The sequence below is a fragment of the Mustela erminea genome, chromosome 14, assembly GCF_009829155.1.
Source record: "Mustela erminea isolate mMusErm1 chromosome 14, mMusErm1.Pri, whole genome shotgun sequence".
Classification (NCBI taxonomy): Eukaryota; Metazoa; Chordata; class Mammalia; order Carnivora; family Mustelidae; genus Mustela; species Mustela erminea.
In genome coordinates, this window is record NC_045627.1 from 89,876,935 (window position 1) to 89,948,343 (window position 71,409).

Here is a 71,409-nt window from a genome sequence, read left to right on the forward strand (position 1 = left end):
TCAGAAAGATGGGGCTTCGGGAGACTGCTTGTGACTGGGGAGGACCAGGAAGGCTTCCTGGAGGAAGTGCTCTCTGAGACTGGTCTCAGCTGTCTTTACCCTTTCCTAGAGGGCTCAGGAGTCGTGCCTTTTCTTTCCTTCTGTGATATTAAGATTAGATTCTGGCTCAGGTTTGTTTCTTATAGTATAATGTGTTTTAAAACAATTTCGGGGGCTATGTTTTCATTAAGGACTTCTGACAACTTCTTGGGGTGAGAAATAAAGCAGGTTCTCCACTGGACCGCTCGTGGCTAAGCGAGCCAGGGTGGGCTTCATGCGCTGTTCCACAAAGTGCCTGCGAGATGCCGCCGCTCGTCTTGGAGGGACTGAGAGCTTCCGTGCTGACGGGAGTGGGTCCCGGGCCATGTTCACAGGTAATTAGATGGAGAGAAATGACCCAGGCTCTTTTTGTGGCCAAATATTTTGAATATGTGTTAAGCAGTGATAATCAACTTTATCTTAATTGGCTCACAGTATGTTAACGGGTGACTAATATTATGAATATGAGCTTCTGCGTGGTGAAGGGTTGGGATAAGGAGCGTCTGAGGAATTCCGAGTCAGGCAGGAGGGCTCGCGGCACCGCTCCAGGCTCCTTCTCCTTCTTGCCACTCACTTCTCGGCCGAGTTTTAGTCTCACCCTGTCCTCGTCCCCGTCCCCGAAGGCTCCCGGGCATCTGTGCCGGAGGTTCTGGTTCTGAGAGGCTCCCCTTCCGTTGCCCCCACCCGCCCCCAACCCGTCCGCCCCTCTTGTCCCCTGACGGTCTGCGAAGCCTGTTCCTCCCGTGGCTCTGCTCAGGGACACCACCTCCTCCGTGCTGTGCTGTGGTGCCAGGAGTGTCCCTCATCTCCTGGTGAACCAGTGAGCCCACAGCGCCTGGCGAGAAGTACGCGCAGCCAGGACGCTCACGCGGGGACAAAGCACACGTGGGGACAAAGCACTCGTGGGCCTCTGGACTTGGTCCGGCCGCCTCCTGGCTGAGAAAGTGCGGCTGCCGGGGCTCAGGCACATCTCTGCGCTCATTTCCCCGTGGAAGTGCCCCCCTTTGGCCTCCAGGGGAGATTCTGAGTGGGACTGGGACGTCACGGGAGCAGGACATCACACTCGTTGCTGGGGATTGTCTTCTTTGTGGTGGCTTGGAGGGCCCAGTGGCTCGGGCTGTGGGCCCAATTGAGCCCTCCCTGGGCCAGACATTCTTCCGTGCACCCCCGTGTGTGCGGGCAGCTCTGGTCCAGGATTCCAACCTGTCCCCTGTTCCCACGGCACTTCCCACACTGGGCACGTTCACGGCGGGCTGTCTGCCTCAGTGTGGCCATGGTGACCACAGGGGTTTGGTCTGGTCTGGTCACCGCTGGCTTTGGGGCCTCTAGACCAGTTCACGACACACAGCGGTCACTCCACAAAATCACAAGACATTAATTTGTAAGACGATCCCACTGCTTCTTTTCCATCGCCAGTCCCACTGGACCCTTTCCAGAGGGCGTGGGAGCTCAGGCCAGTGCGGAGAGGCTGTGGCTAACTGGCCATGCTGGGGAGAAGCCTGCTTCATGGTGGACGAGCCCGGCACGGCCTTACTTTGTGTGGAGTGTCCGGCCGCCTCCCCAGTGCCAGCCGGCCCAGGCCTGAGCACGCTGGCGGCTGCCGGGTGACCTGGGAGCACCTGCGTGCCTGACGTGGTCACCCCGACCTCTGCTCGGGAGCCCCGTCCACACTCTGTGAACCACGAGAGTCTCTTGGGGAAGACTGGGCCCGGCGGGCGGTGGGGCTGCTGAGTCCCTGTCTTGAGCTGTCTGACTGGGAGCCGTCGGCAGGCGCCCCTCTCCCATGGAACCGTGCGTCCTGACTGTGTGCAGACATCACGTTACACGGTTCATTTGACAACTGCCACTTCCGGGACAAGGACGCATTTTATGATGTCCTTAGACTCTCTGCCCCCGCCGTCCGCTGGGCCTGCCGTTTGGGCATCCCGACCCCCTCCGAGGACAGCCGTGACCATTCGTCCAGGCGGGACCCTTCCGGGGGGTCCGTCACACCAGAGCCCATGTGAGCTGTGCCCCCTGGCATTGGTTGGGGGAGCCAGGTTGACTCGACTCTGTGCATCACGGGAGATGGGGGATGGGGACCAGGTTCGTTTGTCGTTTGTCATTTGGCCAGTGCTGACCACGGCCCTGGCTAGAGCCCCCCGCCGTGTCCTCGAGCTGCAAGGACCAGGGAGAGCTTTCTCCAGGTGACTGGGGGCCGGGAGCAGCTGCCCCTGGGGTGTGGGGGGAGGGGACGACCGAGGGGACATGGGTCTTTAAGACATAACCGGCGCTTGGGTATTTTCAGATCACTCGAGTTCCCTGGGCTGCGTCCTCCTCACTTTGTTTGGGCTCCGCCCTGGCTCTCGCGGGCTGTGTCGCTCTCAGAGGGAGATCTCGGCGTCCGCCTGGCCAGGTTCACCGAGGGCGTCTCTGGGCGTGGAGTGCGGAGCCGTCCTCACCATCCAGCAGCGTCGGAGGCCCTGGAGCGCTCCGGGGCCGCTTTTAGACTCAGTGGGCGCGTTGCGTCGGAAGTCTTCTGGGTCAGTACCTGCCCCTCCCCTTATGGGCTGGCTGAGAGCAGAGTTTGCTGCCAATTAATTCATAACATAAAATATTTGGTATGCAAATCTAATTTCTTAACTGTCAGCTTTTATTTGCCAATATGGCAAGCCTTTATTTATTTCTGTTATAAAACCAAATCCCTAAAACTCTAAGTTCTTCATATTTTGAAATTTCAATTATCCTCCAGGACTGTGTCTCTATTTACAGACGCACTTGCACGCCGTAGGAGCTGGTGGGGAGCAGCGGGGCCTGTGCCCCGGCGGAGAGCTGCTTGAACCCACCCAAGAGCAAAGGCCAGGATTGGCTTCAGGAAAACCCTTTCTTCTCCACAAGCCGGAGGTCGGATGGATGCCGAGGCGCGGCGGGGCGGCTGACTGGTTGCTGGGGCGAGAGCCTGGCTGTGCTTGGTCATGGCCTTCTGAAAGCCCGGGAGTCCCGGTCGGGCTTGGCCACTGGCAGCCGGCTCCGTGAGCTTTCAAGGCTGCCTGGTGCCTGTGAGTCCAGCAGGAGCTGATCCGTGACCCGCTGGATCTCTAGAAGCTCACCCAGGGTACTGTCACAGTCTAGAAAACACGTGTGTGTCTTGAAATGCCGAGAAGTGGGGGGACCTGGACCTCCGCCCGTGGATGTGGTTGAGCACCGTGTCGGGTGCTGAGGCCTGATGGGAGTCTGGGGGACGTGGACCCACAGACTGCTGGCCGTCGCGTGTCCTGGGCCGGGGCCTGGGGAGGGTCTGCCGGCGGGAGGGCGGGGGCGGGTGTGGGGGTGAGGAGTTGCTCTTTCCATCTCCGGCGTGGACCGGTGGGGGGCTTCCTGATAACGTGATCTCAGAGCATCTGTTAGGATCGATGTTTGCAGATTCTAGGGGCTACCCTTCACCGAGACGGTGCACTTACCTACACACTGCGGCGGAGCCGTTGGACTAGTCGGCGCTTGCTTCCACAAGGTTGATGCGTCTTTGGCGCCCCTGGTTTTTACTCCTCCGGCCTCTGCCCTCAGGACACACACGAGGCGTCGAACTCCGCGTACGCCGTGGACGGAGGCAAAGGCCCACAGTGGAGCCGCCCTCTGCTGCGGAGGTGGGGGCGCTGCCCCCGAGGACAGTCCTGTGTGGGAGCCCCAAGGCCAGATCAGCTCCTGCTGGTAGAATGACCTCCGAGCAGCTCCCTGCATCCCTGCAACGGGTCCTCCGAGGCTGTGCTCCGCCCCCCCCATGTCCCCTGCACTGGCCTCTTAGAGGATTTCAGGTGTCAGAGGTGTCAGTGCCAAGCAGGGAGGAGCTGGGGAGGGAGCAGGGAGGGGCTGTGCAGGGGGAGCCTGTGAGCGGCGTCCTCCAGCAGATGGCCTTGGGGCACTGCCCGCTGGGGTGTCCTCCCTGTGAACGCAGTCAGAGAAGTGACGTGTCCACCGTCGAGGGCTGCAGAGAAGAGAACTCCAGATCTTGCCGTTCATTTTCTTCTGAAATCCAGACCGACGGTTGGCCGGAGAGCAAGGGAGGCTCTCGGGGCACGCAGTCCCTTGCGGGAGTGAAGAAGGAGGAGCGCCCACCGCCTCTGCAGGGCCCCGTGTCCCGCCGGGCCGAGTGCAGGGGTGTGCGGGGCGGGGTCCGGCACGTTCCCTGTGGGTTCTGCAGAGATGTTCCGTGACACCGTTCCTTTTCTGTGTGTGTGTGTGTGTGTGTGTGTGTGCGCGCGCGCGCACTTGGTTATTTGAAGTTTTCTTTAGCAATTTACCAGGCCTGGTCTATTTCTTTGTTTCCCTGTTTTTCCTCTGCGCATAGATTACATGTTTTCAGTAGCATCTGCTGTGAATTTTAATTATGATGTTCGACTCCAAGGGAGGCTTTCAAAGCAGCCAGTGTCGTTAGCAGTCCAGACCCGTGTCTACGGCACAGACGGAGGGCTGCAAAGTGTGTCCGGAGATGCGGACACCACACAAAGGAGGTAGAACCCAAGGCGTCTCCTCATGCCCCCTGCTCCCCGCCCCAAGCCCCAAGAGACAGCCAGGGACCGATACACTAACATTATTTTTTGGTTTTTTTTTTTCTGCTTTTTGCCAGTAATTGTTCTTTGGTTCTTGAAGGCAGTGTCACAAAGCCTCTGCAGCCTTGAACGTGGCAGTTCTGGGATTTGGAGCTCGGCTAAAATGGAAAATGCAATTCAGTGTTCTGCTACTTCAAATTGCACAAATAAGCCTACAGGACGTCATAAACGCTGGCCTGCTGTTACTCATCAGCCTGGAAGCCAGCCCGGGATCCAGGGCCGTGCCCGCGCCCGAGCCCTCGAGGCCCATGCAACAGCTCTCAGGGGTGGTACGTGATGCTCGAGGACCCATGTCCCCAGGGAAGGCCGGCCAGTTCTGCGTCGCCCCAGGGGCCGGGAGGACATGGGCTGTGCGTCCTGTGTGTGTCAGGCGCGGTCCTGGCAGACGACACCGTGTCTGCTCCTCTGCCCCAGGACCTCAGCACCAGGCCGGCCTTTCCTTTCCGAAGCCAAACTGCTGACCATCGCCTGTAATTATGCGCTCATTATTTTGCTGCACTAAGTGAGGGGGAGCCACGCACTAGACATCAAAAACACTTGTTCCTGGAGCCATCTGTGTGGCTGAGCTGACATCTGAGACTTGTCCTGTGGGTGTGTCACGGGAGCTCCAGGCTCGTTGGCCTCCAGGGTGGCAGTGGGTAGGGGCCGCCTCTGGGCCCACAGCGGGTGGGCTGTAGCTGCCCCTGGGCCTCACTCCGAGGGCCTGCAGGAGGCCTTTGCCCCAGGCCTGGGACTTGCTGAGTGCACACCAAGACCTCCCCGCAGAGCAGGTGTGCCCCTCCCTCTGCTGTGCTCTTCTTAGCTGGGTCATCCCGATGGACTGGGTCCACTCCCGCGGAGAGCCCGTGTGGGGCTGAGGGTGCTGTGGAGGCCTGTCCGCCCACGGAAAGCCCTGGGCAGTGCTGAGCCCCAGCCGGTGCCAGAAGGCCAGGCTCCTGACTGACCATCAGCACAGCCCGTAAGGGGTTTCCTACTTGGCAAGGTCACGTGGGAGGCCCTGTTGTTCACGGAGGATCACACTAGGCTCAGAGGTGGGGGTTAAGTGATTTGCCTTCACCAAGTCTCAGACCTGGGGTCTGAGTCCTGGATCCAGGGTCGTGACGTTTGCTTCTCTGCCCCCCAAGCGGCCTGGCGCCATCAGAACCAGCCTCACACCCCTCCGTCGGGGCCCCGGCGCTTTCCCCACCTCCTCACTTGGCCCCCTGGGCTGTGAGCTCCAGGCTGTCCTGACCCTGGCCTTGCCTGCGGAGTGGGACCTGTGGGAGAATGTTCCGGAGATCCCGAGATGCTCGGTTCTTTCCTTCCTGACCTCTGTGGCTCCAGATGTGCCCGGAGAGGTCGTGGCTGCTTGCAGTTAGGAATTCTCTAGAATTCCTCTGCCCTCTCCTGGGCCACTCCCTTACTTCCTCCGGAGCCGGTCCTCCCTCGGCGCTGGAGGCCAACCGACCCTCCTCTCCTCGCGCAGCAGAGGGAACCTGGGACGTGACGGTCACCTTGGCTTCCGGGCGGGCGCATTATGCAGTAGTAGTGGACAGCCTCGTGGCGGCCTCCTCGGGGTGGAGAAATGAGGGAGGCGGGACCCAGGCTTCCACCCCCGCAGCTGGGGGACAGGAGGACTGGTGGTTTGACAGGCGCGGGAGACGGGCCGGCAGCGGGCGAGCTGAGCTGCCTAATCTCAGAGGGGCTGATCTCTCCCGACGGAGCACGGTCTGTTTCAGGGTGGGGGTGCCTCCCAGCATCGCTTTGGGCAGAGGTGGGCCGGACCAGGGGGTGCCGTGCCCGTGACCCTGAACACACCGGCCGGGACTCTGGGCACTAAGAGGTGTTACGTCTGCCCTGTGCGCGGCCTCCCACCGAGGGGCTCGTCTGGGGCTGTCCACTCGCTTGAGAGACGAGCGCCCCAGGTAGAAGGGAAGAGCCGGGTGCTTCTCTTCTCGATGGTGTGGATGCTGGCTCCTGGGGCTCACCCCACAAATGGCACAGCAGGAAGGTTCCTGAAGGCCGTGGGAGGCACTTCCTTCCTGCGGAACAACAGCTCAGTGCTGACTGCCTGCTCCCGGGTCCCTGCACTCCGGGGGTCCGTGCGCCCCTCAGTCCTACTGTCCCTGGAGTCCACAGACTCCTGAGGGCATTTTACCTCCAAGGTCCATGAATTCTTAGTGGTTCTGGGGCTCAGGCAGACCGTCCGGGAGCGTGTCTGTGGACAGGAGACACTTTGGCGAAATCGTTTTGCATGTACTGTACTTCCTACCCTCCCTCAACGTGACCAGCGTGGCCGCCACCTGGTGCCCTGCTGTTTCCCGCCACGCCTGCCCTTCTCCCACCTCACACAGGGAAGGCAGGTAAAGACTTGCCCTCTGGTCGCACCTTGGTTCACACCCAGGTATGAAGACCAGAACAGTCGGGGTAACTGAAGACGTTGCCCACCGCGTCGGGGAAACTAACAAAGTGAGCCAAGTTCACGGTGCCCACGTCCTGCTCCCAGTCCCTGGGTTTAAGACAGAATCGAACAAGGGCCTGATCTGGTCAACCTGGTGGATGATTCCAGCCCAGCCACCCGAGGGCTCTGGACGTACCCGGGAAGAAGTTCGCAGCCGGGCGCGTCAGACCCCTCCCAAAACTCGATTTTCATCGACACACGTTAGGGGAAGCTTCCTCCATCCATACATCTATAAGAAATAAATGGAAATAGACTCTATCCTTGACCCCAGTCCCCATCCAGCAGTAAGTAATGAAATCACTGCAGGATAAATGAGCCGTTTGGAAAAACCAGCCCATCCATTTCGTCAAACGATGCACTTCTCCTAACATTTTATTTTTATGCTTAATGTATGTCTATCGAAATACAGATAACATTTATGTGGTTTTGATTTGTTATGCTAGTAATAATGTAGGAAAATCCAATCCAGAAGAAGATTATTTTTAACACTTGGAGCCCCTGGTCACTGGCAATCAAGAGTAGGTCTGTATTTCGCATCAGTACCCCCGAGCAGAGACGTGTGGTTAGGAGGGAGAGAGACACCGTCTCAGGCGCGAACATTGATCCCTTTGGGACAAAACGCTGTGGGAGAAGGGGCTCGGAGGGACAGCTTTAAGCGGAAGCAGGGAGGAGTATGTGAGGTTTCCAGCTGTCCAGGGGCCTCTCCGTGAAAGTCCGCAGCGTGACCCCGGGCACGGGATGCCTCACCACCGAGGTCCCATTTGGTTCCCGGAATAATGGCGACGCGGTTTTCTTTTCAACAGTGATATCTGCAGTATGCCAGAACTTACCTCCTTTAACTCTGTGTGAACTTACGAGAGGTACCGCACGGTGCAGACTCCAGCGTAGGAGCAAGCAGTGAGGCCCGAGCCCGCGGTGGGGGGCACAGAGTCCGCCTCGCCGGACGAAGGCAGCCCTTCCAGCAGCATCCCCGGCGAAGTCGATGGCACTCTAGTGTAGTTTTTATAAACTTTCTATTTGAGTGCAGTTTAGGACTGACAGACAAGCTGTTAAGACGCACGGAGTGTCCCAGAGTGCGCACGCCCGTGTCCCGGACGGCGGACGTCAGACCTGCTGCGACACTTGCGTCCCGACGGGCACACGGCACAGATGCTTTAGGTGTGATGAAAGCGCACACTTTCTTCTGTTTCCCCTTGTGTCCCCCTCCTGTCCCGGGCTGCGGCCCTGGGTGTCCTTTCCCACGTAGCGCGGCCCGAGGCTCCCGTTGGCGGTGACAGTCTGGGTGCCTTATCTGTGACGACCTCGACCGTTTGAAGGGCTCAGACTGGGCACTTTGGACACGTACCTCCACGGTGGAGCCGGGCGGGTGTGTTCTTGGAAGGAAGAGCAGAGTGAGGCTCCCTCTCACCGTCGTGGCCACGGGCCGCCCTGTCCATGAGACCGGCCACGCGGATGCGCACCTCCACCCCTGTGGCTGCGGCCGCGTCCGCCGGGCCCCCAGGCTGCTCTCACCTCCCTCACGAGCTCTTGGGGGGAGAGAGCCTGCAGCGCACACTTAGGGGGAAGTGAGCCTGCAGCGCACACTTAGGGCTGGGATTCGCTCCTCCCGGGAAGGGGCCCGTGGGTGTTGCTGGGAAGGACCTCGTGCTTCCAGAACACAGGTGTGTGCTCGCGCAGCACGAGTGTACGCACGTATGTTGTGTCACACCATGTTGTGTGTATACGTGTGTCACACCGTATATGTCACTATATTGTGTGTTGTGTGTACATTTGAGGATGTTGCATTGTGTGCCTTGTGTATGTGCTGTGTGTATGTTGTACTGGTATGTGAACGTTGTGTTGTATGTACATGTACGTATGTTGTCTTGTGTGTTTGTGTGGTGTGTGTGCTGTATGTACGTTGTGTTTGTGTTACATGTATATTGTATCATGTGTGATGTGTGTAGGTGTGTAGATGTTGCCTTATGTGTGCTTGTGTATGTGCTATGTGTACTTTGTGCTGTGTGTATATGTATGTGTGTACATGTGTTGCATATGCACTGTGTTGTGTCTATGGGTGTTGTGTGTATGCAGGTTGTGTATATGTCTGTGTGTGTTGTCTGTCTCTGTGCTATGCATATGTCTATGTTGTCTTTGTGTGCTGTGTGTGTTGTGTGTGCGTGTGTGCTGTGTGTTGTGTGTGCGTGTGTGTCTGTGTGTGTTGTGTGTGCGTGTGTCTGTGTATTGTGTGTGTTGTGTGTGCGTGTGTGCCCGTGTGTGTTGTGTGTGTTGTGTGTGCGTGTGTGTCTCTGTGTGTTGTGTGTGCGTGTGTGCACGTGTGTGTTGTGTGTGTTGTGTGTGCGTGTGTGCCCGTGTGTGCTTGTTGCATTGTGTGTTGTGTGTGCACACGCGTGTGCCTGTGGCATGTGAGTGAGGAGGCTGCAGCCCGTGGCGGGTCTCCGGGCCCTGGCTCTCCCCCTCAGAGGCCTCCCTGTTTAAGTAGCGCATCCAGCAGACTCGTCAGCCTTTTCTAGGAAAGGAGATTCTGGGGGAGAAATCAGACAAACAGTGGTTTGTTGCCCTTGAGACCTGATGGCTGCCCTGGGCTCCCCCAGGCTCTCTGAAGCCCTGCACCCAGCCCCGCGCCCCCCAACAGCAAGCCGGGAGACGCCGGCTGGCTCCATGTGGCTCTCCGGGTCCTTGGGGTCCCCACGCCCCGTGTCGCAGCCTCCATGCGCCGCTGCCGCTGGGGGAGCCCGACACCTGACCTGGCCCGTGGCCCCCCTCTGAGCCGGGGCCCAGCACGCCCACCATCCCCTGCTCCAGCCTCCGACCTCGGCTCCCTGACCCTGAGACCCCGACCCCTCTGGGCCTGCTTCGTGGGCCCCTTGGCTTCCGACTCCCACCCTCGGCCACCGAGGCCTGCGTGGGGTGCGAGGCAGTGGACCAGGCCTGGTGGACGGCCCGTGGACCCATTTCACTGTCCCTGAGGCCGCTCCAGTACTGGACTGAGTTCAGGAAACACGATCGCTCCCTGTGGGTTTTGTGAGACCGGCTCCCGCACTGTGTCACGACGGCTGGGCCTGCTCAGGGACTGCATTGCTGGGGCAGAAGGCAGAGGGTCGGTGCTTGGGCTGGGGCTCACATCTCCCTTCTGTGGCCGTGGGCTCTGGGCGCAGCTGGCGCCCTGCGCTCAGCCCATGCCTGGGCCTGAGGAGCTCCCAGCCCAGCCTGGTCTAAAGGGCCTGCTCATCCCAAGTTCTGTTGGTGTGATGAGGAATGTCCCTTAAGCCACCGGGAGGCTCCCCACTGCTGAAGGCTGGGCCCGTCATGCTGCCGTGGCGTGTAAGAGCAGGGGCTTCCGGTGGAGCCGGGGAGGCCGGACGGAGCGACCCCCGGGGCCGCCGCACATTCTCACCGGAGCCTGCAGGGATTCGCTTGGGAGGCAGCTCGGATCTGAAGTTCTCTTTGGCATGTGCACAAGTGTGTGCGGGGGACGGGGTTCTGTGCGTGTCTGCACACGAGGCTGCAGCCCCCCATTTCCTCCTGACCCTGGACACACAAGACCGTAGTCACCAAATGTCCTGGAGCCCTTACAGCTAAGAGGGTTTTGAATTTTGGACGAGGCAGCTCATTCTACAGATGTCTTTCTGGAATGACCTTCAGAGGGATTTAAAGCCTGGCGGGCTCAGCCCCCATAACTCACGGGCCTGCACTGTTGACAGGGGCCTCACTCCTTCGTGCCCCGCCGGCCTCTGCTCTGGAGCACCAAGCCCCTTCCCCCCGCCCCAGGCACCGTCCACCTGCAGTCAGGGCAGGCCCGGGGCTTCCCAGACGACCACATGGATGGTTCGGGAAAGGGTGTCCGAGCAGGTCTGTGTAGAACCCGTCATCTTTGTCCCTGTATTTCACCTTAATTATGACTTTAACTTTTTTCCACACGTGGGGTACACAGAACAGACTCACTTCTACGTGGTTGAAAACACAAGACCTGTCACTGATGGGAAGGCACGGGGGTCAGGGATGCCGGGGTCCCGGAGAGGAAGGGTAGGGAGGGCGGGCAAGGGCCCAGGCCGTCCTCAGGGTCCTTTCTCGGCAGGCTGAAAATACTTAGAAACCTGGAAATAATGTAATTCCACAAACTTCCATCACGGATGTGGACTTTATGATGCGTTATTACCGTTCTAGGTTTCCTGTTGTGTGTTTGTGTCTTATCTGCGCTGCAGCTTAAGTCAAATGTGAAACCCCCCACGCACGTGGCCCAGGCACAGCTCGGCTCGAGGCCCGTGCCTGGGACACACGCTGGTGCTGGTGCGCGGAGTGTGAAGTTTTGGCTCCGTCCAAGTTTCTCCCAGGAACCGGCTCCGAGCGGGCGAGCCGCTGGAAGTGTTTGCTTGGTCCCGCAGGAAAGCGGATCTGGGTACGTTATGGTTATTAACCTCCTGTTATTAAGTTCTCAACACTGTTATGCTACCAGTGCTGTGATTTCGTACTTGTGAATATTAAGTGTTGTTCTTACCGAGGACATATTTTTCTCTTTACGAGCCTTATGGAATCGTACATCTTAAGCGGCCGGGGGGAGGGGGGTTGCAAGTGGCCTGTGGGGCTCCCGCGTGAGGAGGGTCGGGCATGACCTGTCAGCTCTGCAGAGGGGTGAGCACAGCCCAGAGGCTTTCTCTTGCCCCTGCGGTTCCTGTCGACGGGACAGCGGGGATCCCTCCGTCTGGGAGGTGGGTTGTGAGTGCGGGGGGTAGCGATGGGAGGGCACGAATGGGGAAAGGCGTAAGAAGCAGGTATGCGGTGATCGGGGGAGGACCCTGCCTGCTCTGGGGTCCTGCGGCGGGGGGGGGTGTCCTTCCTCCGTGCAACGCAGATGGTACCAGATCCCTGCTTTCGAGCCCTTCCTGGCACCCTCCCCGCCTGCACCCACGAGATTTTCAGGGACAGTCAGCCCACATCTGCAGGCGTCTGTCTTTGCCAAAGGGGAGAGGGTTCCAGGCTTGCCTTTCAAGACGAGGGCACCACGAGCGGGTGGATTACCTGCCAGGACTCCCGGGACAGAGAGCCCTTTCCCACTCGTTCAGAGGGGACACTTTCCCTGGGGTTGAGATCTCTGGGAAGGACCTTTTCTCTTTTGAGGAAAGAAATTAAGTTGTGTTTTCTATTTCGGTAACAGAAGGTCTTTCTGCGTTTGTCAGTTGCTGAGCTGGAAATCTGATAATCCCCACGTAGACCCGTGACCTCTCCGCTGCTCTGTAACCAGGAGGGGAGGGAGCACACAGCCTCAGTGAGGCAGGGGGCGGCGGGGGGCCGGGGCAATTCAGAGTCAGTCCTTGGGGGCTGGCCCAGGCTGGCCAGCCCACCCCCAGCCCACGTCGAGGACCATGGAGCAGGTCTGTGTTGGCCGGGATGTGTCTGGGGCTCACTGTCCCGGGCCTCCGAGGGGTCTGTTGTCTGTGGGACCCAAACACATTGGGCTGGAAGAGGAATCCATCAGGATCCTGTTTTGATATGCTCGACGAGGTCCACGAGAGGGACCCCGCCGCTCCCGGTTCCTTCCTGAAACTCCAGCCATTCTCTTCGAAACGGGATGCCCCAAACAAGAGAAAATAGATGTCACCATAGAACATTGCTTTGTTGATTTATTGATTCATTCATTCACCAGCCACTCACCGATGTCTCCCCCATGTCCGACACGGTGCTCATCGGCGCGAGGATAATGGAATTAAAGAGAGAGATGGGTTCCTGGCATAACAGACCTTCATCTGATGGGGAACAGACATTAATCAAGTCATTATGTAAGTCATACTTTAATTATAGTTGTGAGAGGTGTGACAGGGGAAAACACGTGAAGATATAGTGGGGGAACCTGGGGCATCCTTGTGACTTACCGGGAAACGGAGAGCCCCGTGCTAGGTATGCGTCCCCAGCAGGACTGGGCTGGGCATGGCGCCCCGACACCTGACAGCAGGTCCAGCCAGGGTGCTGGGGGCCGCCTGGCCCAATCCTCCTGCACTGTGGTGGAGAGGCGGGTGCTCCGGAGGGTCTGACTTGGGAGGTGGGGCGCAAGGCCGTGGTTCTCCTCCGCACGTCATCATCGGGACGGACTTGTGCGTGCTTGCCAACATCATGCTAGGGGATTTGCCTGGTGACCGGCCCATCAGGTTTTGTTGAATTTCCAATCAGGCTAATTAGGAGAGGTGGCTCTTCCAGGAGAATCACGTCAGCACCACCTCCTAGGAGAGAGCATCCAGGCCAGGCTGTTCTCCCAAAATCAATACAAACTGATTGCCACCTGCTTCGGAATCAAAGTTGATAGAGCAGGAAGAGCATTTATTTCCGTACTAGTTTCTTTTGGAAAATAACACGGGACGATCCCGATCCTAGAAATCTATGAAAAGCCAGACTGATTTTGCTAGACGAGCACATCCGTGGGGAAGTGTTGCCGGTCCCCAAAAACCAGGAGCTGTGGACGTGTCCCCAGGGAGGACACCCAGCCACGGGGCCTGCGGGCTGCTGACAGCTCCCCGATGGAGAAGCCGTGCTTCGTGGGGGCAGGAGCTGGCGCTTGAGCTGCAGCCGCTCCTCCAGAGTGACCGAGAACTGTTCTTTCTGGGAAAACATGATGCCCCCCCCCTTTTTTTTTTAGGTTTTAGTTATTTATTTGACACAGAGAGAGACAGACAGAGATCACAAGTAGGCAGAGAGGCAGGCAGAGAGAGAGGGGAAGCATCTTCCCCGCTGAGCAGAGAGCCTGATGCGGGGCTCGATCCCAGGACCCTGAGATCATGACCTGAGCTGAAGGCAGAGGCTTAACCCACTGAGCCCTCCAGACGCCCCAGAACACGATGCCTCTTAACCCATACTTGCTGCTGACGAAGGACTGCATCTCCACTGAGGAGAGGAGCGCGGTCACTGGGAGTCTCCGGAAGCTGGGAAGGACAGAGATCACCGCCTGCTTTTCTCTCCACGTCCACACTTCTTAGCTGAGGGAGTGGGAGGCTTGTGAGTGGCCCAGGGTGGCCATTCTGGGCTCCCTGGCTTTCCACCCCTCCCGCTGTGCTCAGTGTCTTTTGTCGTTTCCTTCTAAAAACTCATTTTTAAAGTGAAGTTTAATCAGAATTTTCTGCAGGGACTGGCACAGTGATTTGAGGCCTAGATCTGGGGGTGTTCAGGGAAGCCCCCATCCTGGGTCCCCACCGCACCGCCGATGACCCCTGCTGGTGCACACCTGTGAATACCCGGCTCAGCTCGGACACCGGGAATGCAGGGCCTCTGGGGCCCTTCGTGGCCGTTTGGTCGGCTGACCCGTAGAGAAGTTTCCGGAGCCGTGTTTCCTGGAAGGGCGCACCAAGCACTGCGTCGTTTGCTCTTTTTAGATAAATGTGTGATAGAAAAACGAGGGACACTTGAAAGTCTGTTGTGTGCTCCTTGGGCCACTGTAGTTCGGGATTACCCTGTACGTTGACTGTGAGCAGAGAAAGCCCCACAGAGCAGGGTGTCAACGCACACACTGAGCCCCGGGGTGCAAACGTGGTTCTCGGCCAGGAGAGGGGCTTAATGTTGCCGACCAGTGGACTCAGCCAGCTGGACGCATCTGGATTCCGATACCAGGTGACCGCATGGCCGGATCGCTTCAGAAGGGCCTCGGAGCTCTGGGGGGTGGACGTGGCGGGTCGTGCAGGCGTCCATCCAGTTTTTAAGAAACTCATATTGATCTAGCTTCCATCCAGCTGGGCCGTGCTTCCTGCCCGTGAGTGGAGAATGCTGTGAACTGCGGCCTTACCTGCTTAATTCTCTACCCTAGATCTTCATCTGCTCTCGAAGGTAGAATCACGCCTCCTCCTCTTTCCAAGGCTAACATCCTACATTTGGAGCATTCGACCCTCTCCCCTCGTGGTGGGTTCTCTGTAGTTGTGCTGGTTCATCCTGTTCTCCTGGCAGGAGCTGCCGGAGACTTCCAGATGTGCGTCCCCCTCCCAGGAGCTGTGTCCCACTGGATCTCATTTATGGAGCCCGTGAAGCCCACCCTTCCTAGACAGCAGTTCTCTGCGCTTTCCCGCCACTCCTGACCCTACGCATGTGCTGTTGCTCTGCGGTGCTGAGTTCCGGAGGAGCCACGTTCAGATTTTCAATAGGGTCTTATGTCTTAGCGCTTCCTCGTATCACCGAGCAAGACACTGAATGTTAAATACCAGGACGGTGAGTTTCCGAGGCTCATTGAACAAGATCGAGTCTCCTTCGCGAAGCCTCCGCTGGTGGGCGGAGACGGGCCCTTCTGCCGGCCTCCGCCCACGCATTCTTGGCTGCGCTCCTTCTGCCTCAGCGCCGGGAAGCTCGGGCTCTTCTCTGCGTGTCTCCGTCTTGCCCTTCGTATTCTCAGAGCTGTCCGTGTCCAGCCCGACGTGGTGTTTTCGGCTCACAGGACTTGGATATTTCCCAGCGACCTCCTGAAGTTAGTACAGGGCTTTGAGTGTGGCTGCGAGGCACCCCCAGTCTAGACTCCGTCCGCGAGTCTGGCCTGCCCTTCCGTGCAGTGACACGGGCTCGCTGTCCCTTTGGGCGGGATGTCCCATTTCTACCCTGCTCCCGCATACACCACCCTTGGGGCAGGGACCATCTCTGGGGCTTTCCCCACGAGGCGCACGTTTCTGCTCAGTCCCATGCCCGTGCAGCCTGCACAGCTGGTGCTGGTCTCTCCCTGTTCTGAACCTCCCCGGAAAGCATTCATTCATCCGTGGATCCACAGCACGTGTGCACCTCGTATCGTGAGCTTGTTACTCTGATAGCAACACAGATGAAAAGTCACAGTCCCCGTCGTCGAGCAGACGCGCTGCTGCGGAGCTCCTCGAAGGGATCGTCAATGTGTCCATCCTTCCTTTCCGCCCGCCCTCTCCTCTGGGCTCTCCAGCTGGCGTCCGCCTCCTTTGTGTTTCTACCACTTCCCAAAACGTCCTTCTGATGGCAGCCAATGTCCTCTGTGTTGCAGAATCCAACAGAAAATGTTGGCCTTTATCTTACTTGAGTTTTGAAGACCTTGGACACGGCTGACTCTGTCTCCCCTGGGACATACACTCTCCATGCGCGTGGTAATCACTGAATGAGACGCAGGACGTGTGGCGCTCATTGTTAGGAGACCAACGGGTCACGTTCGTTTCTGTTGGTCCCGGAGGGAATTGTGGGGACAGCAGGTTAGAAGAGTCTCTCTTCCTCCTGTAGAACAGCCCTTCTCAGTACGGCACCATGGACCACCATCACGGAGACCAGAACCGCCCCCACATGTGACGGTCTGTTTCCAGGTCCTGGGAGTCTCACCCGCCCTGACTCCGGCCCTGCGCCATTTCCTGCCGGGCTGTCCCTCTCATTTCCTGTCTGCTGTCCTGCGGTCCAGCCTGGCCCGTGGACACCTCAGCAGAGCGGGTCTGTCAGGGAGCAGACATCCTGTAGGATACAGTGATGCAGAATTCGCTCAGGTGTCAGAGCAGCTGTCATCAATAAAGGGAAGTCTTTTTTGCACAAGGGTTTACACCCCCGCTGGCTCCCTTTCTGGGTCGTAGGCTTGTGTGAAGGGGTGTGCGAACTTGATCTCACACATGTTCCAGGTCTGGGGCTGTGCCGGACAGGGGAGTCTGACGCCGGAAAGGCGGACAGGCTGAAGGGGGTCCGCCCCGAGCCCTCCTCGCAGGACCCGCGGCATTCTGCCCACACCACGCGTGTCGGGAGGGCGTGCTGTCCCCAAGCCCTCCCTGCCCGTCTGCTCCATCCAGCTCGCCTCGCCCACCGAAGGGGAGCGGACGGGCGGCCCCTGGTGGGCCGGCGTCTCCGCACGATGACCTTTACTGCGGCTTCGAGGATTTGGCCGGCCCTGGAGGCGTGGTCAGATTTCAGCCAATGTGCCGTTCACTTCTGTTTTCTCCCGGTGACCATCAGAAAGAGAGTTTTCTTTTTAAAGTTTATGGCCTCGGCGGTTTGCTCGCTGTTATAGTGCCCCTAACAGCTGTTACTCCTTGCAACAGTGGATCAGAAATGAAGCTGAGCTTGGGCGTAATGGAAATTGTCCCTTGAAAGGTTTGAATTTGGAACATTTATTCTCCATTAATTTCAAGTAGACTCTAAATTGAGCAAAACATTCTCTGTCTTTCCTCTCTGTTGCTGGTTTTAGCTGGCAAGGGGATGCCAGCCTTGTCTGACTCCTCGCCGGCAGAGAAACATGCAGATTTCAAGAAACGGGCTCGTCTGCCCAGGGGGGTTCAGGACCCACTGCGCTCGTCCATGCTGGACGCCGGGTGCACCGTGGTGTCCCGAGGCGGTCGGAGGCTGGGGTGTGGAGTGTGTTGTGGCGCTCTGTGGAGATGAGGGGGCGGCACCCTTTAATTGCTTGCAGACACCGTGAGAGACACAGAGAGGAACATCGGGGAGAGGCCAGGGATTCTGCCCTGAGTGGGGAGGAGGTGGCCCGAACATCCCTGCGCCTGTCCCTTACCGCTTTCCACACACGGGGCTCTCCTGGAGCGTACAGGGGCTTGAGGACGAGCGGCGCTGTGGGATCTCTCCGCAGCATCCGGCTGGTCTTCCTGTTGGGCCTGGGGCTCGCAGCCCTGTTTGCATCACACCGGATGAGGCTGGGAAAATGCCAACGAGGGCCTCGTGATCAGAGCGCACAGTGGAGGAGAGCAGACGGGGTCCTGCCCAAGACCCCCGAGTCGGCAGGAGACGTGATTTACAGGCTGCCGTCCGGCTGCAGGAACAGGCCTTAGTCTCTGTGTTTTCTTGCCTCCCAGCCCATGGGCGAGCCAGAGTGCTGTCGCTGGGCACCTGGAGGGGGATCCTTACTCATCGGGCACTTGGGAGACTTGGTAGGAATCGATCTGAAATCTGTCCTTTGTCCTGTCCAGGTGTTGGGGTCTAACCGACGGCAAGGTATTGTATCTAGAAGAAAACAGACACAGTTCTCAGCTGGTTGGGATAGTTTTATTGTTTATAAGGAAATGTCATGCGTTGCTTCTGTGTTTGTGCCCACGTGGGCTTCAGACGTTGCTGGGAAACCTGCAGCTCTGCGACGGGCTCTCCTCTGTTTGATGGGCTGGACGCGGGCCGACTTTCCTCTGCTCGTGTCTTCGTTCTCCCGTTCCCCAGTGATCCCGATGCTGATATCTGACTGTCCAGTGCAGCGGGCACAGCTGTGAGGGACTCCGGGATGCGGTAAGGATCCGCTCAGCTGTGTTGCGGCCTCTTGTGCTTCCTGCGGTCATCTCGGCAGGATGCCAGGGGGTTGTGGTCACTTTCCTTTATTGAAAAGCCCAAGTGTGTCCAACTTGAACCCCAACCTTAGGTACTCTCCTTCTGAGGCTCCGGCCGCCTGCAGGGGTGTGAGGCCATCCCTCCTCTCCCTGGGTCCTTGTCTCCACAGGACATCAAGGCACAGAGGGACGTGTGTCCTCAGTCACCCAACGGCTGTCAGAGTACTTTGTGGGCTACGGCTGCTTTCAGCACGTGCTGTCTGCATGGCAGATTCCTCTGTGAACTTCCTAGGAAGTGCCACACCAGGACCCAGGCTTCCCTCCCTGTTGTGGGCCACTCAGCGCTCCGTCTCCCTCTCCCCCGCCTCGGAGCCCCTTGCCCCTTGGATCCCGGTGCCCGGTGCGCCGCCCGTGAGTGGGGCAGGAAGACCGCTCCCACCAACACGACTGCCGTGTCCACTGGACATAGGGTGGCAGTGCAGGGGGCTCCGTGACCACCAGGCTCTCCTCTGTGTCTGAAGAAGGGCAGGGGCCGTGAGCCAGCCTTTAGAAAAGCCCCGTTAGCCCTCACCTACACCCTCCATTCTGAGCCAGGTTCCCTTGCGCTCTCTTTTGCTCTGGGCAGATAGGGTATCCCACCGTCCCCTGCGGGCAGAGCGCACGAACCCAATGTCCCGGCTGTCCTCCCCCTGCGTCTCTGGGCTGCTGCCTCAGTGGGCCTGGGCAAGGGGGGCTGCATGGGGAGAAGGGCAGAGCCGGTGCGATCCCTTTCATCTGCTCAGAGAGCATGAAATATTCCAAGTTTTTGGTGGTTCTTTGTCCCCAGCGTTGGGTGCATTCTGAGAGCCACATTCAACACAGCAGGGGCAGGGGCACTGATCGGAGCTGCCCGGACCCTCCCAACCACTCCTTCCACGTTCTCTCCAGCCGGGACTGCGCCCTGCCCCGTGTCTCTCTGGCCTTCGGCTGCAAGGAAGGTGGCCTGACCTTCCCTTCCGGGGTGACGCCTCTGCCCTCCCGTCTCCCTGGAGCACTTGTTCCGTCCAGCGCTCTCTCTACCTCTGCCCCCGGAATCGTCACTGGGACTCGTCAGACTCTTCCGTCAGACGATGCCACTTAAATGATCAGAAAGGTGTCCGTGTTCTTCAAGTCTGAGAAGTTCATGTATCTTGGTGCCGAGAGGACAGTGGACTCGGGTGTAACCAGAGGCTGGAGATTTTTAAAAAGTTATTATTGAAAACATTCTCTTGCTCTTGGATTATTTGATTTTTGGGGGACTATTTTGTCGTCTGTGCTTTCCAAATGGAAGTTTCCGTGGTGCTTTGGTATCTTGTCAAACTCTGGACCCAGGACTCAGCCGCGGACACTTTCCGGCCGCGCACTTGACTCTGGAACTTGGGTTCACTCCTGCCCTTTCGGAAGCTGGAAAGGGCTTTGTGCTCCGCGTGGTGCTTTGGTGAGCTGAGATACTGTATTCTACAGGACTGAAGGAAGGGACACTTGTGGGAAGAAAGAAAACCCGCATATACCATCTAAATTCTTAGGAAGATTGGCTTTTTAGTGATTTGCTTCTTCCAAAAAAACAAAAAAGTCACCACATTTGTATATATAAAGTGGGGATGTATTTAAATGATTGCAAACCAGACCCATTTGCAAACCTTTCAAGAGTAATAGCTCCATCAAGAAAGTGCTTAAATAAAAAATAAATTATTGCAATTTTCAGGTTGAGTAATATAGTGTGTGTAATTGGAGTGGCTAATATACACATTTAATGAAGTGTATCTATCTTTCGCAGGAGCGCCACCCATCAATCTGTGACGAAGTCCGTGTAACGAGCCCACAAACACTGTTCCCTGCGCTCTAATATCCCCATGTGCCTCATAATGCCTTATGTGAACCAGCAAACAGTTAGTGTCGTCTGTTGGCTGTGGCTTTGCTCAGCACCGTGGGAGGGGTCACTGATGGTCCGAGCCCGGTCGGCGAGGGGAGGCGGGCCTCACCCGAGCTGCTGTCCCAAGCACCAAGTCCTGGGATGGGTGTGGAGGGCTTGGACGCGACAGTCCTGGTCGGAATTCCTGCTGCGTCTCATTGCCGGCGGATGTGAGGAAGTTCCGCAAACCTCCTGTGCTTTGAAATCCCCGCATGAGAAGTAGTGGGGCTGGTGAGGACCCGTGCGGATGGGGTCACGAGCAGGCTTTTCAGGACCCCGAAATGGTCATTGCAGTAATGGTGACCATACCAGCCAGTTATCTCACGCTCACAGGGGGCCGCTCACCCGTGACTCAGGGTCCTCAGACCATAGACACTGTTGGGGGAGCAGAGGGGGCCCTTGAGGAGGCCTTCAGAGCATGGTGAGATTCAAAATGGGGGGAACAGGGGGCATTTTGTGCCGTCTGTGTCCAGAACCCGTGACCGCGTCCCCTCACTGGATTCCCAGGGCGCGGTTCCATCCTCTAACGGCTGGAGTCAGCTTCACACTCGATGCACATCTTCCAAAACCGCGTGCCTGGGACCCAGTGATGTCGCGTCCACACAGCGGCTCCAGAACGTACTTGACAGTATATTTCCAAATACCCCAGTTCCTTAATTTGCATTTTTCAGAAAAGGAAGACACAGAGCTCCCTTCTCTTTCAGCAGTTTCTCTACATGCCCGCTTGCTTCCAGACTTCTCAGAACCTGAAAGATGTCCTCCCCGAAGGCTGCCCAGCACGTCGCCTCTGCGCTCCCCACGCCCCTCCCCGGACCAGGCTTCTGAGGCCCCGGGAGGAGAGCAGGGCCGGTGGCAGGAGGCCGAGGGGGGGGCACGCTCTGTGGGCAGGCAAGGGAGGGCGGGTGGAGGTGAGGCCTGTGCGTGCTGTAGGCCCGTGTGTCTCTTCCAATCCCCGCCCCCCCATGGGAGCGCCTGCTCTCCTGCCGGGTTCCCAGAAGGCACCAGCCCTTGCAGACGTCCTCCAGGGACAGCAAAGGCTGCTTCCCGGCACCGAGCGGGCCCTGCGTCCCTGGCAGTGGTCCTGCAGAGTGTGACCGCTTCTTTGGCCCAGGGGCCCTGCACAGCTGGCCTGTCCCACCAGACCCCTGTCCCGCTCCCTCTGCCTCCCTCCCGAGGTCAGTGAGGACAACAGAATGAAGGGTCTGCAGTGCCGCCCTTGCTCGGGCCGCGCCCCTGCTCCCCTCTTCCCGTCCCCTCTCCCTGTTTCCTTTCCTTCGTCTGCCCCCTTCCCTCCGGAGCCCGCGGCTGTGGCGGCGACGAGGACGAGGAGCGCAGTTCTGCCTGTTCGCTGGGACTCACCCACGGTCTGGGAATCTTTGGCCATTTTCCTTCCTAACATCATCGTGTCCACCGCAGGCCCCGGGGCTCCGAGGGCTCCCGGGCCGTCGAGGGTCTCAGGTGCCCTGCAGGGACATGAGTTGGTGGCTGACTCTGCCTCCAGGAGCAGACGTTTCTGACCTCCAGGAGGGAACGGTCCGGTGCTGAGTCAGAGAGCGGCGTGGACACGGGAGCCGTGGAGGATGGGCGGTGCGTTATCGGAGGTCAGTCCTGAGACCGTTCTAGGGCTCTGGTGTCCTATGAGCTCAATGAAAGAGTCAAATGCGAGTGAACGACACCCAGAGAGACCCATAATCAGAGGTTCCTAACGCTGCTCTACGGATCACTTCACACTCACGACCTTTCTGCTCCCGGTTTCAGCAGCGTGTGAGACCCGGGCCGCCGGGGAGGGGCTGTGACGGCGAGGTGACGGCGAGGTGCTGGCTGAAGGTGACTGTGAGAGACCCACACGTGGGCGGGAGAAGCAGACGGGCTCCGGAGAAAACCGCGGGCCGGGCACGTCCCTGGTGTCCGAGGCCCTTCCCGGGAGGGCGGCGGCCAAGGACAGACCTGGGGGTGCTTTAGGGTGAGAGCAGAAGTGGAGTCCCACAGCACAGCCGTGTGTTTTGTAAAATACTGTGCTTCTGACAAGACTGTATGTGACGTGTGACGGAATGCTAACGAACCAAACACCCACACGTGTGCCGCACGGAAGGGGACATTCGCGAGTCTTTGAGGCCCACCGTGGGCGGGTCCCTGCCGGCGTCACCCTCCCCTCACCCCGAGCTCCATCAGCGGGGGTTGTGGCTGCCGCCCTTGCTTCTCTTGATTCTTCAGGACGCGTGTGCCAGGAGCAGTATTTTACAGAATTCACAGAACTGTGGCTTTCTGTAACGGTAACACGCATAACCTGCGTGCTCGCAGTTTGCATAAATAGGAAATTTAATACCGTGTTTTGGAGGCTCATCGCAGCGATGAAGGGAGGAGCCGTCGCTCGTTCGTTTTCTCTGCGGTGCAGCGTCCCGTCGGTGGAAGGCGGGATGGCTAACCCGTTCTGCTGTCAGCGGACTGTGTGCAGGTGTTGCCCGTCCAGAGCACTGCTGTACTCACGCGGGGGTTTGTATCCGGGGACGCAGAGCACACATGCTCGTGTACGTGCGTCTCTTCGGGGCATAGGTCGTGCACACTGTGCATTGACGTCGGTGACCTCTTTGTTTTCCCGAGTTGAGTGAGCCGCGATGGACGCACAGCCGTGTGTAAGTTCATGGTGCGCGGCACGCTGATGCGTGTGCTTAGACGCTGCTCAAAGACCACCGGCAGTGCTGGGCAACCTCTCCCTCATGTCACAGATTCCCATGTCTCCTTAGTGGTGAGAACCTTTCAGATCGACTTCCTGAGTGACGTCGAAGCACGCCCTGCAGCAGCGTCGGCTGTCCCGTGTGCTGTGCCCTCCCTCACCAGGGCTTGCTCTACTGTCATTCCCAGAGTCACAGTCTCTCCTATTCGTCTCCCCCTGATTTCCCCCAACTCACTTCTCCTCTCCATCTCCTAAGGTCCTCCGTGCTATTCCTTGTGCTCTGCAACTAAGTGAAACCATATGATAATTGACTCTCTCTGCTTGACTTATTTCACTCGGCATAATCCCCTCCAGTCCCGTCCATGTTGCTACAAATGGTACATGGTCATCCTTTCTGATGGCTGAGTAATATTCCATTGTGTATCGGGACCACATCTTCTGAGCTGTGGAAGGACAGCTCAGCTCCTTCCATAGTTTGGCGACTGTGGCCATTGCTACTATAAACGTTTGGGTGCAGGTGTCCCTTCTTTTCACTACATCTGTATCTTTGGGGTAAATACCCAGTAGTGCAATTTTAGGATCATAGGGAAGCTCTATTTTTAACTTCTTAAGGAATCTCCACACTGTTCTCCAAAGAGGCTGCACCAACTTGCATTCCCATCAACAGTGCAAGAGGGTTCCCCTTTCTCCACATCCTCTCCAACACTTGTTCTTCCTTGTTTTGTTAATTTTTGTGAGACTTTGGACTCTGGGAAACAAACTGAGGGTATCAGAGGGGTCGGGAGAAGGGGGAATAGGTTGGCCTAGTGATGGGTATCAAGGAGGGCACGGATTTCATGGAGGATTGGGTGTTCTCTGCAAATAATGAATCATGGAACACTGCCTCAAAAACTAATGTACTGTATGGTGACGAACATAACACACACACACACACACACACACACACACACACACACGACTTTTTCTGCTGTGAAACTGATGACACATTCCCACCAAAAACTCAGTATTTCACCCTTCCTGCTAGAGGTTGCTGCTATAAGATTTTTCCATTTTCCTCAACTGGTAACCCTGAAAATGTGTCTCACTGTGGTTCTAGCTACAATTTCCATAATTATTGGTGAGTCTGATAACCCTTCCGTATGTTTACGAAACTTCTGTTTCAGATTTTTGCCCGTTTTTCTCTTGAGTTGATAGTGTCCTTTTAAAAATAGATTTGACATGTTCTTTACGCATTCTGGAGATTAATGTGGTGTTGTTCTTAAAAACTTGTAAACAAAGATCATCTCATGCTCTGTGATGTGTTTTGCAAGTAGCTGTGTTTTATTTTAACGTCATCAGATTTGTCCCTCTTTCCTTCATGCGCTTCTTCCCCTTGCTTAAAATCATTTCCTACTTGAAATGCATGAAGACATTTTCTTCATTTTCTCCTCAAGATTTATAGTTTTGTCTTTCACATTCAAGTCTATAATCATCAGGAACTACCTTTTGATAAAGGTCAGTGTGATTCAATTTGTAGAGTGTAACTAGAGTATAATTTATTCATTTCATATTTCATTATATAAATAAGCCACAATTTCTGTGTTCCTATTCTGTTGAAAGACACTTGAATGTATTTCTAATTTGGACCCTGTTGAATAACGTGCCAGTGAATATTCTTACTGTGTGTGTGTGTGTGTGTGTGTGTGTGTGGTCGGTTGGTTCATGGGCATGGGCGTTCAGTGGAGGCTGGGAAGTCAAAGATCAAGGTGCTAGCAGTCCACCTTTGGTGTCTGGTGAGGACCTACTTTCTGGCTCATAGATAACAGTCTTTTCTCAGTGTCCTCACATGGTGGAGGGAAGGTTGAGGAGGCTCCCTGGGGTCGCTGTTATAAGAGCACAGATCCCATCATGGAGCCCCTCTTCCATGATATAATCACCTCCCAAAGGCTCAACTCCAAATATCATTGACTTACGGATTAGGATTTCAACATATGAGTGGTGAGGGGACACATTCAGTCAATAACATTTATGTATAGGTGAATATCTTCTCCTACCCAATTGGCTTGCTTTTCCACTGCCTTAATGATGACTTTTAATAAAAACAAATTCATAATTTTAATATAGTCAAGTGTATCAATCTTATATTTTTGTTCATAATTTTTATTTCCTGTTTAAAGAACTTATCTTTATTTTAAGTCATAGTGGGATTTATTCCTAGGATGCAAGGATGGTTTGATATTCACAAATCAATTAACAGGATATGTCACATCAATAAAAGAAAGGATAGGAACCATACAATCCTTTCAATAGAGGCAGAGAAAGCACTTGACAAACATCAACATCCATTCATGATAAAAACTCTCAAGAAAGTAGGTTTCGAGGAAACATACCTCAATATGATAAAGGGCATATATGAAAAACCCACAGTTAACACCATCCTGAACGGTGAAAAGCTGAGAGATTTTCCTGTAAGATCAAGGACAAGACAAGGATCTCTACTCTCACCACATCTATTCAACCCAGAGCAGGAAGCCCTAGCTGCAGCAGTTCGACAAGAAAAAGAATAAAGCATCCAGACTGGTAAGGAAGAAGTAAAATTTTCTCTGCAGATGGCATGACTTCTATATAGAAAACCCAAAAGACTCCATCAAAAAATAGACCTGACAAATGAATTCAGTAAGGTTTCAAGATACAAAATCAATATACAGAAATCTGTTGCATTTCTATACAGTGATAATGAAGTACCAGAAAGAGAAAGTAAGAACTCATTTTATTTTCTAGAAGATTTGCTATCCTTCCTTTCACACTGAGGTCTACTTTCCAACCTACTTTGTATCATTTATTGAGGACCTCATCTTTTCCTCACTGCTCTGCAGTGCTATTTTGTCATAAACCAGGTCTCTGGGTGTGTGTGGCTCTACTTCTGGGCTTCCTGCTCTGTCCCATTGGTGTGTGCTCCCGTCAGTTCCGTTCTGCGTTACTTACTTTAGCTTCATAACCAGTCTTGAGTCACGTAGAGCAAGCTGTCCCAGCTTGTTGTTCTTCAAGAGTACCTTGCCTATTCTGGGTCCTTCACATTTCCATTTAATTTCGAACTAAGTTTGCGAAGCTCAGCAGATGGGGGTTTTGATGGGTTTTGTTTTGAATCAATTTGCAAAAACTGACATTTTATGATATTAAGTCTTTAAATCAAATGCACATGGTTTCCTCCATTTATTTAAGGTTTCCTTAAGTGTTCTTAATATTTTTCCCTCTGCATAGAGATCTTGCAATATTGTGAGATTTATTCATAGGTACTTGTTATATTTGACACTATTGTAAATGGCATCTTTATAAACTGTTCTCTTTAATTTTGATGGCGTATAGGAGGATAATTGATTTCCATGGATCAAATTTTCATGCAGCAACTTTTCAAAACTTTCTAACTCTGATGATTTATCTGCACATTCCTTTGGATTTCATGCATACACAATCATGTCATCTGTGGATAATAACAGCTAAATTTCTTACTTTCAGTTTTGTCATAAACATTTTATCAAAACAGAAAAAATATATCAAGTAAAGGTAGTTTCCTGTTCTTTCTGTTTTGCTAAGATTTATTTTTGCCATCATCCTGCCTGCTGTCAAAGGACTTGCTCATTTTCATAGCCTCCTCCTCTGGATGGGATATGAACCCAGTGGGGAGGAGGGTCTTGAAGCAGGACTCAGCTCTCTGGGTCCCATTTTTTCTTTGATCTTTCTGGATATCCGGTGTCTATAGTGGATTTTTAAAATACATCCTGCCCTCAGTGAAGTGTTGCTTCAGATGTCCTAATCTGTCATCTCCAGAAGTGGATTCCCAGATTCACAAATTAGTGTTGACATCATTTTTTAAGAATACAGTTAATGCTTGTTTAAATTTATTCATAGTTACCATCTTCCTTTTTCAATTTCAGAAATTCCTTCTTGGAATAATTTCCCTTTTCTTCCCCAGATTTATCCAGGAGCTGTCCCCATTGTGAGGGTCTGTTGTCAGTAAATTTGAGATTTGTCTTAAGTATCTTTGATTCTCCCACTTTTTGCAGTTTGGTTGAGTGAACCTCTCTGAACCGAGGATGATGTCCTCTCAGGACGACTTTCTGGCCACCGTTGTTGCTCATGAGTGGAGCACCCCCTTTACATTACCTTTCTTGTCCTCTGGCTGCTTTTAAGATCTTTTATTTTAATGCTCTGCGACCTCTCTGTGATAGGTTGGGATGTGTGTTCCATTTTGTTTATTCTTTGGGATTCATTGTCTTGTGATTGTGAGGATTTATGCCTTTCCTGGGTATGGAAGCATCTCCCACATTTTCCCCAAATATTGCCTCTGCCCCAATCTTTGGATTCCTTTCTGAAACATCCACTAGACCTATGTCACCTTCCCCATCTGTCCTGCCTTCCTCTGTCCCTCTGCTGTGCTCCTGGCACTTCCTTCAGATCTGCTTCCCCGTCCACCAGTCCTCTCTGCGTCTGGTTTCATCTTGTCTTTCATTTCATGCATTTTGATTTAAAATAGCTTTTTGATTTAAGGCTTTTCCTGTTTATTTTTAAGTCTGCATAATCATACATCTCTTGTTCTTTACTAATATTTTGTGTCTCTCTTTTGTGTTTTCGTAATGCACATAATTACTTTGAATCTACTATTTTAGTATCTGGAGTCTTTTTGAGTCTGATTCTGCAGCTGATTACCTCTGATGGAAGCCTCCGTGCTCATTTCCTTTGTGGTTTTTCTTTGGTTACTTAGTTCTCTGATGAGCGGGACTTTGGGGAGGTTTTTGGATTTGCTTCTTCCAGGAAACTCAGGGTCTCTTGACTTGGTATCTTGAACCACTTTAATCTAAATCCCCAGTTTGCATTGTTTGGCTCTTGCAGATGGTGGGGTGGTGGTTCTCAAACCCCTGAGTGAGGACTGACGTGCCACCATCACTCCCCGAGGCACCCAGAGTCAGGGCACGAGAGCCCAGTGTTCTTGATAATCTTGTGCGCAGGTTAGAATTTGTGTTTGTGTTTGGGGAGGGGGGGGCTGCCAGAGTTCTGGCTTCATGTGCAGTCAGGCTGCAGGGGTCAGGGGGAGCGCTAGGTCACCACAGATCAGTCCAGGACCCCAGGTAAACCCTAGCTTTGGTACTCACCTAATTTCATGTGTTAATCTTGTTTGTAGCCTCTGAGGAGTTCTGCAGTTTCCTTCAAGCTCAGTCATGTCCTTAAAGTAATATCTTTATATTTGAAGTTCCGATATACCTCCTCATCCTTTCTCACTAGCATCCCCCCCCCCAAGCCTGCCTGCCTCCCGTGCGGGTTCTAGTACCTTTTCCAGCATGATCTTCTCTGACTGCTTCCCATTTGTGGGAAACCCGGCACAGTGTGTGGTCTACACCCAAGCTCCATTATCTCTTACTCATTTTAACCTTAAATGTGATCTCAAATGACGACATTGGTATTGGCTGTGTTGCAGACACATGTAATCAGGAAAGATCTCTTCCTAGCCCTGTGAATGACCGTTGATGAATAAAACCTGAAAAAGATCTATTTCTCCCTGGCTAAAACACAGTGCTTAAAACCCATTGTGGTTCCAAGGCAATGAAGAGCAAAACCCAAATGTTAATGATCTCAACAAAGTTTCCGAGGAAGGATTGCATTAGGGCATGAAAAAGGGGATATTTAAAAGGAAGTTGAAGTGGGAAGGTCTTTTCTAGAGACCTAAGCAAGATATGGTCAGGAAGCCCAATTCCCTTCACACAGGCTAGTACAAGCCTTGATACTGCAAAAAAAAAAAAAAAAAAAATTATATTTGACTCATACAGTGATTTGCATTGGAACAAGACATTTTGTCAAAATCAGATGCGGGATTGGTGTTTACATCACCTTCTGTTAAACTCCACGTTGGAATTTTCGGGTGTCACTCACCTACAATTGGCCGATGGCTCTGGTTTTCGAAGAGTGAAGTGAGTTCAGTCACCTGCGGAATGGTGTTTGGCACAGAACATCAGCACTGTCATATTTCTAACTTGTCACATTAGTAGAGACGCTGTGATAGGAAACAGAATTTTACTGCATAAGGAGTGTAATTCGGAAATCAGTATCGGCATTTGTCAAGTGTCACTGCCGAGCGCGTGGGGAGTCAGGCCTTACCCGGCAGCCTTCCTTGTGTCTGATTCTGCCTGATCCGGTGAAGTGACTTTCCTTGGAGGGAGGTGTTGGCGAAGCGAAGAGAGTCTTTTCTCTTCTCTGTTACACAAGCTTTTGAAATAGGTCCTGCTTCACCTTGGATGTTTAAACCATAACATACGTTGCCCTGCCTGCCCCTCTGATCTGTCCTTTATGTAACTGTAGGGGCTCTCTTCCTAGAATCCAGGGTGGGTCTTCTTAAAATATAGTTTTGATCATGAATCCTCAAAAACTTTGAGGAACAGCCTTCACACGTCTTTTTAAAAAAAACAACATTAAACAATCTTGATTGAGGCACATTTTGTATATCATTTATATCACCCTTTTTAAGTGTGATTTTTTTAATGTAAATTTATTTTTTAAGTTTCTTTTAGTGCGTTGACCAAGCTGGACAACCACCACCATAAATCAGTTGCAGAACATTTTCATTCTCCCAGTATGATTCCTCATGCACACTTTGTCTGCTCGAGGCAACCACTCAGCTACTTTTGTAGATTAAAGCTACTTTGTGGCTTTGACTTTTCTGGATAGTTCTTCAAGATCGGCCTGTGCAGTATGTGATTTCTTGTGTCTGGGTTCTTTCATGCAACACAATGTGTTTGAGGTTCATACAGGTTGTAGAACGTCACTGTGGGTTTTCCTTTTACTGCAAAGTCCGTTGTCTGCTTACCAGCTGATGGACATGGAGGTTGTTACCAGATTGGGGATATTATGAGGAAATATTCATAATATGCATGAGGAAATATGCAAAAGTTCTTGTGTAGGCATGTGTTTTTACTTCTCTTGGGTGGATACTGAAGAGTGGGTTGCTGGTCATCTGATCAGTTTATGTTTTACTTTTTAAGAAACTGATAAACATTGTGGAAGTGGCTGCACCATTTTGGATTCCTACCAACAGGGCCCGTGGGATCCAGTTTCTCTGCATCCTTCTGTTCTAGCACGTGTGCGATGACACCTCCTTGTGGTTTTAATTGCTGTGTTCATAACGACTAACATATTGAACATTTTTCCATGTGCTTACTAGCCATTTGTCAGTTCTGTATAGAGAAATATTTAAATTTTGTGCTAATATTTTGACTGGGTTGCTTGTTTTTTTTTATTCTTGAGTTATAAGAGTTTTGTTTTGTCCTGTATATTCTACACAAAAGTCCTTTATGAGATGTGTCTTTTGCAAATATTTTCTCCCAACCTGTTGCTTGTATTTTCATTTTCTTTTCGGTGTCTTGTGAATTACCAAAGTTTTGAATTTTAACGAGATCCAATTTTTATCCGTTTTTTTTTTCTTTCATGGCAGGATCATATGTTAAATGTATGTTTAATGTTTGGAAAAGTGCCCTCCAAAGTGGTTGTACCTTTCCACATGCAGGAAAGTTCCAGATCCCCATAGAATCCCCGATTCTTGGCGTGCTCATTCTTGTCTGCTTATGCAACCCTGATAGTTCTGGAGTGAGTCTGCATTTCCTTAGTGACGTGTGCCAGTGGGGATATTTTATTAGATTACTAGCTGTGCGTACAGTTTCTTTGGTGAAGAGTTCAAATCTTGCCCGTATTGATAAAATTAGGTTATTATGTTTAATTGCGTTTTGAGAGTTCTCTATGGATTCTGTCCTCAATCAGATTCGTGATTTGAAATATTTTCTCCAACCTCTGTCTGTTCTTTCAAAGGGTCTTTTAAAGAGTAGGGAGTTACAGTTTTCATGAGCTCTGGGTTATTGTCAGTGTTTTCTTGTACGAATGGTGCTCTGCGTCTGGTACCTAAGGGCTCTGCTCCTCAGTTAAGATCACAAGTGTTTCCTTTCACTTCTGTTTCCTTCTAGAAGCATATTGGGCTTCACTTCAAGGTCTGGGAAACATTTCTGACTTCAATTTTGTATACGGTCTGAGAGTACAGTATGTGGACAGTATGTATTTGTAAGATGTACTGTTTGCACACAGGCAGGTGACTTTCTCAGCACATTTGTCGAGGAGACTGAACTGTCTCTGCTCCTTTGTCAGAAGTCGGGCTCCGCGTCTGTGTGTCTGCTGTGGGATCTCTGCCTTCTTCCTTCCCTGCCTTTGTTGATTTTGGAAATTTCGGCATGCAGTTTAATCGCTCTACCATCACAAAAAGCCACTCAGCAAGGTGCTGCTGTTCTCCCAATGTTCTGCTTCTTTTTTAAAAGCTCCTTTCATTATTCTAGGGCCTTTTGCAATTCTATGTGAACTTAGAATCACTTTCTCACTTTCAACTGAAAGCTTCGGGAGGCTTCTGTTTGGGTGGCACTGGGTCTCTGCATCCGTTTGGGTGAACTAGGGTCAGCACTCCTGGGGCTCCTGACCTGTGAACAAAGCTGGATGTCCAGTCATGAAGTCTTTAATTTCTCCAGCAACGTTCTGTAGACTTTAGTTTACACACACGTTTTGTTGAACGTATCCGTTGTCCATGTTTTTAATGCTCTTGTGAATAGCTTTTAAATTCTTGATTGTTTTCTGACATAGAAATAAAATTGATTTTTGGGTACTGGTGTTATTTCTACAGTGCAACCTTGTTAAACTCGCTTGCTTTTCCTAGTAGCTTTTGTAGCTTTTATTGAAGTTTTGTCATTAGTGATCATGTTATCTTAGACTAAAGACAGTTCTGCTTTCTTCTTGCCCATCGGTTAGCTTTTTGTTTCTTTTTCTGGTGTGAGTGCCCTGGACAGAAGCTTCGCTGCGATATTGGTAGACATGGGAGGGCGGGAACCCTCGTCCTGTTCCTGATCTTGAGGAAGACATTTACCATCATGTCTGACATGAGCTGCACTTTCTCTCTGATGCTCCTTATCAAGTTGAACGAGTTCACATTTATTTCTTGTTTCGTGAGAGTTGTTTGAAGGCGAGCAGATGTCAGGTTTTATAAAATGCCTTTTTCTGTTCGGTAGAGATGATCATCTAGTTTTTATTTTTTAGTTTCGTAGTATGGTGAATTATATTGATTGATTTTCAAATGTTAAACAAGCTTACTTTTCTGGAATAAAGCTTACTTGGTCATGCTATAGTATTCTTTTAATATATTGGTGGGTAATTTCCTAAAATAAAATTTTGTTTAGTTTTTTTTTTTTTTTTGGCCTTTCTTTATGAGGGATATTGGTCTCTAGTCTTTCTTTTTTGATAATGTCTTTGGTTTTGAGATCTGGGTAATGCTGGTTTCAAAAATAAATTTGGAACTTTCTTTCCTAGTCAATCTTATGGATGTGTGTGTGTGGTGAATTCATGTGTTTCTTCCTTAAATGTTTGGTATAATTCACAAATAAAACCATCTGGTTCTAGAGTTTGTTTTTTTTTTTGGCGGGGAGTAGGTGGTGGTAGGCATTAGTGCGGGTAAAGACTTGTAGCTGTAAATTCCATTTCTTTAGTAAATATAAGGCTATTCACTTTATTTTTCTGGTATTTTGTATCTTTGAAGAAATCCTGCATCGCATCTATGTTTTTTGAAAGTAGGCTTCAAGTTCTTCATAATATTCCATTATTACCCTTGTAATGACTTTTGAATCCATGATGATGTCACTTTTCTTATTCCTAATGCTGGTAATTAGTGTTTTCTCTGTTTCTTGATCACACTGTCAATTGTGTTAATCTGTTCAAAGAACCAGATTTTTTATTTTATTCATTTCTGTTGGCTTCCGTTTTGAGCTTTATTTTTTTATTTATTTATGTTGTTCTGCTAACATTGGGTTTAATGTGCTGTTCTTTTTCTAGTTGCCCCTGGAGGAAGCTGAGCTTCTTACTTGAGATCTTTCTTCTTTTCTAATGTAGGCGTTTTGTACTGTGAGTTCCTCCCTAATTAGTAATCACACATCCTAGTATGATGCGTTTTTCATTCAGTTTAAAATATTTTCTAATTTCCCTTTATTTTTTTCTTTGACCCATGGGTTATTTAGAAATGCATCACTTTTTGGTTTTCAAATATCTGGACATGTTCGGGATGCCTTTCTGCTGCTAATTTGTAATTAAATTCCATTTGGGCGAGAGCGTGTACTTTTATGACTTGGATCCTTTTTTTAATAAATTTTGGTACAATCTGTCTTTTATTTATTTATTTTTTAATTTTTAAAATTTATTTTCAGCGTAACAGTATTCATTATTTTTGCACCACACCCAGTGCTCCATGCACTCCGTGCCCTCTCCAATACCAACCACCTGGCTCCCCCAACTCCCCCCCCGCCCCTTCAAAACCCTCAGATTGTATTTCAGAGTCCATAGTCTCTCATGATTCACCTCCCCTTCCAATTTCCCCCAACTCCCTTCTCCTCTCTAACTCCCCTTGTCCTCCATGCTATTTGTTATGCTCCACAAATAAGTGAAACCATATGATCATTGACTCTCTCTTCTTGACTTATTTCACTCAGCATAATCTCTTCCAGTCCCGTCCATGTTGCTACAAAAGTTGGGTATTCGTCCTTTCTGATGGAGGCATCATACTCCATAGTGTATATGGACCACATCTTCCTTATCCATTCGTCCGTTGAAGGGCATCTTGGTTCTTTCCACAGTTCGGCAACCGTGGCCATTGCTGCTATAAACATTGGGGTACAGATGGTCCTTCTTTTCACTACATCTGTGTCTTTGGGGTAAATACCCAGGAGTGCAATTGCAGGGTCATAGGGAAGCTCTATTTTTAATTTCTTGAGGAATCTCCACACTGTTTTCCAAAGTGGCTGCACCAACTTGCATTCCCACCAACAGTGTAAGAGGGTTCCCCTTTCTCCACATCCTCTCCAACACATGTTGTTTCCTGTCTTGCTAATTTTGGTCATTCTAACTGGTGTAAGGTGGTATCTCAATGTGGTTTTAATTTGAATCTCCCTGATGGCTAGTGATGATGACTTGGATCCTTTGAAGTTTGTTTAGACTTAAATTATGATCCAGGACATGGCCTATCTTGGCAAATTTTATGTAAACCCTTGAAGAGAATGTTTGTTCTGCTTTTCTGGGTAGAGTATTCTGTGTCAGTCAGATTCTGTTGACAGTGTTGCTGGGGTACACACTATCCTTGCTGGAACTCTCTCTTTCTTCAAGAAGGTCCTGGGAAATTGACCATGACTTTATTTTCTCTGCTTTACTTTGCAGTTTTATCTTATCTGTTTGACCTACTGTATTGAGAAACTCTGTTATCTGGTTCATAAATGTTTAAAATTTTTTGAGCTTCTTAACCAATGGAGCCCCTTCTCCTTACGAAGTGACTTTCTAAATTTCTGTTAATGGTTTTTGTCTGAGATCAAATAGTCAGTCCAGCCTTCTTCCAGCTAGTGTTGGGCGTTCTGACATTCCTTCACTTTAATTGGGATGTTAGTCAACTTACACTTAATGGAGCCATTGGTTTGGTTATGTTCAAGTCCGTAGGTTTGCTCTTTGTTTCTACTTTTTCCATCTCTTCCTTGCTCCTTTTTCCTTTTTGAATTGATGGTATTTGTTTTGTGACATCATTTTTATATTTTGGGGGTTTATTAGTTATAATGCTTTCTTTTATAAAAACTAGTGATGACTTTAGGATATAGGGCATACACCTTTAGCTTGTCACAGCCAGGCTTTGTAGGATACTACACTACTTTCTGTATAGTTTAGGAACCGTACAACAGCATGCCATCACTTCTCTCCTCCTGATCTTTAAGCTACTGTCCTATATTTTACTAATGTGTGTGCTATAAATTCCATAATACATTGTTATCATTATATTTAAGCAATTATATGTTAATGAGATTTAAATAACAGGGCAAGAATCTTCTATATTTACCAATATAAGTATCATTTCCAGTGCTCTTTATTCCCCTCTGGAGAGCTGTATCTGCATCTGGTATCACCTCATTTCTGTACAGAGGACTTCCTTTTGTGTTCTTGTAGTGTTGGACTTCTTGTAAATTCCTTCAGCTTTGTAATTTCTGCAATCGTCTTCACTTTGCCTTTGTTTTTTTGTAAGCTTTTGTCTGGTATAGAATTCCAGATTGGCAGGGTTTTTTGTAGTCAACGAAAGAGGGTGCTCTACTGGCTGGCGGCATTGTTTCTGATGAGCAATACTCTGTCATCCTTATCTTTGTTCTTTCCTTTTTTGGTAGAAAAATGTTTTTTTTTCTGTTTTTAAGATTTCTTATTATTACAGGATTTCACTTCTTTTTAATTATGAGATGCTGTGGGATTCATTAAGTTTCTTTAATCTATGGGTTTATTGTTTTATCAAACTGAAGACTTTTCTGCTACTATTTTCTCAGGTTTTTCTCTATCCTCTCCTCCATTCCTTGGTGTTCAAATCACACAGGCATTTTAGCTCTTGAGGTTGTCCCACAAGTCACCAAAGGTTGACCTGTTTTTCTTTATTATTTTATTTTTTGTCTTTTATTTTAGATAGTTGCTGTTACTATGTCTTCAGAATCACTGTTTTTTCTTCTACAGTGTCTAATTTGTCCATCCAGTATAATTTTCATTTCAGGTTGGTAGTTTTTGTCTTCAGAATTTCTGTCATGTTATTTATTTTATATCTTTCATGCCTGCAAGAGTCGCCAACATATGAGATACATTTGCGATAAATTTTAATGTTTCTGTTGGCTGATTCTATCCTCTATGTCAGTTCCGGGTTGGCTTGATTGATTAATCAACTCTCCTCATTATGACTTGTGTTTCTCTGTCCCTTTATCTGTTCATTTCTGATTGAAGGTCAGACATCATACAATTTACTTAGTTGTTGGATGTTTTCATAATCCCATAAATGTTTTTGGACTTTTTTCTGGGACTCAGTCAAGTTAATAGGAGGCAGTTTGATTTTTTCAGGTCTTGTTATTCTGGTCTGTTAGGTGGGTCCATAAGAACACACCATCTAGAACTAACTATGCCCACTATTGAGGCAAGATCTTCCTGCAGAGTTACCCAGTGGACCTTGAGTTATGGGATTCTTGCAATCTGTTTGTGGGAACAAACACTGTTTCTGGTCTTATGTCAGGCACAGCATTCTACTCTTTTGGGTAGTTTTCCCCTATCCTCATGTAGATTTTTTTTACCTGCGACATCTACTGGCATGGACGTTGCTCTACCTTGCTGAATATCACAGGACATCCTTTCGCAAAAATAGGTTCTCTCTGTGAGAAGTTCCTTCCATCAGTCTTCTGCTGTGCACACTCTCACCAGCTTGGGGTCCTGGAGTCTCTGTCCTATCACTTGGGTTCCTGTTCCCATGCTGTGGTTCTCAAGGAAGTGAGGGGGTAATGGTGGGGCTCATGCAGCTTGTTTACTTTCTCTCATAGATCACTGTTCTTCATTGCCTGATGTCTGGCATCTTGAGAACTATTGTTTTTTATGTTTCATCTGCTTTTCTATTTTGATCACCTCAGGTGGAGCAGTAAAGCCTGTCCCTGTCACTCCCCTGGGGTGGTAGCAGAAGTCTTGCCTCCCGACTACCTAGTCTGACATTCTAGGCCTTCTAGGACTGACCTCAACCTGCCTTTCCAATTGAATTTCCCAGTACATGCCTCTCTTTTGAAATTTCCAATTAAAAAACCTCATTTTTCTGCAGTGCTATGTTCTGAATGTTTGTGTCCCCTCCTGAATTCATGTGTTGAGATTCTAATGCCCAGTGTGGTGATGTTAGTAGGTGAGGCTTTTCAGAGGTGCTGAAGTCATGAGGGTGGGACTTTCATGAGTGGAATTAGTGCTTTATAGAAGAGACTTCTGAGAGATCACCACCCCTTCCACCACTGAGGAAACAGTGAGAAGTTGTCTGTGAGCCAGGAAGCAGAACCCCACAGGAGGCAGCTATGATGGCAGGTTGAGCTTGGATTTCCCAGCCTCTAGAACTGTGAGCAAGACATTTCTGCTGTTTTTTAGCCACTGGGTCTGTGATCATTTGTTATAGTAACCTGGATGGGATGCTGAACGCCCCTTTCCACCATCTTCTAGTTGTCACTTTTTGATGCTTCACAGACAGGAGGGTGTGAAGATGTTCTTTCCTTGTCTCATCCATATATATGTACTGAGCCCTTGCTGTAGATCAGGCACTGTACTAGGTGCCGGAGATGATGATGGTGGCCTGAGCAGACACTGTGCCCTCTCAGATCCTCAGTCTAGCTTGTAATATGGTGTGGGGAGTCACTTGATAAGTCAAGAGTTGGGGTACGGCAGACAGAAGCAGGAAGCCACACAACACAGATATGGGGCCACAGCGGAAGTGATCTCCACAGTGAGACAGAAAGTAGATGCTCTGGGACGGAGTGGAGCCATGGGGTGAGTTAGGGGGGAGGGTTCTGGAAAAAGCAAGGCTCATGTGAAGACCTGAGTGATGCTAAAGATTTAGACATGAGCAAAGAGAGAAAGGACTTTTCCAGCCTCTTAAGAACTGTGGACTTAATGTTAAGAACAATATGGCACCATTGAAGGTTTTAGTCCAGATACTCACATGGCCAAAGTTGTGTTTTTAAAACGCACTCCAGCTTTGGTGTGGTCAGGGGAACAAGACTGGAGGCAGGGGGCCAGTCCATGTAGCAGGTGATGGAAACCAGAAGTAGACAGTGGCGATAGGGTGGAGAGAGGGGGTGTGGGGAGGCAGGATGCAGTGACAAGCCAAATGTGAGGCTGGAGGGGAGGGAGCATCCAGGATGGAGCCCTGGGCTCTGTCCAGGCTGCCAGTGGACACCACACAGGGAGGTTGTGCAGAACAGGGTTCGCGAGAAATGCTGCCTGCTCCCTCTGCCCAGATTGCCCTTCAGATCTTCCTTTTCTTTCATAGTTAATTGTTACATTTCCTTGGCTTCCATAACATTCCACACAATCTTTAAGGCATTTACCTGGTACTGGAGTTTAGTGACGTTTAATTGTTCACGGTTTCTCTTGCTGGCCTGTGATTGCCGTGGGAGACGAGCTTGTGTGTTACTCTTCTCTGTATCCCCCTGTTATTATAGTCCTCAGACAATGCCTCACACACAGTAAGTCATTAATGAATTTTTGGTGACTCACATTAGCAAAGGAGATTATTTTTATGTTGCATCATATATGCATGATGGGATGCTGTCCTATCATGAAATGAAGCTTTGTGCTGTCCTTTCCCATGTTCTCGAGGACTTTGTAGGCATGCATTTTTAATTTCAAGATCTAAATAGATGTGTCAACCATGGGAGGTCACACAGGAAATTCTCCGCTTGTTTTTTCCTTTCATTGTCATAATATTTATGATGCTGTAGAACCACGAGTGGTTTCCTGAGTAGGAGGCCTACAGAGTGATAATACCGCTGTCCAAGGTACCTGGGCAGCCCGCTCTTTGTCAGGTTTGATGCTAATAAGGATCAGGGAGCAGGAGGCAGCCTTGCAACACATTTTGTGGAAATCAGTCTTCAACAGGCGCGGAGCTGAGAGCTGCTGCCCTGCAGAGGCTCGGCTGAAAGGTGTCTGGAATCACAATCCGGGCACAGGGCTGGGAGGCAATTTCTATTAGCTGGGGATGTGCCTGCAGTTTATTGCTCCTGATAGAGTCAGTGCCCAGCGAGGTACCTGTTGATCTCGTGTCAGGACATCAGTGCGGAAATATCAGCTCCTGGAGGAAAGCCTTTCAGCAAAGGTATGAGAGACTCAGAAAAATCAATGCTCCTAATACAAAGATATTTCTGGAGGTGATCCTTTTAGAATGAAGAGACACCAAGCTCTTGCCACTACTTCAGATCTTAGACACAATATTTCTTTTTTAAAGAATCTGGATCTAAAACGCAGGGTGGCTTAAAAAACACAAACAAAACCACTTACCTCTTGTCAAGGGAGCTTTTGGGGCAGTTCCAAAGCCAGGCCAGGCCCCTCTGACTGAGCCTCCTGGGTCTCCTTTTTGGGCCCTTCTGCACACCTATGAACACGGTGACACTACCAAAGCAACACCCACACACACCCACCACGGTGATTCACAGCCCTGCTCTGAATGTTGGGGGTGAGGGAGGGTTGTCTGAGGTTTGCAGTGATTTCTAGAACTTTGACTAATCCGTGTTTGCTTCTGCAAAACTTAACCACTAGTGGCACCTGTGCACGCGCTTACTTCTGTTTTTGTTCCTTTGTTCACTGTTCCTGTTCACTTTTCTGTATTTTTTTCCTCCCTGATTTTTGGAACACTTCATTCCTTAAATATAGTATCTCATTTACTCTGCTAGTGGTTTCTATGAGTTAGCTGGTCAAGCACGTTGTTCCCAGCTCCATGAGGGGGGCTTTATTATTGTTTCCATGTTGAAAATGGGGAGGAAATGGCATTTTGAGGTTTATTTTATATTCCTCCCATGGTATGTTTTCACCTTGCGGGTAGGGGTCCTGAGTGGTCTCACCCAACAAGGTGGATGGGCTGGGGGTCCTGGCAGGGACACATCCGTTCTTCCTGGCATTTGGCCTCCATCCTCTGCTCCAGAGACTTCAAAATGTTGAGTAACTTACCCAAAGCCTACTGGGGCTTTCCTGATGCTGGAGATTTGCCTTGACTGCTGTGCACCCTGCCTTCCCTGGGCCTCTCTGGGATCATTTTCCACCGTGAGAGAAGATAGTCTCTCTAGCACCTTCCAGACTTCTTATCTTGTTACTACACTTTGCATTTAAATCTTTGACTCATAGGTGATTAATACTGTGTTTTGCTTGAAATGGAGAGACATCATTCATTCAATTACCAGCCAGTTTCCCCAGAGCTGTTTGCCGAGTAAACCATCTAACCCTGATACTTGAAATGACACCTTCGCCGTGTTCGAAGTTCTTGCCTGTGTTGAGTTCCTCATCATGTGTCATTGGGGTGTGGTTCCTTCTGCATCAGTGCATGTGTGGATGTCCCCCAGGGGTCTGCTCCATGGAGAAGCTGCCCACGCTGCCCTGGGAAAGGCAGCAGGTTCTCATAGTCCCTCTCGATTCTGGCTTAATCTTTCTTGTAATACTAGTCACACTCTAAAATTATCTCACCATTTATTGGTAGTTACTTATTTATTTTCATTTATTGCCTGTATTAGTCAGGGTTCTCCAGAGAAACATAAACTTTCTTATAAAGAATTGGGTCCCACAAGTTTGGAGACTGACCTGTTCCAAGATCTGAAGTCAGCAAGCCGGAGACCCAGGAGAGCAGATGGTTTAGTTCCAGTCTGAGTCCAAAAGCCCGAGACCCACAGAGCTGAGGTTGTCGCTCCTGTCCAAAGACTGCAGATTTAAGACCCAGGAAGGGTCTTGTTTCAAGAGAGGGTTAACTTTTTGAACTACTCAGACCTTTGACTGATTGGATGAGACCCACCACCTTGAGGAGGGCTATGTGCTTTAGTCAGTCTGTGGCTTCAAATGTTAATCTTGTCCTGAAGCACCCACACAGACACATCCAGGATAATGCTTGGCTTAATGTCTGGGCATCTGTGGCCCAGTCAAACATGCTAAACTCACCATCATAATGCCTATTCCCCTCTCGAGCGGGAGCTCTAAGGCTGCATCCCCAGAAGTCAGAGCAGAGTCTTGCGTATGGTAGCTAGCGAGTGTGTACCTGATCAGGAGCGAACTCCACTGGTTTTAATAACCGTGCTTTCAGGATACGTCCTAACATCCAGCACTGTAGATTCTCTCTCCGCAGGACTGCAATATTTGAAAAAATCTAGAAAAATCTATTCCTATGCTCCCCTTGTGCTTAGAACAGGAGGAGCCTCCTCATAGGAGGCCTCTGCCCTCCATGCTCCGGACCTGCCCCCTCCCAGGCAGTCACGCACTTGGCCGGGGTGCAGCCGGCCCAGCCGCTGGCTTGTTTTCTGACCCTCATGGCCCAAGCCCCTTCCTGCTTCGGGTCTGTTCCCCAGGCTCTGTCTTCCAGGCTCTCTTTCCATTTCTTTAAGACTTTATGTCTTCACAGTGCTGGTTGTTTTCTGTTGTGTTGTGAGCTATGGCACGCTTAGAAGTGGGAAACCAAGTGGACATACAGATGAACACATCACAGCAGGGAGTGTCTGGGGTCCATCCGGTGAGCGTCCAACTCTGGCTATCTGTCAGGTCATGACCACGGGGTCGTGAGATGGAGCCCTGCGTGGAGTCCCGTGCTCCGTGGGGGCTCGTCTTGAGTTTCTCTCTCTCTGCCCCTCCCCCACCAGTCTCTCTCTCCAAAAACAATAGCACGCAACAAATTACAATAGAACACACCCTTATATTGTCTCTACCTAGTCAAGGCTAAAGCTTTCTCAGTGTTCCGGAATCCCTAACCGTACTCTTACTATGTAGCTGCTGTCTTGAATGTTATGGTGTTCCCTTGATTGATTTTCTTAATAGGTTTTCTACCTAATTATGCATCCTTGATAAATAGAGTTTGATTTCTCCTGGCTTTGACCATTATGTCAACGGAATGCCGTAATCTGTGTTCATTTGTGTTTGTCTTCTGCTGCTCCGGATGATGTCTTTGAGATTTATCCATGCTCACTGTACTTGCAGGGCGGGCATTTTTATTGCTATGTAACAGAACGTTGTGTAAATATGCCACAGTTGGAAGGTTTCCTGTTGGAGGACACTGGGTCACGTACAGATTGGGCTCTTGCTGATAATACTCCTGTGAGTGTTGTTTTTGAGGGTGCACCTGTCTGCGGCAGAGCAGTCTTTTGTGGATTGGCTGCGTCATAGGGCTTACGTGTCTTCTGCTTCATCTCGACCAGATAAGCCAGGTTAAAGCTCCCCTCAGTAGTGACGGTGAGTCCCCGGGGCCCCTCTCTGCAACGGTGCTCAGTGTCACCAGTCTCTCTCTAGGCCATCCCGTCGGGTGCCGCTCAGGGGCTGTCCCGGCTACCAGTGAGACACGCCGCGTTTTCATTTGTCTCTTTAGAATAAGTTTGCTAGTCGGATACTCACTGTGTCAAGTGCCTGTCAGTTCCACGCATGGAGGTTTGGATCGGCGTCGTACTGAGCGAGCACATTAGTGATCTGTCAACTTTGTCACGTCTTTTCATTGACTGTTCTTCCTTATCTTTAAAATTTTATTTTTCTCCATTGATTCTGACATATCTTTTGTTGGATTTATTCTGACACCATACCTGATCATTTTTAATACTATTATTATTTTCAAATATTCATGTCACACCTTTTTGTTTTGGAATGAAGAAATACAATGATCCGATACAACTTTGAATAGGAAAAGCCTCCTACTAATTTTTATAATTCATGTGTAGGTTGTTGTGGGTTTTGCATACACACAGTCGTATCATCCCCCAAACCCAACAGCTTTCACCTCTTTCCATCTCCAGCCTTTACCTCACTGACGCTGTGCGCTCTGCACTCTTCAGGCCAGAGCCCGTTGGTCGTTTCCACAGAGCGGTCTTCTCTGACCTTCCTGTGCAATTCTGTGCTGCTTACGCTTCTGTCGCGACACCTGTTCTTATTAAATATAATCCTCGCTTGCTTCAGGGGTGTCCCGCTCTCTCAGTAACACCTGGAAGGAAGGAACTGTAACTGTGTCACTCACTGATCCACGCCCAAGCCCAGGACAGTGCTTGGCACGTTGTGGATACAGAAACACTTTCCTTGAGTAAAACAATTTTTGCAATCTGCTGCTAAATGCGCTTCTAAAACTCTGGTGAGTTCTTTGATTTCAATCTCCTTATATTTTTAGTTAATTTTGAGGAGCTATAATACAAGAAGTCAGCCGAGCTACAGTAGTGATGAAATTACACGCACATTGGCAGCATACGTCCAAAATAAAACGGGCACAAATGGGGAGGATTAGGAGGAAGCGGGTACGAGCCTCGCATCTCAGTAACAGTGCAAGGGACCAAGACACTTCTAGCATTGGGCCAACCAGACAAAAGCTTGGAAAATCAATAAAATTGTTGATGATGTAGACACGGGTTCTTGACATTCTCCATACAGACAGTCTTTTTTTTTTTTTTTAACCCAAAGTGCATTTACAATAAATGGTCAGGAGCCATGGAACAAAAGAGACCCATTCCAGTTACAAAGAGTCTGTGAATACACATCAAGTGTTCTCTGCTTTTAAGACAACACATTTGGAATCTGGTAATAAAAGATGTGAGAAAAAGAGCGCTCTTTCGATCAGAGACTAAACTGTCGTTCGAGGTGATTACAAAACTCTTAGAAGTTAGGTCCCTGGCGTCCAGGAGGATGCCTGACGCGCAGCTGGTGCTCAGCGAACCTGTGTTGATGGTAGATGATAACGTTCCCATCAGACAGGAAACCCTGTAGGACGTAGCGAAGTCATTTCTGCAGTAGATTTGGTGCTAGTGCATATACTCGACTCAAGAAGAAAGAGCTGTGAGTCAATATTGTGGGTTAAATACCTTCACTTTCCTTTCTTCCATCCGTAAATTCCGCCAAGCCTCATCGGTACTAATTCTGGAGGTTTGGGTCACAGTGAGATGCCGTTTTACACCCACAAGACCGGAAGTACTTGGTGAGACTAAGTGTGGTTGCGGACATGGTGAGGGGACTGTACTTTGGGGTGTGAGCTCCTACAAGCCCTTGCAGAACAGTGTGGCGATTTCTAGTGACCATGGACAGGCATTAGCTGGCGTCCCCTCTCGGGGCACTTGCAGCCTAAGATGTGCTCCATGTTCCGACGGCAGCCTTGTTGGCAGTACGAACTCTGGAAAGCAGTCCAAATGTCCACTGGCACCAGAACCGATGCAGACAGCAGAACTGACAGCACAGTTACCACGTCCATGGAAGCACTTAGGATGTAGAATCCTATATGGAGATAACAAAGACTGAACCCAATCAACAGTGTATTAATTCGACAGATCATTAAAACAATGTTGAATAAAAAAGCAAGTTGTAGAATGAAAGTAGAGTTTGTCGCTTGTGTTCTTTAAAAAAACACACAATCTCTCTATTGTTTGCGGGTTTATGGTTGTGTGTTGCTAAGACAGTAAGACAGGAACACAAAGGATAAATGTGTAATTCCTACTTATTGTTGTCTGTGGGAAGGCGGGGAAAGGAGAGGGAACAGGGGACGGTACAGGCGGGATTTTTGTCTCACATTGGATTTTTCTCGAGCAGTAGGACATCAGAGCGCGAGAGCGGGAGAGAGGGAGGGTCTGCAGGACGTCCTAGGGGACAGCTCCTGGGTCGGCACCGTGGCCATGGCCAAGGGAGAAGTGAGCGGTCGTAGGAGCCCAGCAAGACGCAGCCGCCTGCCGGGGCACGTGATGGAACTGGGACACTCTCAGAGTCGCCCTTCGAGGGGTCTTTTCATCCCTTCCCATCTGCCGTTGGCGGTGGGCTTTCCCGGGAAGGAGGGGCAACCCAGGGCCCAGGCAGTTCTCGTCAGGTGAGGCAATGCCCCCCTGCCCAAGAGGGCTGAGAGCGGAGGGTGGTCTTCAAGCAGCCCCTCCGTCGATCCCGGATTCCTGAAAGGCTGTCTCCTGTCCTGGAACAGGAGACAAAGAAGAAACATGGGGAATAGTCTAAAACCCTGGGTGGCAGTTTGTGGATGTTTTGCTGTATTGTTTTTTTACAACTTTTACATATTTTTTAAGATTTACAAATATTTACCAAAAAGAGGGGACCCCCTGAGGGTCGCAGAGAATAAAGTTTGACCCTCCCCCCCTCCCCGGGGAGACAGCCTGTGCCTGGCCGGGGTTCTGCTGTGCAGTCTCTGGCCCTGGGGAGAGTCCGAGGTTCCGAATCGTGGGGCGATGGCCTTCCAGCTGTTCCATGGTGGTCGGGCCTGACGTCTGCTCCTGTGGTGTGGAAAAGTGGGGCGAGCTGTGCTTTCTTCCTTTTTTAAGATTTTTCTTTTTTTTTAGTTTATTTGACAGAGAGAGAGAACATAAGTAGGGGGCACAGCCAGCAGAGAGAGAGGGGGAAGCAGGCTCCCCACTGAGCAGGGAACTGGATTCGGGGCTCGATCCCAGGACCCTGGGAGCATGACCTGAGCCGAAGGCAGAGGCTTAGCCGACTGGAGCATCCTCCTGCGGGACAGCCAGGAAATCCCGCAGCCGGACTGTTCCTGTCCTTACGATTGTTTCAGGGTGGGCCGAGGTCTGAGGGTGGGCTGCATCTGCGGCTTCTCTCCAGTGCCCTCTTAAACCCAAGGACTAAGCAGTTCCGCTCGGTGAGCACAGCTCCCACCGCAGGCGAGTCCTCTGTCCTCATGAAGCTCGAAGGCCCCAGGGAGCAGCTTCTTGTGTGGGACGAGGGTTTTTCTGTGCGGCTCTCCTGCTTCCCGGAGCCCACTTCCCTCAGGCCCCAAGCCTGTGTCTTTTGGGACTACACGAAACTCCTCTGGCAGGTCTCTAGAAGAGCTGACACATTCTTCTCTCCTCTCTTTGTTTAACTTCATTTATTTTTGATAAATTAAGTAAAGATTCAGGACTCAAAGGAGTGTCAGTGAAGTTCCCCCAGCCCCCGCCCCACCGGTTTCTTTTGTAAACTTTCTAAAGGGCATCAAATACCACATGAACCAACTTGGCCTTCACCCCGTGGGAAGTAGGAGCTGGGGGACACGTCTGCGCGGGGGGAACGGTGCGTATTCTTGCCCACACAGGTTGGAAGTGTGCAAGTAGGTAGGTTGCAAGGGGTGGGAAGCAGTGACGTCACACGTCAGACTCGTCTGCGGCCTGAGTGAGGGATCACGGAGGTCCTTGTCCTTGGGCCCCAGGAGTCTGCAAGGTGGAGATGTGTCTGCAAAACCGGTGTGGTTATGGGGCTGCGCTAACGCTGGTGTCACGCTCGTCTCCTAACGGCTGTCTACACTGCGTCTCGAACTGCTCTGCTCTCCCGCCGCCTTCAAAAAATATGCACGGAAAAGCCCGTTTCTCAGGTTACTGTTCAAGCTCCCTGACTTCCCTGAGATGCTGTTAAGCCAATAAGATCTGTTCTTCTGGGAAAACCTGGGGTATAAATCGCCAAGTAAATCCCATTTAATTTTAGAAGCGAAATGCAGCATCATTAGAACGAATTGATGGGGAGCATTCATTATAAATGAGGTGGTTCCCGGCTGATAGGGAGGAAAGGTCCTTCCTTTTAGAATTCACCACCACCGTAGTGCAGTAGCCAGCTGTGTGCTTACTTTGTTTGCCGTCTGGCTCCTTTGCGAGGCTGGAAACTCCATGAGAGCAGGGCCCGGGCTTGTCCTGGTCAGCACATCATCGCATGACCCAGCTCAGCCCCGAAATGTTGGGGCTCGTGAAACGAGAGATGGACAGAATGTGGGTGACATACAAGGACCCCTGAGATACGGTGAGTGTGTGCCTGTGTGCGAGTCTGTGCGAGTCTACACGTGTGTGCACACGCGTGTGTGTGAGTCTGTGCGAGTCTACACGCGTGTGCGAGTCTGTGAGTCTGCATGTGTGTGCACACGCATGTGTGAGTCTGTGAGTCTACACGTGTGTGCACACATGTGTGTGAGAGCCTGTGAGTCTGCATGAGTGTGTACATGCGTGTGTGAGACTACATGTGTGCACACGCGTGTGTGAGAGTCTGTGCGAGTCTACACGTGTGTGCACACGCGTGTGTGCGAGTCTGTGCGAGTCTACACGCGTGTGCGAGTCTGTGAGTCTGCATGTGTGTGCACACGCATGTGTGAGTCTGTGAGTCTACACGTGTGTGCACACATGTGTGTGAGAGCCTGTGAGTCTGCATGAGTGTGTACATGCGTGTGTGAGACTACATGTGTGCACACGCGTGTGTGAGAGTCTGTGTGAGTCTACATGTGTGTGCACACGCGTGTGTGCGAGTCTGTGCGAGTCTACACGTGTGTGCACACGCGTGTGTGTGAGTCTGTGCGAGTCTACACGCATGTGTGAGTCTGTGAGTCTACACGTGTGTGCACACATGTGTGTGAGAGCCTGTGAGTCTGCATGAGTGTGTACATGCGTGTGTGAGACTACATGTGTGCACACGCGTGTGTGAGAGTCTGTGCGAGTCTACACGTGTGTGCACACGCGTGTGTGCGAGTCTGTGCGAGTCTACACGTGTGTGCACATGTGTGTGTGCGAGTCTACACGTGTGTGAGAGTCTGTGCGAGTCTACACGCGTGTGCGAGTCTGTGAGTCTGCATGTGTGTGCACACACATGTGTGAGTCTGTGAGTCTACACGTGTGTGCACACATGTGTGTGAGAGCCTGTGAGTCTGCATGAGTGTGTACATGCGTGTGTGAGACTACATGTGTGCACACGCGTGTGTGAGAGTCTGTGTGAGTCTACATGTGTGTGCACACGCGTGTGTGCGAGTCTGTGCGAGTCTACACGTGTGTGCACACGTGTGTGTGTGAGTCTGTGCGAGTCTACACGCGTGTGCGAGTCTGTGAGTCTGCATGTGTGTGCACACGCATGTGTGAGTCTGTGAGTCTACACGTGTGTGCACACATGTGTGTGAGAGCCTGTGAGTCTGCATGAGTGTGTACATGCGTGTGTGAGACTACATGTGTGCACACGCGTGTGTGAGAGTCTGTGTGAGTCTACACGTGTGTGCACACGCGTGTGCGCATGGGACAGGTTAGAGGGACACGGGAACAATCATGTCCACAATGTGAATTACCTTAACAAAAAGCCAGAAGCTCCCAACCAACCCTTTACAACAGGATATAAAACGCCCGTGAGCGTGTTTCACAGGCCGGGGCGGGGGCGGGAGCTCATCATCTCCGAGAAGCCGCGGCGGCAGCAGATGGTTTAAATGTCCATGAAAGTACGACCCGGGACGAGGATGACTCGGCCTTTCACGGCCGCTGTTGGCAGCATGAAAGACGCGTCTGCCGGCCGCTGAGAGAGGCGGCGCCTGCGCCGGAGGGCGGGGGGCCCGCGGGGTCCGGCGGGCGCGGCCGGCGCGGCAGGCGCGGCAGGTGCGGCCGGTGCGGCAGGTGCGGCAGGTGCGGCAGGTGCGGCAGGTGCGGCCGGCGCGGCCGGTGCGGCAGGCGCGGCCGGTGCGGCAGGTGCTGTGCTCTTTCTCTGGGGGGGGACCGCGGGGTCCAGCAGGTGCGGCAGGTGCGGCCGGTGCGGTGCTCTTTCCTCCACGGTCCAGCGCCAACGCTCCTGGAGACGAGGGGCGGGAGAGGCCAGCGTTCTTCCGGAACAAACCCGAGCTCTGTGAGTCGCCCTTGCTTTGTACACATTCTAGGCCAAGCCGAGGGAGGGGGGGCATGGCCGCGGGGAGAATTTGGGGACGCGACAGGAGGAACGTGCCAGGCTGCGTTCGGGGAGGACTAGGGGGCGCAGGGGCAGCAGGGTGTTTCCCCGGTGATCGCCCTGTGGACAGACTTGGTCACACCTCATTCGGCCTACAGATGTGGTCACCCGCGGAGTGTCCCCAAGGCTCTCCATGCTCTCCAGAGGAGCAGCCTGTTTTGGGGGACACAGCCTGGCCAGGGCTTTATGGCCACTGTGGGCCACACTGTGGCCTGGAGAAGATGGGGGACCCTCCTACCCCGATGTCCTCCTACTGTGAGGCCCAGGAGTCGTGTGGCTCTTGCCTTGAGGCCAGGATGAAACTCTGGTGGCCTTCTCTGGAGAGACCGGCAAGGACAGGGCAGTCCCAGTTTGAAGCCGCATCTGCTGTGCTCTGAAGCGGGGGGTGGGGGGGCGTGGTGGGCAGGGGTGTGCGGGCGCCAGGTCCTCGCAGGGAGCTGGCCCATCCTCAGCAGTTCCCCTGATCTCTGGCCAGCCTCGCTCGGAACAGAGCCGCTCTCACGCCTCCTCGTTCATCGTGGGGTCGTCCGCTCCGTCGTCCGCCCCTCCACGGGTCTGCGCAGCGCTGGCCCAGTGCCGGCCCTGGGACTCCAGCCTGCTCCTAGGCGCCTGCAGGTTCTCCGGAGGCCACGGTCTTGGCCACTGCCGCAAGCGGGTGCCACGCCAAGCTGCCCCATCTACAAGTCATGAGCTCCTTAAAATGCTGTTTCTTTCTTTCTTCCATTTCTGCTCATCAGGCTGTGTCTCGGGCAGCTGTCAGGGATCTGAGCTGAGCTCCCGGCGATGCCGTGTCCTCTCACTGCCCGAGTCCCTTTCATCCTGACACTCGGGGCTGGTTGTCGGCACCAGGGACCAATTTCTGCCCATCACCTGCGTTGTCAGCCGAGCGTGGGCCACTGGTGCCAGGGAGCCCTTCGATCCTGCTTGTTTGTGGTGATTGCTGTCGCCTCCGTGGGTGCAGGGCCCTCGTTTGTAACTGTGTGTGTGTGTGTGTGTGTGTGTGTGTGTGTGTGCGCGCATGTGTGTGTGCCCTTTACTCTTTGAAGGCAATGAGGAAACTAGGAACACCTAAATAAAGGGGTATCACACTTTGGTTTTAACGTCCCCTTTTATTCTCAACGGGAAAACATGACTTGTAGCCAAGAGAACGTAGGTTGTAGGGGGCGGGGGACCCACACCAGCCCGGGGTTCAGCGCATCTCATCACAAATGCCGTTTTATTATTTCAGAAAAAAACATCCTCTTCTGTTCACTGAGTCCTACGATAGCCCCTCGTTGCTTCCCCTTTCGAAATCATGAAGAAGATACCAAACCGTTTCTCCCCGCGACACACAGGTCTTGGAGAAGAGAGTAGGAGGACCGTAGCGTCCCTCTGCGAACTCAACACAGAACAGAACACGAACTGTCTCTTCCACTTAAACACTTTGTACTTCTTTGCCACGACTTAGGACGCTTCCTGGCGTGGCAGACAAGTCATGGTCCCCCAGAGGTCAAACCCCAGACACACGGGGGTGTTGGCGTCCGTCAGCAGACTGGCCTGAGGTGGGAGCTGCCTTCGGCCCTCCTGTGCCCAGGCCCCGGCTCCCCCTTCGTGCTTTCCCCGCCTCTCCCCTGCCCATGGGCTGGTCCTCTCTGGGGTCACCTCCCCCGGAAGGAAGAACGTCTGTGCACCCGCATGAGCCGTGAGGTCATGACCCTTCGTGACTCCACGTCGTCCACGCACATCTTCCCTGAGTGTCTGCGGAGTTTCCTGTCCGTCCGCTGCCCTGTGTTTATTTCCATTTCTGCTATTACAGAGTCAGGACTACTTACTGCTTCTTCTTCTTCTTTTGGTTTTAGCAGAGATGCTCAAAAATGGAATTTGCCATTATGTTAAAGGTTATGATCCCTTTGAAGGCGTTTGATGAATATCTCCAAATTGTTTTCAAATGGGCTGCGGGAAGTTCTATACGTGACATCCAGGGACGGGGTGGGGGGGCCAGTTTTGGCCCGCGGTGTTCACGGCACCTGCTCTAACGGCCCAGAGCCCAGAGTCTCCCCACCGGTCTTTATGGAGTCACCCTGGAAGCCTGAGCCTGTTGGGGGCGGGGGTCTGCACCGTGTGGATCAGAACAGCCGGGCACCAGGCCATGCCTGCCTGCGCGCGCCACAACCCAGAACCGGTTCTTGGACTTCTGCCCCCATACCGCCGTGGTGCGTAGTTGAACAAGGAAACTCACAGAACCAGTTTGGAGGGGCGCCTGGGTAGCTCAGTGGGTTAAGCCTCTGCCTTCGGCTCAGCTCATGGTCCTAGGGTCCTGGGATCGAGCCCCGAGTCGGGCTCTCTGCTCAGCGGGGAGCCTGCTTCTTCCCCTCTCTCTGCCTGCCTCTGCCTACTTGTGATCTCTGTCTGTCAAATAAATAAATAAAATCTATAAAAAAACACAAAACCAGTTTGGAAAGATCAGTAAACACTGTCTCTCCCCGAGAGCCCAGTCTGGAGAGGGATCCAGGAGGCTCCACCAGGCCCTGTCTGCTTCCTGTGGGCCCCTCGTCCTCCGTACCATGTGGCTGGTGCTCAGCGGCCCAGGCCGGAGTGTTGGTGTCTGCTGTCCTGTGGCCTTTCAGCCTCTGGGAGGCTGGATGCCTGTCGGCCTCTGTCCCCTGCAGCCCCAGCACGGGGCCTGGTGTCCAGTGCTGAGGGCAGGCTTGTGATGGGGAAACCCTGCGGACCCTAACAGGCAGCCTCCTGCACCTGTCGCTTGGAGGACGGTCAGGGTCCCCTTCCGCTGCTGCGTGCCGCAAGAGGACGTGGGGTTGGTGCCGCTGTGCAGCAGGGACGGGGTCCTGCCTCCACGGCCGCCTGCTGGGTTTCACAGAGACAGACTCCAGTCTTGTCCGAAGATGTGGTTCCCTGTGAAGGCTGGCACCCCAGATGGTGTGGGTGGGAGTGCGGGAGGGTGCCCTCTTGTCTCCGCAGAGCTGCTCCCACAGGCCCAGCCCTGTGCCCTTTCCTCTCGGCTCATGAAGTTACTGACTGGTCTCCAAGGTGCCCGGGGCTGTCTGCGCCCACGGGCACGTCCTGCTGCTGCCCCCACGCGCAGGCCTGTGGCTCCCCCCACTCACGGTCCCGTATCTCCCCGCCGCGGGGTCCCGTGGCTCCCCCGCGCACGCCGATGCAGAGATGGACGCAGCAGACCAGAGCGGGCCTGTAACTGCCGCGGGAACAGCGACGCTTCTGTGGAGAGTAATGCTGATCGAGAAAGTCTCGAAAAGGAAGGAGGGAACCAGGACAGTCATGAAGATGGATGCGGGTGCCACTCCGAGAGAAGCCGGTCAGCGTTCCCTGTGCGCCCTTCCTTCTCTGCGCGCCGGTCCCAGGTACCGTCATTCTGATTTTTGAGCGTTGTCACATGTCACTCTCACGGTAGCGCGGAGCCGGACTGAACCGCGACAGGTTCCAGTGAGGAACCATGGTCCGCTGCGGCACGTTTGTGTCGGCCCCGCCTTTCTGGAGTCGGCTTTGCTGATGAGGTGACCTCTCGGGGGTCTTTCCACCTTTGCGTGCTGCTGTCCCCCCCCCCCCCGCTCCTGTGTGCGTGGGAATCAGCGGCAGACCCTGCCACCCCAGCAGAGGGTGGGTCACGTCTACGATGTCAGGTCACACCCAGAGGACGCCGCTTAGGGCCCTGGGGCACTGATGGTTTGCCCTGTCTGGGACCCCGGGCTTATCCCAGCAGAGCCCCGTGGCTCTCTGGGTGAGCATCCACACGTGTGTTTCCTGTCTCTCACCTGCTGGTGTAGACGGTGCGTCCTGCTCCGCTTGGACAGGGCGAGTCAGAACCAGCTGTGTCCGATCCACGGGTCAAGTGAGTTTCCTCTCTCTCGGCTCAGCGTGCAGAGACCGTGGGCTCCAGGGCTTACAAGCAAAGCGGGATGTAAGGCCGGCTCTTCCCGTTCCGTCCGACCCCTAGCACATGTATTATGCTGTCGGCTTGGCTTGAAATCATATGTTAATGGACTTGTTCTCAGTAGGATCTTGTGGGGAGTGTGGCTCTGGCCCAGACCCCGGTGCCAGGTTATGTCACACCATCCTGATGGACACGAAGGTTTATTTGAGCATCTTCTCATTCGATTAGGCTTAGGGGCCCGTATGATACTTCCAGTTCTGGTATTTTTGCAATGATTCTAGAATTACGTGCGGCAGTGTTTGTTCTCTGAATTTCCTTTGTCGTTACTGTGTGTTTTTCTTCCACTCCTTAGAATGATTTTGGGGCAAAGAAACCTCCCCTCCCCAAAAACACCCGTGTTGAGTTTTGCCTCAAATTGGCCTCAACTGATGTGACTTGGTCCTGTCTGCACGCACGCAGCCTGGGTTTGAGCCCACGTTGGCTGGCCGCAGGCAGGTGGGGCCTCCTGCAGCTCCGACTCTTCACACGTCGGTGAGGAGAGGGTCCGCCTTCCCAGGCTTTGTTAGAAGCATGATATATTTGTGTCTTTCCTGAGAAATCCTTGGCCGCCACAGGATGGCAAAGGTGTTCTCCGTACTCTTTTCTAGGAGTTTTATAACACTAGCTTTTATCTTTTAGGTGCTGTGAGCACTTTCAAGCTAATTTTGGAGCATGATGTGACTTTTTACCCCCATATTGATAAGCAATTGTTCCAGCGCCATTTGTTGAAAATACATCTTTTCTCTCTTGAATTGCATGGGCACCTTTGTCAAAAATCAATGGAAGATAGATGCTCGGGCCTTCTCTGGGCTCTCTGTTCTGTTCCATTGATCTACGGCCCTGTCCTTCTGCCAACACTCCATCTTGCCAATACTGTAGCTTTATGGTAAGTCTCGAAATCGATAGTGTTAAGAGCGGCGGCCACAGGGATGCATGGGGGGTCCTCCAGCCACGGGAACGTGATCGACCGAGGGCCCCAGCCACGTCCGAGATCCACGCCGCTCCCGCCACGTGCTCAGGTGGTGCCGGGTGAGTCAGAAACCCAGAGGCAGGCTCTCTCCTGGAGGTCCAGGGCTTGTCTCAAGGACCCCCCCCGGGCCTTGCACGACCTCGGAGACATCATGGCGGCCTCTGGCGGTTCCCTCTTCCGTCCTTCCTTCTGCTCCTGGGGGTCCTTCCTGCTCCGCGTCCTGCGGGCCCCAGCTCGGCTTCCGAAGCTCCCGTCGCCTGCCTCCCTCCCAGGGCGTCTCCCAGGCTCGCAGCGGCGTCTCCGAGCTCGCGGACAAACACAGTCAACTGCCAAATGAGTTTCCCTTTCACGAACGCTATTTTGATGTTTTGTGTCTTTCTGCACATTTCTGAGCCGTCTGCAAATTTCTACAATAAGAAATAACTGGAATTTTGACTAGGGTTGGGCTGAGTAGAAAAGCCGATTAAGGAGAATCAGCATCTTTCGCACAGTGAGTCTCCCGGTGGATTCATGCCTTACGTCCCGCCATTGCTTTACGACTTAATATCTTTAGGGCAAGTTTTGTGGTTTTCAGTGTATGAGTCTTGCACATATTTTATTTAATTCACCTTTAATTATCTCATGTTTGTGCATGCTGTTATAAATTATATTGTAAATTAAATTTTTACATCATTTCCAATAGTTTGCTGCCCGTGTACAGACACACAATGGTTTTCCTATACTAACCTTGTTTTAAAGAACAGGGCTAAATTCGCTCCATTCCCGTGGCTGTCAGATACCCCCTCAGTGTTTTCCACGTACACAGCCAAGTTGTCTGTGAAAAAACGCAGCTTTAATCCTTCTTTTCCAATGTGCACACTTTTATTTTGTTTTCTTGACTTGTGGCATCAGTTATGTTAACCCTGACTCTGACCCTAAATTCAGTCCTAACCCTAACCCTAACCCTGTAACCCTTACATTGGCCTTCCTGATGACGTGAGCTGTGGGTTTGCGTGGGTGCTCTTAACGGAATGAAGTTTCTTTCTTTCCCCTGTTTGCTGAGTTTTTCTTCTTCTTCTTTTTTTTTTAATCATGAATGGCTTGATTTTGTCAATTAGTCTTTCTGGGTGTGTTGAGATAATCACGTATGGTTTTCCCTTCTAGTTTTTAATATGCTGCATTTTATAATTTGTAAACAGGAATGGTGTCTTGCTGGGACAGGCACTAATTGGCCATGCGTTGTCCTTGTTACATACTGTTGGCCTCAGCCTGCTGATGATTGATTACGAGTACTCGTGCGCCGGGCACGAGGGCTGTGGTTGGCCGGTCCCGCATTCCCCGCGGGGTCTCTGGCTGTGCTGTCAGAGGAAAAGCGGATCTCATCAAACCCACCGAGGAGTATCTCCTCCTTCTCTTGTTTTTTTTCTGAAAGGCTTTCTGCAGAGTTGGGGTTATTGCCTTCTTTAATGTCTTGTAGAATCCCACACCGACACGTTCTCAGTGAGGAGTTCCCTTGTGGGTAGGTTTTTACTTTTACTGGTAGATGCAGATAGAAATTCAAATGTTCTGCGTTTTCCTGTGTCACTGGTGGTCATGTTTGTCTGCTCCAGTGCTGGCTGCAGGCCTAGGTCAGAGCATCTTCCAGTCGAAGGTGTCAGGTTTACCGGGTTTTCCAGAGTATTTTCCAGGTTTACCGGAAGAACTGGATTCTCATGTCAGGGTCTGTAGGGCCCATGACAGCCCCCCCATTCCTGATTCCTCCTGTAACTCGGATTCCAATTGTCCGACTTTGTAGGTCTTTGCACAGAACCACGTGTCCTCTTCCTGACCCGATGCTTCTCACCCTATTATGGAATTCTTCTACGCATTCGTCAGACTCGTTGCGTCGCTTTACCTGTAGACCGTGTGGCTGGTGCTGCCTCGCTATCGCCCGGCTGCTACCGAGTCCTGATGGTGGATTTCAGGATCTGCGACTGTCCTCGTCACAGAAGTGGGACCAGAAGCCCCACTTCCCGGCTGACATTGCTGCCTCCTGTTCCTAAGAGCCCTTTCCACCTTGCCCATTAATTCTCTTTGCAGCCGCGGCCTTAAAGCCCGGGCTTGCCCAACCCCGGGGCCACTGGGCTTGGTTCCCAGGGGCTGCCCTTCTTTGTGTGAACAGATGACACATTTCTGTTTTTTTTTTTTTTTTAAAGATTGATTGTTGACTGATTTGTCTAAGAGAGGCAGAGAGAGAGAGCATGAGAGGGGAGAGGGTCAGAGGGAGAAGCAGACTCCCCGCAGAGCTGGGTGCCCCATGTGGGACTTGATCCCGGGACTCCGGGATCATGACCTGAGCCGAAGGCCGTCGCGTAACCGACTGAGCCTCCCAGGCACCAACATTTCTGTTGTTCTGTGTGTGTGTCTGCTGACGTGGGTTTAGAAACAGACATCGCAGGTCGTGTGGTAGTGCGGTGCCGAGTCTGGTGTGTTCTGAGTGTTCTTGTTCTCACACGTGGTTCCATGGTGTGGCCTCCAAGGACAAACCTCACTTTCAGTGCTCTCGGCAGCGGCTGCGATCCCTGTCCTGTATTTGCGGCTCGATCTCGGGAATGATCGTCTCTGCAGCATGTCCGAGTCCATTGTGGTGTCCCGGCTGCGCCGAGTTCTTTGACGGCCCGTGATCTGGGTGTGGGTCGTGTTTCTTCTGGGTCTCAGTCCTGCCGTGTTCTGACTTGAAGGATTTCCCCGGGAAATTCCGGCCGCTCTTCCAGGGCTGACTTGTGTCTCCTGCACCCCGAGGGGGCCGGCTGCCAGCCTGCAGCCGGCTAGTCCACAGCCTTGCTGTCAGAAAGATCCCGGAGTGCCACAAACCCACACGCTCACTTTCTTGAGTTGCTTTTTTTGGTTCATTTTTAATCACCAGAACACTTCCCTGGCTTTTGCCCGTTCCCTTCTGTTTTCTTTTTTTTCTTCTTTTTTTTTTCTTTTATATATATAGGTTTTACTTTTTATTTTTTATTTTTTTTATTTTTTATTTCCAGCATAACAGTATTCATTATTTTTGCATCACACCCCGTGCTCCATGCAATCCGTGCCCTCTATAATACCCACCACCTGGTACCCCAACCTCCCACCCCCCGTCCCTTCAAAACCCTCAGATTGTTTTTCAGAGTCCATAGTCTCTCATGGTTCACCTCCCCTTCCAATTTCCCCCAACTCCCTTCTCCACTCTAAGTCCCCATGTCCTCCATGCTATTTGTTATGCTCCACCAATAAGTGAAACCATATGATAATTGACTCTCTCTGCTTGACTTATTTCACTCAGCATAATCTCTTCCAGTCCCGTCCATGTTGCTACAAAAGTTGGGTATTCATCCTTTCTGATGGAGGCATAATACTCTATCCCCAGGGGTACAGGTCTGTGAATCACCAGGTTTACACACTTCACAGCACTCACCAAAGCACATACCCTCCCCAATGTCCATAATCCCACCCCCTTCTCCCAAACCCCCTCCCCCCAGCAACCCTCAGTTTGTTTTGTGAGATTAAGAGTCATTTATGGTTTGTCTCCCTCCCAATCCCATCTTGTTTCATTTATTCTTCTCCTACCCACTTAAGCCCCCATGTTGCATCACCACTTCCTCATATCAAGGAGATCATATGATAGTTGTCTTTCTCTGCTTGACTTATTTCGCTAAGCATGATACGCTCTAGTTCCATCCATGTTGTCGCAAAAGGCAAGTTCTGTTTTCTAAATGTCTTTAAGTAATTGTTCTGAACATCTCACCCAGGTTTTATAGTTTCATCTGTGGGAGTTTGTGAGAACATTTCACTGTGCCGCACATCTCGCCTGTCTCTGTGACGAAGAGAAAACCTGTCCCTTTAGAGTAAACGCAGCCTTGTTTTCTTCCTGTTTCGCCACTTAGTACACAGGCCCTTTGTTCCTTCTGAAAGAGTTTAAATAATTATGGTCAGAGAGAATGTACTGGCTTCCCTTGTCCTTTCCAGAACGCTTTTAGTCTTTCATGGTTAGTGATGGTTCTGTATGTAGTAGAAGCATCCGAACAAGCCTCGTTTTCTGAAATACTTTTTGTTAAATCAGAAGCAGGCATCCGGTTGTATCCACGCACTGTGGGCCTTGATCTTTACTTTTTCATGGGCGTGACTCGACTCACGGGTTTATTAGATTAAAAACGTGTGCCCGGTCTGCGGCGTGACCTGATTCTGCCCCGTTGTGGCAGGTCACATTTCGTGCTTGCTCTGGAGAGTGCGTGTTTTGTGCGTGTGGCAGCTGCGCACGCAGAATTGTGTGTGCACAATTCCTCTCTATCGAGCTGATTTTATAGGCGTGTCCACTTCACAGTCATATTTCTCTGAGGATTTGCTGTAACTTTCTGCATCAGGGTTTCAGTCCTTTGCCAAATGTGCACCAGGATCTTTCCCGGGGCTGCCTCACTTTCTTTCTTTCTTTTTTTTTTTTTTCTTGGAAATACAACTTTTTAAAAAAATTTTTTTCAATTTATTTATTTTCAGAAAAACAGTATTCATTATTTTTTCACCACACCCAGTGCTCCATGCAATCCGTGCCCTCTGTAATACCCACCATCTGGTACCCCGACCTCCCACCCCCCGCCACTTCAAAACCCTCAGACTGTTTTTCAGAGTCCATAGTCTCTCATGGTTCACCTCCCCTTCCAGTTTCCCCCAACTCCCTTCTCCTCTCCATCTCCCCATGTCCCCATGCTATTTGTTATGCTCCACAAATAAGTGAAACCATATGATAATTGGCTCTCTCTGCTTGACTTATTTCACTCAGCATAATCTCTTCCAGTCCCGTCCATGTTGCTACAAAAGTTGGGGATTCATCCTTTCTGATGGAGGCATAATACTCCATAGTGTATATGGACCACATCTTCCTTATCCATTCGTCCGTTGAAGGGCATCTTGGTTCTTTCCACAGTTTGGCGACCGTGGCCATTGCTGCTATAAACATTAACAAAACAGGAAACAACATGTGTTGGAGAGGATGTTGAGAAAGGGGAACCCTCTTCCACTGTTGGTGGGAATGCAAGTTGGTGCAGCCTCTTTGGAGAACAGTGTGGAGATTCCTCAAGAAATTAAAAATAGAGCTTCCCTATGACCCTGCAATTGCACTCCTGGGTATTTACCCCAAATATACAGATGTCATGAAAAGAAGGGCTATCTGTACCCCAATGTTTATAGCTGCCTCACTTTCTAATTTTGTTTGTGGTGCTTAATAGACCCAAGTTCTGTATTGTTATGTAGTCAAACATAGCGTTTTCCCCTTCATCTGGTCTTGCGTTTAAAGTGACATGTCCCCAACACACTGGAGTCCTCTGCGTTGTCTTTCGATGAGCTTCTGACTTACTCTGTGTTTGCCTTCTGGTCCACCAGAGCTGAGTCATGAGACAGGCGGGAAGAGAGAGACCTCGATGCAATTTCCGTCCAGTTTCCCTTTTCCCCACTTACCGGGTGTTACCTTTCCCCACTTTGAAACCCCGCTGTTCTCTTCTGAGCCGCTGCCCGTGCGTGGACTTGCTTCTGAGCTTTCTCTCTTGCGGCCCTCCACCGTCGTGTGTCTGTGTGACATGTGTCCATTCGCGTGCGCACTGGCAACGCGCGGCTGGTATGTTACAAGGCGAGCGGCTTTATTACTGTTTTACTTCTTTATTTTTTCTCTAATATTCTTACACATGTTCCTTTACAAAACAATTTTAGAAACACGTTGTCAAATCCAACTACCTATTTGAGGTTTCCATTAAAATTACGTTAACACCTGTCACGTAAAGGAGGACACGGAGGACCCTTACAAGATTCCGGCCTCACGCGGAAACACGGCACGGCCTCGTGTGCTCAGTTTTATGACTTTCGTAATCTGTACAGTTTTCTTTGTGCAAATCTTACACACTTTAGGATATTTTTGTCCCTAGAAATATTGTGTAGTTTTGTTGCTATCGTGAATAGGATGTTTTGTATTTTTACATTATACTTGGTTTTGTTATTGGCTATAGTAAAGTTACCAGGTTTGGAGTCTACTAAAGTGACAGACATTAAAGCACTTTGTTCTAATACATTTTGATTTGATTCTCTAAGTCAGATCAACTATTAAAAAATCACAATAGAAATTCTTTGTTATGCTATATCATATTTTTAAGATTTGCATTGACTTCAGAAATAGTATCTGAGAACTTTTGCTTTCATAAGAAGGGCTAATAATTTCAGATAAATATTTTTTATCTTATTTTAAAATATTTTTAGAAATATTCTTCTATCCTTATTTTTATAAATAATTTATAAAAATCAGGAACTAATACTGAATTTGGCCAAATTGCTTTTAGACATTTATTACAATAATCATGTAGTTTGTTTTTATTGGAACTATCCTGGTAAATTATATTAATAAATGTACTAATTTTGTCTAGAATTAAACGTATTTGGTCATTTTCTGTTATTTAACTGTATTGATAGATTGGACAGATTTGCAACTCACTTGGAATTTTCAAATATTTATTCAGAGCTAAGATTACCATATAGTTTGATTTTTGTGCTTCTAAAAAGATTTTGGGCCCCAGTGTTATATGCAATGAGCCGGGAAGTTCTCCAAATCTCTATGCACTGAGATCATTTAAATAGCATAAGAACGGTCTCTTCCTGAGTTTTGAAATAACCCACTCATATAGACGCCTGGCCCTGGCGTGTTTTATGAAGTTAGTTCTTGGGCAACTTTAGACATTTCATCTTTTAAATTAATTTCCAACTGCAGGCCATATACGGATATACTTTTGTTATACACATTTTTACAAAGATACATACAACAAAAGCCTCTTAGTAATTCCTGCTGCTCATCCTGTCCCCATCATCTGGGTGTGGATCTGTCTGTATTTTCTTCTGTGTATTTAAAGGCGTATATAAGCACTCACGGAAATGCGCGATTTCCCTCTCTGCTTTATTTTCAGAGCAATTCAGTAATTCTGAATGTTGAACTTAACTTGTTTTTTTTCATCATCCTGAAATCTTTGCATGTGGACGTATGCGGCAGCTGCGTCTACTTCCGTAGGTTACTGTTGGATGCTATGCGGTGCCAGTAGCCTGCGTTTAACTGCCTTTCTTTCGTGTTATCTTGTGCACAGTTATTGTTCATTTGCATTTTCCAGTATTTCCTTAAAAGTTTGGGAATATTTGTTTTCCCAAGATTATGTTCAGTTTCCTCAAGATTTCCTTCTTTCTTTTCTCCCTGCACTTACTAAATTGTACATTCATTCATGTAACAAATATCTACAGCATGCTTGCTGTGTGCCTGCTGCTTTTCTAGAAGCTTAGCATATATTTGTGAGCGGAATGGACCCCAATCCCTGACCTCATGCTGCTATTTCTGATGCATAGTTCATTTATTTATGTATTTATTTTTAAAGAAGAACTATTTATTCTAGAGTGAGAGAGAGAGAGAGAACAGGGGGAGGGAATCGCAGGCAGACGCCGCACTGAGCGTGGAGCCTGGAGCGGGACTTGATCTCACAACACTGAGGTCATAACCTGAGCAGAAAGAAGTCAGTGTTGGACACTGACCCAACTGAGCCCCCCAGTTGCCCCTATGATGCATGTTTTAAAATTATACATTTGGATTTACTAGAATTATAAACATTACAATAATTATTACAACCTTTATAGAGTATTTTCCTACTTTTGTAAAATTTACTTCCTGTTCAGGATTATCTCTGTTTTTATTCCCTTTTCCCTGTTTGATTAGAATGCACGTGTTTTTCTCATTCATATGGCTTTCTTTAGCATCAGTTTTTGTCACGATGATGAGAAGCCCACAAGCAAAATTTATGTTTTTTATAACTTTAAAGGGACTTATTTCTTCATTTATCTTTTTAACTGTATTGATTTCTCTTTTCTCTTTAATTTAACTGGTTTTTCCCCCCCTAAATTCTCAGATTAGATGCTTAGTTTATTTACTTTGTTTCTTTGTTGCTTTAAAACAAAGGTGTTTCAGCTTTTTGTGCTCCTGTGAAGAAGAGCTGGCCTTGACCGTGTTTGTTTCTGACGGTCGGGGGCAAAGACCTCCATACCTTCAGGAAGGCTCATGCTCACCTGCTCTTCTGTCATACTCCCCACAGCCCAAGAACCGGTGGGAACCATGGTGAGATTTCTCCGTGCTCCTCCGTCGATGAGGAAGCATGTGCTGAGGACAGGCAGCAAAGACATGGCCCTCAGTGTTGGCCGGTCACGGCACGCGGCACGGGGGAAGCATGTGGCCTGCTGACTTTCGTCAGGGAGGGGAAGTGTTACCCCGTGAGGGAGCGGAAACCTCAGAAACCAACCTACATGTACTCTCTCCTACGTAAACCACGCATCTGGTCAGAATGTTTACAGTAGCTTTATCGTGAGTCTCACACTTCAGAAATTGTGTATGTTACGGGATGTGCATCTCCTTCCCGGTTTTCCGCGGTAATTGTTGGTGTTTTTTGACATTAATAAAAGCTATTATCATGCGCTTAGTGCATGCCTTGCATTGTACTGAGGACTCCTTAGCTCTTCTGTCCTTGGATTGTGTCCTCCACAAGCAACTCTCCAGTCGGATGGTGTGGACAGAGACCTGCTGGTGGTGAGGTTGTGGGACATGGGACAGTCCGTGGCCTGTCTGTACTTGAACTCCGGGGACCACCCCTCCAAAGCCTGCACTTTTCACTGCTTAGTTTTTAGAGCATGTGAGCATTTTATTCTTAATTTCTATTTTACTTCGACCGCTCTCTTTCTCACTTTTATCCATAGTTGAGGGAGAAATTCTCCAGCTGGTCCTCTAATTCGTAGGTGAGATTTTCTCCTGTTCCATTCTGTTCTCTCCCTCCATTGTCCTTTTAAAAATTCAGCAATCCTGTTTTTTTCAACCAAAAGCAGTGTTCCTGATTGCAGAGTGTGCTGTCGTCTGAAATTTCATTTAAAAAATTAAAATAGGGAAATAAAGGTATTCTCTTGGGCAGACACTGCATTAAGTCCCCTGCACAGGAGGACATTTCCGACCACACGGACCACTGCTCGCTCTCACTGTATACATCACTGTGCGGATTTCTCCCCATTATGTGGTGACTGGATTTGAGTCAGGTTCCTGCACAGCTTCTCTGGGGTCTGATTCGTGTCTTTCAGAGCCAGGGAAACGCTGGCTCTGCTCTCCTTTTCTTTTGCCAATGCAAGGGCCGGTTGTTGCGGGGGGGCAGGGCCGCTGTGGGCAGCACAGAGCCTCATGGCGGTTTGGACGCTTTCCGCTGGCGTCTTGCCTCTCCGTGTTGGCTCCGCACCCTCAGCTGCCTCCGTCACCGGCTGCCCCCGAATCACGGCAATAACCTTTGTCCTGGGACCTGCCCAGGGCGCCTGCTCGCGTGGCCTTCACCTCACGCTAGGGAGAAGTCCGCACCCCAGTGGGCTGTTTCTCCCACGTACTTGGTGCCAGAATTCAGAAACACACGGTTTCTGTGTCTGGAACCCTGAGATTGGCCCCACGCGGCCTGGTTTGTGTGTCAGAGTTGGCCACGGCCCCAAGGGCGTGGGGCCGCTTGGGGACATGCACGATGCACACTCCTGCATCCAGAGGATGCTCAGGAGGCTCCAGACGTCGTCCAGGCCGACCTTCTCCGCAGCCGCCTTGGCAGCCCCTTTGTCACATGGTGCGGGCTGCCGGGACAGAGCCCGCATGTCACGTGAAGGGTCCCATTGTGGTTGTGGCATTTCCTGCCCTCTCGTCCTGGGAGACAGCCCAGGGGGACGTGTCCCCACCATTTCCTGTCCGTCCGGCCGCCAAGCGCTCCTGCTCATTCCCAGTCGCGGCTCCCGAGGGCTTGCGAGGAGGGGCCGCAGGCTCCCGAGAGCAGGGGTTTCAGGACTGAGAGGCAGACCTCGCGGGGAAACAGATTTTAATTATTTGGAGGAGAAGCTTAAGGGTAGAAAATGCCAGAGCCAGTCCCGTGAGGCTGCAGACTGGGGCTCCTCTCACCTCGGGGGTCCTGCCGAGCTCCCCCAGGGTCTGCTCTGCTTGTGCTTGGCCCAAGGGTCGGAATTGTGCTGGCGCTCCTCGCGGTGGCCAGCCAGCCGCTCCCAGGCTGCAGGGAGCTCCGTGCACGCCTCGTCCTCACCTGCTCTGGCTGACGCGACACCATCCACGGAAGGTGGCAGAATGCGTCACCCCAGAAGAGGTCACTTTGCCGTAATGCTCGCGTTGAGCTGAAGACCCTTGGAAAACAGCGGGACAAGAAGGACACTGACGCCCCTTTCCTTCCTGACAGCCGGAGATACCACTCTGGTGTGGAAGCCCCCGTCCCCGGAGGGAGGGACACTCCTATCACCGGCGTCGCGGGGAGTCGGGGCCCAGAGCAGCTCGACGCGCAGACCTGGGTCAAAGAGCAGTTCCGCGTCTGCTCGCCGTTGACCCCGTTGGCCCTGTGTCTCCCACAGCTGCCGCTCTCTGCCTGCGGGTGCCCAGCCCGTCGGCTCCTGGGTTGTCCCCCCCGGGCGGCCCCATGCGTCGCTGTCTCCTGCGGATCTGCCTGAGGTCCCGCCGGTGACCTAAGAGCACGGAGGCAGAGTTTCGCCTCCCCGAGAGCCTGAACCACAGGAATTCATTCCTCACACTTGCAGGCAGGGAATCCAAGGTCAAGGCGTTGGCAGGTGGGTTCTGTTCTGAGCCTCCTGGCTGCCAGGCAGCTGCCTTCTTGCCGCGTGCTCCCGTGGCCTGCCTTCCGGGAAGCGGGGAGAGCGAGCCGGCTCTCTGTGTCTTGTCCTTCAAGGACACAGATCCTGTCATGTCAGGGCTCTACTCTCATGACTCACTAGGCAGTAGTTCCATCCGTGGACACCGTGCCTCCATCACGGCCCTGCGGGGAAGGGGGACAAGCCTTCAGTCCACAGCACAGATGAGGCACACGTTTCACTTCTGTGTTCATCCCTGGGTTTTCTCTGTCCCAGAAGCATCTCCACCTGCCCAGGGGGCACCCCCTTGGGTGTCCCACGGGCGTCCTGAACACACCTGTGTCAGCCTGAAGTAGCTCTCCGCACTGCTGCCCTCCACAGCACCCCTCCTCCACGGTCTCAGAGCCTGCCGCCTCCCTTGGCCCCGCCGCTTGCCCTGGACGCTCCAGGCTCCCTCCGTTGGCTCCCCAGAGCCTTGTGGTCACCGCCGCTTCCTGGTGGTCAGCGTCTCAGCCTGTCCCTCGGATTCCCCCTCGACCTTCTGCTGGCTAACGGGTCCCTTCACAGTCCCGAAACAGAACATACTCTCTTTTGTCTCTAGAATTTAGCTTATGATTTTTTGCCTCCGGAATAACCCTTCGAGAGAGGATTAGAGATTTGAGAATGTCGGGAAAATGCAGGAAGCGAGCCTAAGTAGCTAAGGACGGAGAAGGGGCTTCAGAGCTCCTTATCAAACACCAGGATCTCAAGTTTCCTGTGACAGTAAGAGACACGGTCTGTGATGCGCATCACAGACTCATTTTAACAAAATGGCGCAGTCAGTCAGCTGGTGCTGGGTCCCAGGGCTCCCCCCGCCCCCGCCAGCCGCCCTCCTGCTTCTCTGCCTCCCCAGGGGCTAGTTCTCGTGCTTCTCCGGCGCCGAGCGCAGGTGCCACTTCTGTTCACGCACAGCCTGTGGTTGGCCGTCTCGCACAGCTCGGCATGGCACGGCCCCTGCCCGTGCCCCAGTGCCCGCAGCAGGGATGGTGGCCCCGGCACGGGTTAGCGAATGATGGAGGAGACACCGATGCCGCACGGGCACGGGCTAGGGGGGTTCTCATGACCTGAAGGCAAGTCACGTGGTCACACAGTCGCTCTCCAGGTGTGGGGTATGGACTCCACCAAATTCTAGTAAATCATTCAGGAAGAAAAAAATGACAGCCATACACACCGTTTCAGAACACAGTAGATAGGAGAACAATTCTCCAGTCATTTTAAGAGCCTACGATGGCCCTGAGACCAAAACCAGGCAAGAGCATTACAAGAAAAACACCGTCGAGCAATGTCCCTGTGAGTCGGACACAGACATGTGCAACAGAAGATTCACACAGGAAATGCAGCATCGTGTGCACACACACACACGCACATGCACGCACATTACACATACACACCACGCAGACATGCCGTAAATACTACACACCTATGCACGTAATGCGCACATGTGTACACGCATACATCACGGTCTAGCACAGCATAGCCCAGAGATGCAAAGTTAGCATTTGTAGATACATTAACGTTCATTCACCAAGTTCGCAAGAATGGAGAGTTCAGGACTGCAGTCATTGCAATAAAGGGAAAAACAGCCTTCGACGGAATTCACCATCTGTTAGTGCTGGAAGTTCTCAGCAAACTCAGAAGGGAGGGAACTTTCCTCAGTCTGATCAGAGACGTCTTCAGAAGACGCTGCAGCAAGCATCCTGCATCCTGCCGCACAGCTCAGCGCTCTGTCCCGAGATCAGGACCGAGGGAAGGACGTCTGCTGAGAGCATCTCGGTTCACCCCGGCGTCCCGTCCTGCCCAGGGCACTGGGGCCAGAAGAGTAGATGAGAAAGGAATGAAGCTCCTCACTGAACCGACCAACAGAAGAAAGACAAAAGAGCAGAACACCACGGAGTGAAAATAGCTGCTGAGCCAGCAAACCTGTGTTTCAAGGACAAAGGTTAAGTGGATCCCAGGCTCACGTCCCCGAAGCGGGTCCCCGCAGATGCACAATGAAGGCAGAGAGTCGAGGGTGCTTGCAGGGGTGCCCGTGTGAGAGAGGCGGGTGGGAACCAGCGGAGAAGCGGGGCATGTCGGGGAGAATCTGGCAATCGCGGTCTCTCCGGGAACGCAAGAATGCACGGGGCCGTCTTCATGGCGGGTCGACGGAAGACAAAAGCTTATCAGTCAGACGCCGGGAGGAGGACGGGCTCATTCCCCACCTTCTGTGCTCTGTGCTGTCGACCTCTCGAGGACACAGAGATGGCACAAAGCGTTCTTGAAGACAAGGAACGAGGCCGAAACTGCTTTTCCGGATGTCAGGACTCCAGTAATTGAGTCCCGGCTGTCTCTGCGCAAGGAGGGACATCGAGTGGACACCATGAGGTGGGTCTCCCGCGGTAAAGGGTCTCCGTCCGCCAGCATGTGATGGACAAGGCCGTGCTGCGAACTTGGCTCTCGCTATAGGAGGAGGCAAGAGTGGTGCTAAGAAACGTTTGGTCACTAAAGCCACGATGGGACACTGATCCCCCACGGCTGAAACGTAACACGAGAAGATACTCAGTGTGGACGAGGAGATGAACCGGTGGAGACTAACGCGCTTGTGGATGGGCACGTCGGTGGGCGCGGTGCTTTGGAAGAACCGTCTGCATGTCTGTTTGAGACCAACGTGCTCCGGCTCTAGGACCGGCTCTCCAGTGAGTGCCCAAGGGCAGTGCACGCATCACCCTTGGAGAGACACGCACAGGAGCGCCCAGCCCTCGATCCTCGGCCACAGCCGGAAACCGGGAGCAGGGCCAACGTGGGATTGACGTGTAAACTACGGGATGGCGCGTGTGCCCGCCGGCGTGGCCAGGTGTCAGCAGTGTGATGTGTCATGGGGAGGAAGCTGGACACAGAAGGTCCCTGCAGCGTGGCTCCCTCTATACGAAGGAAAAGGAAGACCACGCTACCTGCAGTGTTCAGTGACGACTGTCTGCGCGCTGCTGCTACAGGAGGAGCGAGGAACTGGCCACCAACCCGGCCAGGCGGACACTGCGCCTCGGGGGGAGGGGGGCTGTGCCTGAAAGGGTGCTCGGGGGGTCCCTGGGGTCCTGACAGTGTCCCATCGCATCACTCAGCGCTCGCTCACTGTTTGCTTCCTAACGAACGGCTCATTAAGTTCCCACGGAGGTTTGTTGCGCAGCAAAGTAATTAAAAAAAATAAAATGGCCGAATATACGACGCGGGAAAAGTGAATAGCCAGCCCGAGCCTTTCGCAAGGACCTCGCGTGGGCCCTGGCCTGGGCCACACGAAACCCAGGTCCTGGAAATGAGGACTCCGAGTGTGGAAAGGAAGATCCAGGGAATGGGCTGTCCTACCTTCCCGGATGCGGCCGCGGCCCTTGGTTGAAGGTTTTGCATAACTCCTGGCTGCCAGAGACCAGAGGAGTCCCCTGTCCGGCCTTGCAAGGACCAATCAGGCTTCGGAACCCCTGCGACACTTTCCTGTCCTTATTTCTACCTGCCATTCTCTGTTTTTACCACGTCTTTGTCCCGCGGGCTCGCTCTCCCGCCTCCTTGGGTGTTAGTAGAAAGGGGGAAATGCGAGTCTGGATACAGAGCTGTTAGTCAAGAACCGAATTATGCAAAGAACAAGAAACAAGCCAACACACCTTGCTGGCGCGTGATAATTGGAACGGAACCCTCCGATGTGGGGTTCTCCACGTGAGGTCAAGTGCGTTTTCCCAGCAAACTTCTTCCTCCTTGAAAAGACCACTTAGAAAACCTTCGAGGGGCGCATTACCATTCCCAGAACCAGTGTAATTTTCATGGGTGATTTTGTTTCAAAGAGGAAACATTTTTCTAGCAGGGAACCAAAGGCAGAGAGCGGTAGCAAGTTAGGTCTAATGACAAGCGATGTGAACAACATGTATAAATGTTTAATTTGGGCTCAGACATGCCAGATGCAAATTTCCTATTTCCTCAGGCAGTGCAAATACTGATCACTTATATGATTGCTTGGAAAAAGGGTCAACTTTTGGTTTAAGAAAACATTGTTGAAATATTAAATATTTATGAAACAGCTATTGCAGTGGGAGGCAGAGACCCACGTGGTGGGGTTCATGGCGAAATCACGGCCACACACCCACACTGCAACTCATTCCTGCAGTATTTTCTTCTGGCTGGCGGCAGGGTCAGGGACGGGACAAGGTCATTCATTCTCCAGGGGAAAACAAAGCCGAACGTGGCTTGTCCCTGAACCCACAGAGACTGCAAAGAAAGGATTCAAGGGAAGCCTTGGAGCAGGGGTGCCTGTCGCGTCCGTCAGTTCGTGTGCGTGGACGCGTGCCGAGGCCTATCATTCCACCGGGAGAGGAGGTCGCCCTTTTGTCTGTGGCTTGCTGGCTCGTTGACACCACAACGCTGGTGGAGGAAAGCTGTCATCTGTGCTCTACAAGACGACTTCTACAAGGCCAGCTCTGCCCGCTTCCTATGGACGGGAGCCGGGAGGGCCCCTGGGCTGTTCTGCCACATTAGCAAAGAGACGGCGGCGTGACCCCTGATGGACTTGGGCGGGCGAGCCATTACCACTCACTTCAAATGTGTATAAAGAGTCACACATCCTGTACCCCACACATACGTGTTGACCTTTACGTATGTGTCTGTATGTTACCTGGGCACGTGTATGTACGTGTTTGCATTATCTGTATAGATCACACACACACACAAACTATGGATAAGCTTCCATGTGGTGCACACAATGTGTAGATACTTCCACACGTGTGTGTCCCATGCACACATAGGCATACACATGTGCGTGTGCACACACACCTGTAGCTGAAGGTGTGCAGACACAGGCCAGCACACGCACTCACGCTCGGTCGGGACGGAACAGGCGGATGGAGACAGCGACCTCGACGCCGTGTTTGCCGTGAGTGTCCCGATTCTCACAGGATCCAGGCCCGGAAGAGACCCTGCTCAGAACGTGCACTCTTGTCTGTGGCTTTCTGAGTCTGGTGAGGAAATCTGACCCTCCCGCCACTGAGGTGGTCACTAGTGTCTTCGCCGGGGCTGACGGCTCCCGTCTGGATGTTGGCGCGGTCTCCGTGAGGCTCCTCCTTGCCACCGGCCGTGGCAGAGGTCTCAGCCTTAGGCTCGTGTCGGTTAGAAACAAACCAGGTTAGTGTGTCCTGTTACACGGTGACCACGCGCGTCGACGCCCCCGGAAAGCCCAGACCGCCGCTGTGTGCCGGCCTCTCTGCGGGGGAGGTCAGCGACCTGCTGATGACATGTCCTCTCTCGGGTCCGTCCTGTCCTCGTCTCCTGGCAGCTTAGCAGGGGGCCCTGCACGGGGGGACGCCCACGCCCACGATGGAGCCGCTCTGCTCCGGCTGTGCGTCCGACACGGGGCCTTCTCTTCTGTCTGTAGAGAGCTCGGGGGCTCTCCACGCGGCCTGTCCTCCCTCAGGTAGCAGAGCAGACTGGGTCCCTGCGTTTGTCCCCAGAGATGTGCCTAGGGTTAGAGACCGTGCGGTGAGCCGCCCCCATCCACACGTGTCCCTCTGAGGCGGCTCAAAACGTCCTCCCCACGGCTAATTTCTACGTGTGGGGCCCGAGCCTCCCGTGGTGGTCCAGGGGGTGTAGATGTCCCGTGAGACTCGGGCTTCTCCCCTCCTCCCTAAGTGTCTTTAGAAGTTCCCGACCGTGTCTATCCAGGGCTGACCACCTGCTTGCTTCCCCTCCCCTCACACACCTTTGCCGCGCTGCTCTGCGCCCCGGAAGCCCAAGGCCCGCCTCCCGTATCCAGGCGTGCTCAGAGCTAATGGGGCCGTGGTCACGGGCGTAGCCGCTCCTGATCAGGAAGTGGATGGGCTCCGTGGCCCAGTGCAGGACTGTGGCCCCAAAGCTCACTGGTTTCCTGTCTGTACTTTCCTCCCTGTGGAGCCTGAGGCCTCTGTGACAGTCTCCATAGCATGCAGTAGAACCAGGTAGAAGACTAAGCACAGACCCTTCAGAAAACCGAGCTCCTCTCCTGACAGGCAGGCGAGTCACTGAAGAGGCCCCCAGGATGGCCAGGGTGCAGGCGGCAGCTGTTGGACAGAAGTCTGCTTTCACGGTGGCTGTGATGTCACTGCTTGTCCCAAATCACTCATAAGCAAGGGCTGTCGGTTAGCAGCCCTGCCTGGTGGTGCTGTTGGTCGTTGTGAGACTGAGGACACTGCTGGCATACGGAGCCCACGGCGGGCACACGTGCTAGCCCGTGACACAGCAGGACACCCACCCCGGAGGGCCCCAGCTGCTCTCTGGCGTCTTCGCACGGGCTGCTCCCCTGACTTTTCTGGGTTCCCATGAGTCAGCGTCCCATTGCTGGGCTCCATTTGGTCCTGTCCTCGTGCCGTTCACAGCTGTGGACTTTCTAGAAGGATCTGGTTTTCTCCAGAAGGCCATGGGGGATCTGTCTCCCAAGCCTTGGCTGGCATTTCAAGGGCCGATTCCTGGACTGAGCCATCCTCTCCCATGCCCCGGACCAGAGGGCATCTTCCCGGCCACAGGCAGAGGGAGCCCGACATGCTCTGGTCTGTTCTGGCAGATGTGAACACTCGGATGCTGACTCACCTGGTTCCTTTATAAATGAAACACCCACTGGGCTTTCACAGACGGCTCACAATCAGAGCACATAGTGTCATTTCTGCACGGTCTCCCTCCCCGACACCGAGTGCAGCCAGAGTCTGGAAACGTCAAAGAGAGGTGTTTACAAGAAGTCCTTTGGCAACTGATAGACGCAGTCCTGTCTTTAAATAAGATTTGGAATGAGGGCAAGTGTAGTCCAAGTGTCGTGAATAAAGCATAGGTTTGATTGTAAAACCTCGTGAGCACCCTCGCGAGCCCGTGAGGCGCGAGAAGCCTCCGGGAGGGACGGCTGGAGAGGCAACACGTCCCACCGAGCTGTTCCAGCTTCTGAAAACGCTCACGCGGGCTTGCCGCAGAAGCGCACCTCACGCCTCACCATGACTTTTTCTGTGATCTCTGTGGTCGCCCATGGAGGACGCAGCCCTACGTGACTCGCACACTTCCCTTCTGCGCACTGGACCCTAGTGCTGGGGACCCCTAACTGACCCCCTACTGCAAGGTGACGACCTCCTGCCCAGGCCCTGGCGTTCCCAGAGCCCTGAGGACCGGGGGCCACTCTTGTGGGAGACAGGTGACCTCGGTGTGCCCCATGAGGAATCAGAGACACGGACTTGAACCACAGCTGCAGCCCTATCGAAATGCCTTCAGGCTGAGAGTGTGGTGGTCTCCCTTCAATTAGCTTACCGACGAGGACTCCATTTTAATGATCTAAATAGCTTTAAGTTTAATTTTGAAGTAATTTCAAATCTAGAAAAGGGTTGCAAGAGTAGTGCAAAGAACTCCCCTTTCAGTAATGTTTGAAAGAACGCCCAGGTTCATTAATATTTAGCATCTTGGCCTATTTGCATTGTTAGTCTATAATATTTATTATAGTGGTAGTGGCAGGACAAGAATGGATTTCAACACCTACTTTTAAAATTAAATGGCTTGAAATATTTTAATATTATTATTGATCTCGATGCTCAGACAACCTCACGTGTACTCAGCAGACGCCCCTCAAGCCAGTTCCTCCGAGCACTGACT